Source organism: Heteronotia binoei, chromosome 21 (assembly GCF_032191835.1).
Source record: "Heteronotia binoei isolate CCM8104 ecotype False Entrance Well chromosome 21, APGP_CSIRO_Hbin_v1, whole genome shotgun sequence".
Lineage (NCBI taxonomy): Eukaryota > Metazoa > Chordata > Lepidosauria > Squamata > Gekkonidae > Heteronotia > Heteronotia binoei.
Genome location: NC_083243.1, coordinates 9,204,217 through 9,274,931, shown reverse-complemented (window position 1 = coordinate 9,274,931; position 70,715 = coordinate 9,204,217). Strand labels below are relative to the sequence as shown.

The 70,715-nt window shown below is 50.5% G+C and overlaps 1 protein-coding gene across 1 annotated transcript; it reads left to right on the top strand.

The window, feature by feature from the left end:
• Positions 1–16,842: 16,842 nt before the first annotated feature.
• FRMD6 (FERM domain containing 6) lies at positions 16,843–63,693 on the top strand. The gene is made up of 13 exons (XM_060262529.1): positions 16,843–17,039; positions 18,439–18,529; positions 20,312–20,391; positions 23,971–24,047; positions 25,521–25,707; positions 46,001–46,156; positions 50,753–50,818; positions 52,793–52,861; positions 54,047–54,221; positions 58,044–58,379; positions 59,035–59,169; positions 61,759–61,850; positions 62,362–63,693. The coding sequence occupies exons 1-13, from the start codon at positions 16,941–16,943 to the stop codon at positions 62,644–62,646; spliced, it is 1,848 nt and encodes a 615-aa protein (XP_060118512.1). The 5' UTR covers positions 16,843–16,940; the 3' UTR covers positions 62,647–63,693.
• Positions 63,694–70,715: the final 7,022 nt, after the last annotated feature.

Below are 70,715 nucleotides of genomic sequence, written 5' to 3'. Positions count from 1 at the left end.
ACTGCCACCACTCTTCGTCGTCTTCACATCTTGGGTCTGCAGGTCAATTTGGAGAAATCACACCGTACTCCGTCACGGACAGTTCATTTCATAGGGGCTTTGCTGGATACGACCCTTCATCGCGCTTTTCTGCCTCAGCAGAGAGCGATGGGCATTATCGACCTTGTCGAACTTCTGCAGAGTCGAAAGTGGGGCACGGCGCAGCAGCTGCAGCGGATGCTGGGGCTGATGGCAGCAACTACAAGCGTGCTGCTCCTTGCGAAGCTGAGGATGAGGCCTACAACGTTGGTTTCGTCATCAGTTTCGACGGTTAAGGGACTCACCTCGAAAGAGGTTTGTCATTCCACCTGTGACACTTCAAACACTGCAGTGGTGGAAATCAAAGGACAACATTTGTCAGGGAGCTCCCTTCCACCTACCTGTACTAACAGTGACGATCACAACAGATGCGTCTTTATGGGGTTGGGGGGCCCACACGGACGCTCTGTGTGTGGGGGGCCCTTGGCCTTTGAAATTGACTCACTGCCATATAAATTACCTGGAACTGCTGGCAGTTCATTTTGCTCTTCGATCCTTCCGCCCCGTGGTGGCGGGGAAGGTTGTTGCTCTGCTAACGGACAATACCACTGCCGTGTGTTACATCAGCAGACAGGGAGGGACAGTTTCTCGACGGCTCTGTGCGCTGGCACTGGAACTGTGGTCGGAGTGCCTGGAGCACGACATCTTCGTGAAGGCTGCCCATCTCCCAGGGGTGCTCATCCTGCAAGCAGACTCTCTCAGCAGGGGTGCGGCTTCCCCGCACGAGTGGGAGATACGGTGGCGCTTCCTTCAACCCGTGTTTCAGCTCTGGGGGTATCCTCAGGTGGACGTCTTTGCCACAGCCGAGAACCGGAAGTGTCCTCTGTTTTGCTCCAGAGGGGGCTCGGATCCAGAGTCGTTGGGAGACGGTCTGCTGTTCCCGTAGGAAGGTCGGTTCCTATATCTGTTCCCACCTCTGCCACTATTGACAAGGGTGGTCAACAAGATTGCAAGAGAGAGACCATGCTGCATCCTCGTGACTCCGTGGTGGCCTCGGCAGAACTGGTTCCCGATCTTGCTCCAACTGGCGAGGGGGGTCTTCTACTAGTTTCCGGCGGAACCGGATCTTCTGTCAGCTCGGGACGGTCGTGTATTCCATCACAACGTGCCCCACCTGAAGCTGACAGCGTGGTTCATCGACCCTGTGAGTTCTCCAGCAGAGTCCAACACGTTTTCCTGAATAGCAGGAAGCTGTCTACCCGCGCTTCCTATGATAGGAAGTGGCGGAAGTTTCTTCAGTTTTTAGTTGATCCTACAGTTTCACCCCAGAGGGTGGGACTGCCGGTTATTTTTGAGTTTTTGTTATCTCTGGTGGATGCTGGCCTTGATTTTGTCCTCCATTAAAGTTTATCTGGCGGCTATACCTGCATTCCGTGAACCATTGGAGGGGTATTCAGTTTTTGCACACCCTCATTCTAAGAGATTTTTGAAGGGTTTGCTTTAGGCTTCATCCTCCTTCGAGATCACCCCCACAGTTGTGGGATTTGACTCTAGTGTTGGACAGGCTGACACGGCGTCCTTTTGAGCCGATGGCCACACGCTCGTTACAGCTTCTATCTTGGAAGACTGCTTTTTTGGCAGCCATCACATCAGCACGCCGTGCAGGGGAGCTCACGGCTATGCGTTGTGACTACCCATATCTAGCTTTTCAGGAGTCTGGAGTGTCCTTAGCTCCTGATATTTCCTTTCTCCCCAAGGTGGTTTCTCAGTTTCACCTTAATCTAGAGGTTTGGTTGCCCATGTTTTATCCTACACCTTCCTCGGATGAGGGACGTAGGCTGCATGCTTTTGATGTTAAGTGTGCCTTATTGTTTTATTTGAGTCGCTCCAAGAGTTTTCGTAAGGACCAGCATCTTTTTGTTTCTTATGCTGCTTCTAAGTTAGGCTCCAGAATCTCGTCTCGACGGCTTTCAAAATGGCTCACTGAGACTATTAAACTGTGTTATTTGTTGGCAAAGAAGCCGTTACCTATTCGCGGACACTCTGCAAGAGCGATGGCGACATCGGTGGCGTTCCTGAAAGGCGTTTCCCTGACGGACGTTTGTAAGGCTGCCACCTGGTCCTCTCTGCATGCCTTTATGAAGCACTACGCGCTGGATGTGCATGCTCAGCAGAGAGACAAAGAAGATAGACAGGTTGCTTACCTGAACTGTAGATCTTCGAGTGGTCATCTGTGCATTCACACTACCCGCCCTCCTTCCCCACTGCTGATGGTCTCCCTCCAGTAGGGGCTTCCAGCGGTCAGGAAGGAACTGGCGGGATCCTCGCGCCGGCGAGCATGCGCACTGGGACGCCTGCGCATGCCCGTTGGTGCCGAGCGCGAAAAAATCCTGGGCTTTTTAGGTACCGATTCGGAGATCGGCGCAGGCGCTCTATCCCATGAGTGTGACTGCACAGATGACCACTCAAAGATCTACAGTTACAGGTAAGCAACCTGTCTTTCTTCTTCTACTACTTCTACTTGGTGCTGGGGGGGGGTGCAAAGTGGAAGGGCTTTTAGCCCCACTTCTGAACCTCCTGATGGCACTTGAGCTTTTTTTGGCCACTGTGTGGCACAGAGTGTCGGACTGGATGGGCCATTGGCCTGATCCATCATGGCTTCTCTTTTCTCCCTTTCTCACAATAAGAGAACTTGTGGGCATTCAATTAAACTGCTGAGTAGTCAGGTTAGAACTGATAAAAGGAAGTACTTCTTCACCCATACGGTGATTGACACATGGAATTCACTGCCACAGGAGGTGGTGGTAGCTACAAGCACAGACAGCTTCAAGAGGGGATTGGTAAACATCTGGAGCAGAGGTCCATCAGTGGCTATTAGCCACAGCTTATTGTTGGAACTCTCTGTCAGAGGCAATGATGCTCTGTATTCTTGGTGCTTGGGGTGGGGGGCACAGTGGGAGGGCTTCTAGTGTCCTGGCCCTGCTGGTGGACCTCCTGATGGCACTTGGGTTTTTTGGCCACTGTGTGTACAGAGTGTTGGACTAGATGGGCCATTGTCCTGATCCAACATGGCTTTTCTTATGTTCTTAATTATTGCATCAACATCTAGAAATAATGTCTGTGCTATATCAGTCTTGAGTATGCTGTTCAGGTGTTGTTCAGGAGTCTGTAAGTTGCAAGCCTTCTTTTGATTTATTGAGATTCATTTCAGAAATCTCATGGTCATTACTTTGAGCCCAAGACCCAGATGAAAACATGAAAGGGCTGGGCATTACAAGCTTTTGTACATAAAGCTGCTTCATGTGCTGGTCAGCCAATGGAGAAAATAGAGGCTCTGCTCTGTAGCTCCTGTGCGATTGAGCAAGCCTGGCAAAACAAGCTGTGATGCCAAAGGAAGCAAGAGTGAGAGAGAAGGAAGCAGATGACAGTGAGTTGCTCGCAGGCCTGATAAGAGCCCTCCGGGGGCCCGATTCGGCCCTCAGGCTGCCTGTTTGACACCCCTGCCTTAAGCCCTTCCCCTAATCTGGTTCGGCTCCAGAGAGTGTTTTCCGTTGTGCAAACCCTCCTTCTGCAGCCGCCTCTATTTTTAACTTGCCCAAATGGAAGGCTGGCTTAAGCTGATCAGACCCGACAGGAACGTGCGGCCCGGCGATTGCTGCAGCCACAGATATTTGGCAGGCAGTGCTGACGGCTCTTTTCCTTCGCCCTCTGTTCTTCTCTCCTTCATCGAAGGTGGCTGCTTCGCTTCACCTTCTGCTCTGAGCTGCAACTTCAGTCAGGCCTGGAGTCTGGATCCAACCCCTCTTCCCTGGCAGCCCTTGCCTTTTTAAGTCATATCTTTTTCTAGCAGGAGCTCATCTGCATATTAGGCCACGCCCGATGATGTAGCCAATCCTCCTGGAGCTTACAGAAGGCCCTGTACTAAGAGCCCTCTAAGCTCTTGGAGGATTGGCTACATCGGGGGTGGGAGTGGCCTAATATGCAGAGGAGCTCCTGCTAGAAAAAGAGCCCGTCAAACTCACTTCTTATGAGGGCCATATCTGATATAAATGAGACCTTGTTAGGCCGGGCCATGTATATACCTATTTAAGATTAGGTAGCAGAGATTTAAACTTTATAAAGGACACGGACAAACACAATTAAAGATTTTTTTTAACTTAAAACATGCATAAAACGTTATCACTCTTTGGTCTTAAAGGTGCTTTCTTTCTATCTCTCTCACGGGATCCAGGGAACTGGGCAAAGGAAGCTCTGACTCTTTCCTTCCTTCCCCGGGGCCTGAGGGGGGAAGGAACCTCAGCCAATAGAAAGGAAAGAGACTCGGCTCAGTAGCTCTGCTGTGCGATTGAGAGGGCCTGGAAAAACAAGTTCTGCCTTTGCCCCTTCTTCCCCAAGGGAGGAGCCTCAGCCAATGGAGAAAATAGAGGCGTTGCTCTGTAGCTCCTGTGCGATTGAGTAAGCCTTGCAAAGCTTGCTGTGATGCAGAAGGAAGCAAGAGAGAGGGCGAAGGAAGCAGATGACAGCCAGTTGCTCAGGGGCCTGATAGGAGCTCTCTGGGGGCCTGATTCAGCCCTCGGGCCGCAAGTTTGACACCCCTGCCATAGAATCTCCATCTAGTCCAGCCTCCTGTCTCTCACAGTGACCAACCAGTTCCTCTGGAGGGCCATCCACAGGGCAGAGAGGCTGAGGCCTTCATAAGAACATCAGAAGAGCCCTGCTGGATCAGACCAGTGAGGGTCCATCTAGTCCAGCATCCTGACTCATACAGAAGCTGGCTTGTTCTTGTCTTGACGTGCTCTTATGTTAAGCAAGGTTGGTCACCTCTGTGCTAGGGGAACTGGATCATCCACAGGAGCTGAGAGCAGTCTACTTGTAGAACAACAAAGAGTGTGGTATCTGACGGAATGAACTTTGATTCTGAAAAGCTTACACACCCGTAATTTTGTTGGCCTCCGGGTGCTGCAACTGTATTCCAATCTAACAAGAGCATGTGTGACCACTACCTAACCCCCCCCCCCCCCCAAACAGTAAACACTATGCACATGTAACCTTTGCTTTGGGGGACTACATAATCCCGATTTTTTTAAAAAAAAATCATCCTGATGTTGAATTATGAGACTTCTGGGTTGCATACAATACTCCCTCTAAGCCAGGGGTGTCAAACATGCAGTTTGGGGGCCGAATCAGGCCCCCGGAGGGCTCCTAGCAGGCCGCCGAGCAAGTGGCTCTTTTCTGCTTCCTTCTCCCTGTATCTTGCTTCCTTCTGCATCACAGCTTGCTTTGCCAGGCTTGCTCAATCACACAGGAGCTACAGAGCAAAACCTCTTTTTTCTCTCTCGATTGGCTGAGGCTCCTCCCTTGGGGCGGAAGGGAGGGAGGGAGAGCTTGCTTTGCCAGGCTCTCTCAATCACACAGCAGAGCTGCTGAGCCTAGCCTCTCTTCCTTCTATTGGCTGAGGCTCCTCCCCCTCGTGGTCTCCTGGGGAAGGAAGGAAAGAGCCAGCGCTTCCTTTGCCCAGTTCCCTGGATCCCATGGGAGAAATACAAAGAAAGCACCTTTAAGACCAACGAGTGCTAACGTTTTAAGCATGTTTTAAGTTTTTAAATATATATATTTGCGTTTGTCTGTGTTCTTTTATAAAATGTATATCTCTGCTACCTAATCTCAAATAGGGTACACGCATGGCCCGGCCTGACATGGCTCGGCCCGACCAGACATGACCTTGCCCAAAGGTTAAAATGCTTGGGACTCTTTAGCTTGGAGAAACCTCGACTGCGGGGTGACATGTTATTAGGGCTCCCAAGGTGGAAGCACATTCAGCCGGGACTTCGGGCTCTGCACTGGCTGCCAATATCTTACCGAGTTCGATACAAGGTGCTGGTCATTACCTTTAAAGCCCTATGTGGCCTAGGACCTGCCTACCTGAGGGACCGTCTCTTCCCACACGTTCCCCAGCGAGCACTAAGATCAGGAACCCAAAACCTCCTGGTTGTCCCCGGGCCAAAGGAAGCCCGCTTGAAAGTTACAAGAGACCGGGCCTTCTCCGTAATGAGGGCCTGTAAGACATCCCTCTTCCGGCTGGCCCACAACGAATTGGCACTGAGCACTGAACATCAAATACTGAACTTGTAACCGATGAGTGTAGCTGTAGGACCGCCGTTTGATTTTAAAGTGTATGTATATAACAAATGTTTAGAGTTTTAACTGTAAATTATGAAATGTTAATTTTAATGCTTAATCTTAGATTTTATGTTAGTTTTATATGTTGTAAGCCGCCCTGAGCCACCTAGTGGGAAGGGCGGGATATAAATCTTAGATAAATAAATAAATAAAATAAATAAAATGATAGAGATAATGCATGGGATGGAGAAAGTAGAGAAAGAGGTACTTTTCTCCCTTTCTCACAATACGAGAACTCGTGGGCATTCGATGAAATTGCTGAGCAGACAGGTTAAAACGGATAAAAGGAAGTCCTTCTTCACCCAAAGGGTGATTAACGTGTGGAATTCACTGCCACAGGAGGTGGTGGCGGCCACAAGCATAGCCACCTTCAAGAGGGGTTTAGATAAAAATATGGAGCAGAGGTCCATTAGTGGCTATTAGCCACAGTGTGTGTGTATATATAAATTTTTTTGCCACTGTGTGACACAGAGTGTTGGACTGGATGGGCCATTGGCCTGATCCATCATGGCTTCTCTTATGTTCTTAAGTGACACAGAGTGTTGGACTGGATGGGCCATTGGCCTCATCCAACATGGCTTCTCTTATGTTCTTATGTGACACAGAGTGTTGGACTGGATGGGCCATTGGCCTGATCCAACATGGCTTCTCTTATGTTCTTAAGTGACACAGAGTGTTGGACTGGATGGGCCACTGGCCTGATCCAACATGGCTTCTCTTATGTTCTTATGTGACACAGAGTGTTGGACTGGATGGGCCATTGGCCTGATCCATCATGGCTTCTCTTATGTTCTTAAGTGACACAGAGTGTTGGACTGGATGGGCCATTGGCCTCATCCAACATGGCTTCTCTTATGTTCTTATGTGACACAGAGTGTTGGACTGGATGGGCCATTGGCCTGATCCATCATGGCTTCTCTTATGTTCTTAAGTGACACAGAGTGTTGGACTGGATGGGCCATTGGCCTCATCCAACATGGCTTCTCTTATGTTCTTATGTGACACAGAGTGTTGGACTGGATGGGCCATTGGCCTCATCCAACATGGCTTCTCTTATGTTCTTAAGGTCTCTTTTATGTTAGATCCGGCCCTCATCACAAATGTGTTTGACACCCCTGCGTCTAAGCTGCGGCGTCTCGCGAGCAAAAATTCTAGTTTGTGAGCTATCGGCTTTAAAGTTGTGAGCTCCTGCATACATTAGTTTGTTCTGGGGCCATCCTTCCTGTGTGAGCCGGAGGCTACAGATCTGTGAGCTAGCTCACAGTCCCTCAGCTTAGAGGGTGGAGCGCTGGTTGCCTTCCGGCTCTGTCGCGTAGCAGGATTCTTTTGGCTTCGGGGCCGTTTGCGGAAGACGAATCCCCTTCCGTTCTCCCGGTCTCTCCTTCCAGCCGAACTGATCAAAAGCCCCTTCGCTTTGGTCTGCGGCTGTGCGCCGCGGACGCGCATCACAAAAGCATTCTTGTCAAACTGGGCAGTCGTGTGTTCTCCCCTGCGGTCTCCGAGGGCAGCTGTAACGCTTTTATCGGGAACACGCCGCCGCGGGGAAGTTGAAAGGGGGCGAGGGAGCTTTCTCCAGCAGCGATCTTTTGGGCAGGCAACTGAAAGCAGACGCAGGAATGCTCGCATCTTTGCATTCCGCACGGAGAGAGGGAGCTCAGATCTTCTCCCATCTGTTGGGGCTTCAGCTCCAGTTGCAGACTCTGGCCTGGGAGAGGCCTGGAGGTTTGGGGGCGGAGTGTGTTGAAAGGGGAACTGGGGGCGGGGTGGGGGGCGGGATTTCAGCTAAAATCTATAGCAGGGGGTGTCAAACTCATTTGTTATGAGGGCCGGAACTGACATAAAGGAGAGCTTGTCGGGGTGGGCCATGTGTGTGCCTATTTAAGATTAGGTAGCAGAGATATGGCAAGAGCCCCGTGGCGCAGAGTGCTAAAGCTGCAGTGCTGCAGTCGGAGCCCTCTGCTCACAACCTGAGTTCGATCCCAGCGGAAGCTGGTTCAGGTAGCCGGCTCCAGGTTGACTCAGCCTTGCATCCTTCCGAGGTCGGTAAAATGAGTCCCCAGCTTGCTAGGGGGAAAGTGTAGAGGACTGGGGGAGGCAATGGCAAACCACCCCGTCAAAAGCCTGCCGTGAAAACGTTGTGAAAGCAACGTCACCCCAGAATCGAAAACGACTGGTGCTTGCACAGGAGACCTTTCCTTTCCTTTCCTTTCCAGCAGAGATATAAACTTTACAAATAATACAAACACAATTAAAGATTTTTTTTTAAACTTAAAATAAAATATGCTTAAAACAGTAGCACTCATTGGTCTTAAAGGAGCTTTCTTTGTATTTCTCCGATGGGATCCAGGGAACTGAAGCTCTGGCTCTTTCCTTCCTTCCCCAGGGGACCAGGAGGAGCCTCAGCCAATAGAAGGAAGAGAGGCTTGGCTCAGCTCTGCTGTCTGGGTGAGAGAGCCTGGCAAAGCAAGCTCTCCATCCCTCCCCCTTCCTCGCCAAGGGAGGAGCCTCAGCCAATGGAGAGAATAGGGGTTTTGCTCTGTAGCTCTGGTGCGATTGAGCAAGCCTGGCAAAGCAAGCCGTGATGCGGAAGGAAGCAAGTCAGTGGGAGAAGGAAGCCGATGACAGCTAGTTGCTTGGGGGCCTGATAGGAGCCCTCCGGGGGCATGCTTTGGCCCTTGGGCCACATGCTTTGACACCCCTGGTTTAAATGATCCTCCTCCCTGCGATACGAGGGGAAGCTCGAAGAAGGGTGCAGAATCCATCCCTTCTCAGTCTGTCTTGGGAACAGCGACCTCGAGGCGATTTGAAGTTCTGCTCCAGTTCCGAAGCTCATCTGAACTTCGGAACGCGTAGGATTCCGCTGGTTTTGAAACGACTCCGATGAAGGGGGAGCACTAGAAGCCCTCCTGCTGACGCCCCCCCCCAAGCACCAAGAATACAGAGCATCACAGAGAGTTCCAATGATAAGCTGTGGCTAATAGCCGCTGATGGACCTCTGCTCCAGATGTTCAACCAATCCCCTCTTGAAGCTGGCTATGCTTGTAGCCGCCGCCACCTCCCGCGGCAATGAATTCCACGTGTTAATCAGGCCAGTTGCTTGGGGACCTGATAGGAGCCTTCTGGGGACCTGATTCAGCCCCCGGGGCTGGTTGTTTGACGCCCCTGACCCTATAGGATACCATAGAGCCCAGCCTCCAAACCAGCCCTTTCTTCTGTACTTTAGAGTTGTGACTCTGGGAGAACTCCAGGCCCCGTTGGGAAGTTGGCAACCCCGGCTGCATTTGTCCTGTGATTTGGCGCCTGCATCATGAATGTTTAGTATGCAGAGGCTATCACTTTTCTTTTTTCTTTTTGGAAAGCAATCTTCTCGTTCAGGGGTGGCTAAACTCGCTTAATGCGAGAGCCACACAGAATAAACAGAAAGTGGTCGAGAGCCGCAAGACAGGAACGTCAGACGTTTGAGAGAAGGAAGGACAGGAGGGAGGGAGGCGAAGAGATGGCGGAGGAGAGGTGAAAAGAGAGCAACTTTAATTTAAAATGGATTCTCCAAGCTGCCAGCTGGTTTGGCTTGGAGAATTCATTTAAAGAGACAGATGCCTTCTCCAAACCGGCTGATGAGGCGGTGGGGACTTCAAGAGCCGCACACTATGTGTGAAAGAGCCACATGTGGCTCCCGAGCCACAGTTTGGACACTCCTGTTCTGGTCCTTATGACTGCAAAGGTTCTTTTCTAAAAAACTGTGCCTGCTTTCCTGTGTGTGTGTGTGTGTAAGTGCCATCAAATCACTTCCAAATAATGGTGACCCTGTGAATTAACGTTCTCCAAAATGCCCTGTAATGGCCAGCTCTGCTCAGATCTTGCAAACCGAGAGCCTTTGTGGCTTCCTGGACTGAGTCCATCCATCTCCTGTCGGGTCTCCCTCTTTTCCTGCTGCCTCCCACTTTGCCTAAATTTCTCATCCTCCTCTGCAGGGCCAACCACAGGGCATAGAGGTCGAGGCCTTCATTAGACACCAGAAGAGCCCTGCTGGATCAGACCAGTGAGGGTCCATCTAGTCCAGCCTCCTGTCTCACGCAGTGGCCAGCCAGTTCCTCTGGAGGGCCCACAACAGGGCAGAGAGGCTGAGGCCTTCATTAGAACACAAGAAGAGCCCTGCTGGATCAGACCAGTGAGGGTCCATCTAGTCCAGCCTCCTGTCTCACACAGTGGCCAGCCAGTTCCTTTGGAGGGCCAATAACAGGGCATAGAGGTTGAGGCCTTCATTAGACACCAGAAGAGCCCTGCTGGATCAGACCAGTGAGGGTCCATCTAGTCCAGCCTCCTGTCTCACACAGTGGCCAGCCAGTTCCTCTGGAGGGCCAACAACAGAGCAGAGAGGCTGAGGCCTTCATTAGAACACAAGAAGAGCTCTGCTGGATCAGACCAGTGAGGGTCCATCTAGTCCAGCATCCTGCCTCACACAGTGGACAGCCAGTTCCTCTGGAGGGCCAACAACAGAGCAGAGAGGCTGAGGCCTTTATAAGAACATCAGAAGAGCCCTGCTGGATCAGACCAGTGAGGGTCCATCTAGTCCAGCATCCTGTCTCCCACAGTGGCCAGCCAGTTCCTCTGGAGGGCCAACAACAGGGCAGAGAGGCCAAGGCCTTCATAAGAACCTCAGAAGAGCCCTGCTGGGTCAGACCAGTGAGGGTCCCTCTAATCCAGCATCCTGTCTCACACAGGGGCAGCCAGTTCCTCTGCAGGGCCAAGAACAGGGCAGAGAGGCCGAGGCCTTTATAAGAACACCAGAAGAGCCCTGCTGGATCAGACCAGTGAAGGTCCATCTAGTCCAGCCTCCTGTCTCACGCAGTGGCCAACCAGTTCCTCTGGAGGGCCAACAACAGAGCAGAGAGCCTGAGGCCTTCATTAGAACACAAGAAGAGCCCTGCTGGATCAGACCAGTGAGGGTCCATCTAGTCCAGCATCCTGTCTCACACGGTGGCCAACCAATTTCTCTGGATGTTCAAGAACAAGGCCTAGAGGCCAAGACCTTCTCCTGATGTTGCCTCCTGGCTCCTGGGATTCAGAAGTTTAGTGCCTCTGAATGTGGAGGTTCCCCTCAGTCACCAGGGACAGTTACTGTGGATAAGCTCTATCCTCTGTGAATCTATTTAATCCCCTTTTCAAGCTGTTTATTCCGGTGTCCCTCACTATATCCCTCTGGCAGCGAAATCCGCATTTTAATCACTCTCTTCATACAGAAGTCTTTCTTCTTGTCTGTCCTGAGCCATCCCTCTTTGTTGCCCAAGGCACTGTGCGTAGAACACGGGGGAATGGAGAGTCACCTTAACATGGGAGCGGAGCTGTTTGCTTCTCTTTTTCCCCTGCTTTGATTTCCAGAGGTTGAGGGTGGAAGGAAGAGAGAGACCTCCAAGGTAGATCTCAGACTGCAGAGTTCTTTTACGGATTTGCCGCCTTGGCTTTGTTCAGAGATGGAGGAATTCCTGGCTGCTTCCTCCCACAATGGGGTGGGGGGTCGAATATAATCCCAGCATATTCTTTATTTCATATGCAAAGAGAGAAAGTGTTGCTTTCTGTTTCATTAGCGGTGCTGTGGACTCCTTGGCCAGTATTTTCAGCAGCAAGTCTGTCTAGTATTCTTGCGTTCTGGGGAAAGTAGCAAAATACTCCTCCTCTTCGTTCTTTTCTGTTGTGAAACATGCGAGCAGATGAATCAACATCTTGTGAGCTGCCAGCCAACGAAAGCTGAAGCTTTCAATAAATCTCTTAGTCTTGAAGGTTCCCTGAAAATTCCTGGTTGGGTCATCTCTGGACGTTACGAGTTCATCTGCAGTTGTTTCTGGAATTCTGGCCCTGCTGGTTTTGGCTCCTGTGTGACAGAGTGTTGGACTGGATGGGCCATTGGCCTATTCCAACATGGCTTCTCTTGTGTTCTTCTGTCTTGAGGGGTGAGAGTAGGAGGGTGACTAGAGTTTTTGGCCTACTTCTGTACCTCCTGACGGCCCCTGGGTTTTGGCCACTGTGTGACACAGAGTGGTGGACTGAATGGACCAGTGGCCTGATCCAACATGGCTTCTCTTATGTTCTTATGTGACACAGAGTGTTGGACTGGATGAGCCATTGGCCTGATCCAACATGGCTTCTCTTATGTTCTTATGTGACACAGAGTGGTGGACTGAATGGACCAGTGGCCTGATCCAACATGGCTTCTCTTATGTTCTTATGTCTGGGGTAGTGATGGTTTATATTTTTGGTGCTTGGGGACAATAATGGAGGCTTCTGAAGTTGTGGTCCTGCTGGTGGACCTCCAAATGGCCCCTGGGTTTTGGCCGCTGTGTGACACAGAGCGTTGGCCTGGATGGGCCATTGGCCTGATCCAACATGGCTTCTCTTATGAGGGGATTGGATGAACATATAGAGCAGAGGTCCATGAGTGGCTATTAGCCACAAGGTATTGATGGAGCTCTGTCTGGGGTAGTGATGCTTTGTATTTTTGGTGCTTACGGGGCCACACTGGGAGGGCTTCTGAAGTTCTCGCCCTGCTGGTGGGCCTTCAGTTGGCACCTGGGTTTTGGCTACTGTGTGACACAGTGTATTGGACTAGTTAAGCCACTAGCCTGATACAACACATCTTCTCTTACCTTATCTTTGAAATGGCAAACCATGCTTTAAAAAAATACCTACAAGTAGAAATCTAGCACGAGGAAGAGCGGAAGGGGGCTAGAACCTTACTCTCTGTAATGTGAGAACCACTGCAGGATACCAGTTTGAGTATTGGGAGAGCCGGATTCAAATCCCAGCTTCTGCCCTGAAGCTCACTGGGCGTTTTTATTCATTTGGAAAATTGATCTGCCACCTCTCCAGAAATCTGCCAGGTTTGATTTTGGGAGAAACCAGGTTTGAATCCTCACTCATGCCATGAAAGTTTGCTAGCTGAATCTGACCTTGCGGGCCAGCCACACACTCTCAGCTGAACTTACCTCACAAGGTAATTGTGAGAATAAAATGGAGGAGAGGAGAATTATGTAAGCCACCTTCCGTCCCAATTGGGGAGAAAGGTGGAGTAAAAATGAAGTAAATAAATTTATAAACTGCTCAGGGCGCTAACTCTTTTAGCCTTGCCAACGGCACAGGTCAGTTGTGAGGTAAAACACGGAAGGGCACTGTTATTTGTATATCTCTGAGCTCTTGACAGAAAGGCAGAATAAAAGCGTGCTAGCTTTCTGCTCATGGGGAGTTTTTATGGGGGTGAGCCCTGTAAATTGGCACCATCCACCCACAGGCTAAAGCAATTGGGTCGGTTATGCTGCGTGTAGGCCTCGCCCCGCCCGTTGGCTTGTTCTGTTTGTGGGCTCTTTGCTGTGCTTGAGGTTTCTCAACACAAAGAGCCCTCAGTTTAAGGGACGGCTTCCGCAAAGCCCCTGGAATTTATGCCGGATGGGCAGTTTTGTCTTGTTTTGGAAGAAAAGGGCATCGGCTGGCCCAAACCAGCCCGATATAAACCCGCGACGAGGCCACGGTGGAGGTCCTTGCAGTGTCTAAAGCAACGAGGCATCTTAACAGCTTGCCCATGAATAGGCTTTGTGTCACTCAGGCGTGGGTCTCCTGAGCGGATGCCCTTACTGGGCTGGCAGGGCATGGGGTGGTTCTGGAGGTAGGTGGTTTACAAAGATAAGAACGAGCCCTGCTGGATCAGACAAGTCCAGCATCCTGTCTCATACAGTGGTCACCCAGTTCCTCTGGAGAGCCAACAACAGGGCAGAGAGGCTGAGGCCTTCATAAGAACATCAAAAGATCCCTGCTGGATCAGACCAGTGAGGGTCCATCTAGTCCAGCCTCCTGTCTCACACAGTGGCCAACCAGTTCCTCTGGAGGGCCAACAGGGCAGAGAGGCTGAGGCCTTCATAGGAACATCAGAAGAGGCCTGCTGGATCAAACCAGTGAGGGTCCATCTAGTCCAGCCTCCTGTCTCACACAGTGGCCAACCAGTTCCTCTGGAGGGCCAACAAACAGGGCAGAGTGGCTGAGGCCTTCATAAGAACATCAGAAGACCCCTGCTGGATCAGACCAGTGAGGGTCCATCTAGTCCAGCATCCTGCCTCACACAGTGGCCAGCCAGTTCCTCTGGAGGGCCAACAACAGGGCAGAGAGGCCGAGGCCTTCATAAGAACATCAGAAGACCCCTGCTGGATCAGACCAGTGAGGGCCCATCTAGTCCAGCATCCTGCCTCACACAGTGGCCAACCAGTTCCTCTGGAGGGCCAACAACAGGGCAGAGAGGCCTTCATAAGAACATCAGAAGACCCCTGCTGGATCAGACCAGGGAGGGTCCATCTAGTCCAGCATCCTGCCTCACACAGTGGCCAGCCAGTTCCTCTGGAGAGCCAACAACAGGGCATGGAGGCTGAGGCCTTTCTAAGAACATCAGAAGAGCCCTTCTGGAAAAGACCAGTGAGCAGGACCGAAGCTACATGTTTTTTGAGGGGGGGGGAGGGCAAAATTAAAAATGGCGCCCCCTTATGGGTCCATTTTATCTTATGGGCCCATAGAATAGAATGGACTCCATACCCAATTTGGCGCCCTCCCCTCTGGTGGCACCCGGGGCAAGCACCCCCCCTGCTCACCCATAGATCCAGCCCTGCCAGTGAGGGTCCCTCTAGTCCAGCCTCCTGTCTCACACAGTGGCCAGCCAGTTCCTCTGGAGGGCCAACCACAGGGCATGGAGGCTGAGGCCTCCATAAGAACATCAGAAAAGCTCTGTTGGATTAGACCAGTGGTCCATCTGCTCAAGCATCCTTTCTCGCACCGTGGCCAACCAATTCCTCTGGGGGCCGGCAGGGCTCTTCTGATATTCTTATGAAGGCCTCGGCCTCTCTGCCCTGTTGTTGGCCCTCCAGAGGAACTGGTTGACCTCTGTGCAAGGCATGATGCTGCACTAAATGGACCACTGGTCGGATCCAGCGGGGCTTTTCTTACGTTCATTTTGTTGACTGCACTGTCTCTTTCTGTATAATCGGTTTTGTAATCCGTCAGTCCCCGTGAGAAAGGTGAAATATAAGTAACATAAATTTTTACCAAAGTAGGAATGCGGTAGCATATTTAAGACCATCGAAGTGTTATTCATAATGTCAGCTTTTGCATGTATGCATACTTTTGCATGCATATGAAAGCTTAAAGGTAAAGGTAGTCCCCTGTGAAAGCACCAGTCGTTTCCAACTCTGGGGTGACGTTGCTTTCACAACGTTTTCATGGCAGACTTTTTACGGGGTGGTTTGCCCTTGCCTTCCCCAGTCCTCTCCGCTTTCCCCCCAGCAAGCTGGGTACAAGCTGGGGAAAGTGTAGATGACTGGGGAAGGCAAGGGCAAACCACCCCGTAAAAAAGTACAATTCTGGTCACCACACCTCAGAAAGGATATTATAGCATTGGAAAGTACTTCTTTACCCAAAGGGTGATTAACAGGTGGAATTCACTGCCACAGGAGGTGGTGACGGCTACAAGCATAGCCAGCTGCAAGTGGGGGTTAGATAAAAATATGGTGCAGAGGTCCATCAGTGGATATTAGCCACAGTGTGTGTGTGTGTGTCTGTGTGTGTGTATTTGGCCACTGTATGACACAGAGTGTTGGACTGGATGGGCCATTGGCCTGATCCAACATGGCTTCTCTTATGTTCTTATTTGACTCAGTGTTGTACTGGATGGGCCACTGTCCTGATCCAACATGGCTTCTCTGATGTTCTTATGTGACTCAGAGTGTTGTACTGGATGGGCCATTGGCCTGATCCAACATGGCTTCTCTGATGTTCTTATGTGACACAGAGTGTTGGACTGGATGGGCCATTGGCCTGATCCAATATGGCTTCTCTGATGTTCTTATGTGACTCAGAGTGTTGTACTGGATGGGCCATTGGCCTGATCCAACATGGCTTCTCTGATGTTCTTATGTGACACAGAGTGTTGGACTGGATGGGCCATTGGCCTGATCCAACAGGGCTTCTCTTATGTTCTTATGTGTGACTCAGAGTGTTGTACTGGATGGGCCATTGGCCTGATCCAACATGGCTTCTCTGATGTTCTTATGTGACACAGAGTGTTGGACTGGATGGGCCATTGGCCTGATCCAATATGGCTTCTCTTATGTTCTTATGTGACTAAGAGTGTTGTACTGGATGAGCCACTGTCCTGATCCAACATGGCTTCTCTGATGTTCTTACGTGACTCAGAGTGTTGGACTAGATGGGCCACTGGCCTGATCCAACATGACCTCTTACGTTCTTACTCATTTTACCGACCTTGGAGGGATGGAAGGCTGAGTCAATGTGGAGCGAGCTACCTGAATCCTAACATTACATTACCTGAAAGCTTACATTCGGAATAAAACTGGGTTGGTCTTTAAAGTGCTGGGCCGTTGGCCTGATCCAATATGGCTTCTCTTATGTTCTTATGTGCTACTGTACTCCTGCTTTGTTCTCTTGCTTCAGACCAACACGGCTGCACACCTGGATCTATAATTAAAAAAAAAAAAAATACGACATTCGGCAGTGTTCTTCATCCTCACCGTCTAACGTTCCTCTCTCGCTCCTTCTCTTTCTTCAGTGATGGCGCCCATTGGGGGTGACCCCGAGGTGCCCTGCCTCCTGTGACGCAGGGAAGGTGTTGTCCCCTCAGAGCTCCGATCCTGAGGTTCCCACACGGTCTCAGAGCGGCTCGCTGAACGACTCGACGGGGGAAGGCCCGGCACACGATGAACAAACTGAACTTCCACAATAACAGAGTCATGCAAGACCGCCGCAGCGTTTGTATTTTCCTCCCCAACGACGACTCCCTCAATATCATCATCAACGTGAGTGGGCTGGACCGAATGGTGTCTTTCCCCCCCCCCCTCATTTTCCTTTTGCAAGTTGGACAGATAGGCCTCCTGAGGGTGCGGTTACGTCAAGGCATTTGACTCGGAGGCCCGTTTGGCAATAGCAATACTCCCTAATGTGGTGCCTAGGACCTTTTTGGTAGCAGGAACTCCTTTGCCTATGAGGCCACACCCCCCTTATGTAGCCAATCCTCCAAGAGCTTCCAGGGCTCTTCGTACAGAGCCTACTGCAAGCTCCAGGAGGCTTGGCTACATCAGGGTTGTGTGGCCTAATGTCAGGGCTTTTGTGGTAGCAGGAACTCCTTTGCCTATGAGGCCACACACCCCTGATGTAGCCAATCCTCCAAGAGCTTCCAGGACTCTTCCTACTGCAAGCTCCAGGAGGCTTGGCTACATCAGGGTTGTGTGGCCTGATGTCAGGGCTTTTGTGGTAAAAGGAACTCCTTTGCCTATGAGGCCACACCCCACTGATGCAGCCAATCCTCCAAGAGCTTACAGGGCTCGTCGTACAGAGCCTACTGCAAGCTCCAGGAGCCTTGGCTACATCAAGGTGTGGCCTAATGTCAGAGCTTTTGGGGTAGCAGGAACTCCTTTGCATATTAGGCCACACCCCCTGCTGTAGCAAATCCTCCAAGAGCTTCCAGGGCTCGTAGCACGGGGCCTACTGCAAGCTCCAGGAGGACTGACTACATCAGAGGTGTTTGGCCTAATGCACAGGGCTTCATTTGTAGCAGGGGAATAACAGAAGTGGTTTGCCTATCCCTGCATACTGATCCTCTACTTCCTTGGTGATCTCGCCCCCCCCGGATGTAGCCAATCCTCCAAGAGCTTCCAAAAAAGAGCCTTGTACGCTCTTGGAGGATTGGCCTCCATCAGGGGGCGTGGCCTAATATGCAAAGAGAGCTCCTGCTGGACTTCCACCCCTGCTCCCATTCCAGCTTTAACAAGGGCCGATCCTGCTTAGCTTCCAAGGCTCCCCTGGGCTATCTTGATCAGGGCATATCCATTGAATTGCAGCCAACTTAAGCTGACCCCACAGGGTTCTCAAGGCAAGAGACGTTCAGAGATGGTTGGCCATTGCCTGCCTCTGCCCAGCACCCCCTGGCTGCCTGGGTGGGCTCCCCTCCAATCACGGACCAGGGCTTCGCACCCGAGATCTGACGAGACGAGGCCAGCTTGGGGTCTGCAGGCTCAGAACAGTGGGGACCTCTTGTCTGAGGGATCCAAGGGGGCCACCTTCCTGAGAAGATAAAAAATTACCTGCCTGCCATCTTCTTCTCACTTTGACACAGAGAGAAGCATCCAGGTCAGGGCAACCCAAAACGGTTCTAGCTCTGCTCACTTCTTTTTCTCTTTTTTTCCGGCTGCTTTGCAGGTCAAAATCCTGTGCCATGAACTGCTAGTCCAGGTGTGCGACCTGCTCCGACTAAAAGACTGTCACCTCTTTGGACTCAGCGTCATACAGAGTAAGAGGCTTCCTTTTATTTATTTATTTTTTTAAGTGGAGCAGTTCCAAGCTAGTTGGCTCCCTTCCCCATCCCTCTATGCTCCTATACTTAACGTCTGCCATTCTACAAGAAACGGGGGTGGAATTCTAGCTGGAGCTCGTTTGCCTATTAGGCCACACCCACCTGATGGAGCGAATCCTCCAAGAGCTTACAAGGCTCTTTTTTGTACACTCCAGGAGGACTGGCTACATCAGGGGAGTGTGGCCTAATATGCCAAGGAGCTCTTGCTCGAATTCCACCCCTGACGAGAACTACGACTGGGAGGTCCCTCACTTCATATATACACACACACAGTGGGTATTAGCCACTGATGGACCTCTGCTCCATGTTTTTATCCAATCCCCTCTTGAAGCTGGCTATGCTTGTAGCCGCCACCACCTCCTGTGGCAGTGAATTCCACATGTTAATCACCCTTTGGGTGAAGAAGGACTTCCTTTTATCCGTTCTAAACTGACCACTCAGCAATTTCATCGAATGCCCACAAGTTCTTGTATTGTGAGAAAGGGAGAAAAGTACTTCTTTCTCTATCTTCTCCATCCCATGCATAATCTTGTCAACCTCTATAGTGTCACCCCGCAGTCGACGTTTCTCCAAGCTAAAGAGTCCCAAGCGTTTCAACCTTTCTTCCTAGGGAAAGTGTTCCAACCCTTGAATCATTCTAGTTGCCCTTTTCTGCACTTTTTCCAATGCTATAATATTCTGTTTGAGGTGCGGTGACCAGAATTGCACACAGTAAGTAAGAAGTATGTATAAACAAGCTGTAAACCAGGGGTGTCAAACAAACTCATTTGCTATGAGGGCCGGATCTTGACCTTGTCGAGCCGGGCCATGTGTCATAAAATGTAATGCCAGGTCAGGGAGATATAAACTTTATAAAAGGACACAGACGAACACACACTCTCAGCCTAATCCACCTCACTGGCTTGCTGAGCCTCAACCAACAGAAGGAAGAGAGGCTTGGCTCAGTAGCTCTGTGCAATTGAGAGAGCCTGGCAAAGCAAATTGTGATGCAGAAGGAAGTAAGAGAGGGAGAAGGAAGCAGATGACGGAGAATTGCTCGTGGGCCTGATAGGAACCTTTCGGGGGCCTGATTCGGCCCCCAGGTCGCATGTTTGACCCCCCCCTGCTGTAAACCGCATTGGACAAGAACGTAACAGCCGCATTATGTATAAAAAAGAAAATAAAAGATAGGGAACATCGCAAGTAGATTAACATCAAGATACGTAAGATGCCATAATCAAATCAGTTACAGAATTTAAAGAATATCAGCGCAAAGAGTAATGCATGCCGTTACTATTACAAAGTGTACCTTCTGCGGCAGTAGTATGCACCTTTTGCGAGATGTAAACCACGCCCCCCTGGTGTGTAGGCCACGCCCCCCCCCCGATGTAGGCTAGCACAGAGTTCTTTGTGCCCTATAGGAGAGCAAGAGGGGTTATAAACGAATTAAGCGGCTATGCCATTTCTACAGGAGGAGACCGTTCGCTTTCAGAGTGGACAAAAATGTGCCGAGTCATTGAACATAAGTATTTTTTTAAAACATATTCCGTCAAGTAGTTGACTGGGACGGAGGACTGCTGTGGCTATTCTGTCTGCAGCCGCTGGGCATGTTCACAAATGCAGCTTTGAAAGGGGATGAGCACCTTGCATGAGGCCTGGGTTATTAGTTCCAAAAGAACAGCCGGCAGCCCTTTGCCACAGCCTGCGGCCTAATCGACTCCTTCTTTGTCCGGCCTTCAGACAATGAGCATGTCTACATGGAGCTGTCGCAGAAGCTCTACAAATACTGCCCGAAAGAGTGGAAGAAGGAAGCGAGCAAGGTAAGGGGGGGGCGGGCAAGAGGGGGGAGGCGCTTGAGGTTTTCTTTTCTCCTCAGGAAAGCTCTTCCATTAGCATGTCACAGCCTGGGACACTCCTACAAGATAATGCCTCAGCTTTACCCCACCTTCCTGAGTAGATATAAATTACCCACCTACCATCTTCTTCTCACTTCAGCGCAGAGAGAACTCTAGCTTTCTGTTTTATGCCGGTCGCAGCTGCTGGCGAAACGTCAGGTTCTACGACGCCGAGGCCACGGCCGTACAGCCCGAAAAATCTACAACTAACGTTTTTAGAAAGCAGGCAGGGCTTTAGCAGCAAGGCCTCGAAGCAGAAGAGACAGAGTTGAAGTTAAATCGTCTGCGGGTGGTTACTTGGCCCTCTTTATAAGTGAACTCCTCTTCGGCCCTCACTAAGAGGAGGGGATCTAGAATGCTGAGCAGCTCCTGTGATTTAATGCCAGACGTTTCAGAAATACTAACCTCAGCGGACTTGGCTTTGAAACTTGAGCTATCCCTAAGATAAATGGCAGGCACGTGGGGGGGGGGCGTCCTGGAAAATTACCTTAAGGACCTCAGGGAGAGCCAGCCTTGGCTCCCCCGGGTGTCGGCTCTTCCTCCTACCACAGATGGGTTGCTTGCGGATACAGTGAAAGGGCAGGCGTCGTTTGTGTCCTGACAAAAAAGAAGATTGATGTGGGAGTGAACAAGAAGCTAAGATGACCCTCCAAACTCCCTTTATGACTGTGCAGAGAACGGTTTTATAGGCCTCCTTAGCCTTTCGCCTGCAGCTTCAAGGCCCCCTCCCGATGTTCCTTTTTCACAAATTGAGCTTGTTCCTTCCAGCAGCTAAAAAGCAGCTCCACTGAATAGGGCCCGGATGCCCGTCCGTCTTGTCCAGCATCCTATTTCCCGCTGCAGCCATCTCGATGCTTTAAGGGGGGGGGGACTCACAAGCTCGACGTCCAGGTGTTGCTGGGCCTTATATCCTGCCTCTGAGAACGGAATCTCTATTTAGCTCAGCCGGGGAAATAGTGAAAAGGCTTATCCTCTGAAGGGTTTGAGTCCATTGAACCCGGTTGGACGGAAACAGGATTAGGCAGGTTCTTGGAGGAGAATTCTGTCAGGGGCTACGAGCTGTGGGGACCACAATGTGAGACAGGAGGCTGAAATAGATGGACCACTGGTCTGATCCAGCAGGGCTCTTCTGATGTTCTTATGAAGGCCTTGGCCTCTCTGCCCTGTTGTTGGCCCTCCGGAGGAACTGGTTGGCCACTGTGTAGATAGGAGGTTGGACTAGGTGGACCACTGGTCTGATCTAGCAGCGCTCTTCTGATGCTCTAATGAAGACCTCAGTCTCTGTTCCCTGTTGTTGGTCCTGCAGAGGAACTGGTTGGACTCTGTGTGAGACAGGATGGTGGACTAGATGGACCCTCACTGGTCTGATCCAGCAGGGCCTTTCTGATGTTCTTATGAAGGCCTCGGCCTCTCTGCCCTGTTGTTGGCCCTTCAGAGGAACTAGTTGGTCTCTGTGTGAGACAGAATGCTGGACTAGATGGACCTTCACTGGTCTGATCCAGCAGGGCCCTTCTGATGTTCTTATGAAGGCCTCGGCCTCTCTGCCCTGTTGTTGGCCCTCCAGAGGAACTGGTTGGCCACTGTGTGAGACAGGATGCTGGACTAGATGGACCCTCCCTGGTCTGATCCAGCAGGGATCTTCTGATGTTCTTATGAAGGCCTCAGCCACTCTGCCCTGTTGTTGGCCTTCCAGAGGAACTGGTTGGCCCTGTGTGAGACAGAAGGCTGGGCTAGATGGACCCTCCCTGGGCTGATCCAGCAGGGCCCTTCTGATGTTCTGTTGAAGGCCTCAGCCTCTGTGCCCTGTTTTTGGCCTTCCAGAGGAACTGGTTGGCCTCTGTGTGAGACAGGAGGCTGGACTGGATGGACCCTCCCTGGTCTGATCCAGCAGGGCCCTTCTGATGTTCTTATGAAGGCCTCGGCCTCTCTGCCCTGTTGTTGGCCCTCCAGAGGAACTGGCTGGCCACTGTGTGAGACTCAGCTGACCACTGGCCTGAGCCAGCAGGGCTCTTCTGATGTTCTTCTTTGAGAGTTTGCAAGGAAGAGTCACAAATCCTTTGGTTTCTTGCTTCTAATGCTTAGCAAGCTCGATGAACCCCTGCCGCGCTCCGCTTGCTTCCCCCCCGCCCCCGTTCGCCGCTACTAAAACAGTCCTAGGGGCTCCTCGCAGCCTGCCCATTTAACCGAATGCACAGCCGTGGGCTGCTAGAAGCCAGTAGGGCTGTAGTCGCAGCGAGCCAGGAGGGGGGTGAGTAAACGGAGAGTGGCGGCGGGGGGCAGGGAAGGAGAGGCAAACCAGCCGGTTGCCTTGGGCACCGGAGGGGGCGGAGCCCAATTTGGTGTCCCCTGCCTTGTTTGCCTAGTGGGCGCGCCGGCCCTGACCCCAAGGGATACCCATTCCAGTCATCCCAATGAATGCTGTGCTGGGGGCTTTTTTTTTTCCGCAGGAGCTCCTTTGCATATTAGGCCACACACCCCTGATATAGTCCGTCTCTCAAGAGCTGACAGTAAGGCCCTGTATGAAGAGCCCTGCAAGCTCTTGGAGGATTGGCTTAAAGGAGTGGCCGACGGTAGCTCTCCGGATGTTTTTTTGCCTACAACTCCCATCAGCCCCAGCCATCGTGGCCAATGGCTGGGGCTGATGGGAGTTGTAGGCAAAAAAAAAAAACATCTGGAGAGCTACCCTTGGCCACCCCTGGGCTACATCAAAGGGGTGTGTGGCCTAATTTGGAAAGGGGTTCCTGCTTACCCAAAAAGAACTGTGGTTGTGTTGATCACAGTCCAATGGGGGTCCGTGGCAGCTTTTCTTGTGTCCCCGGAACGGCCCCCTTTTGTGTGGGGGATCTCTACCCAGCTAAGTTGTTTCCCACAACTCAGCTTGGTGTCGTGGTGAAGTGCGTGGACTCACCTGGGAGAACCGGGTCGGATTCCCCACTCCTCTACTCGCACCTGCTGAAATTGGCCTGGGGTCAGCCATTAGCTCTGGCAGAGGTTGTCCTTGAAAGGGTAGCTTCTGGCGGAGCTCTCTCAGCCCCATCCACCTCACAGGGTGTCTGTTGTGGGGGAGGAAGGGAAAGGAGCTTGTAGGCCGCTCTGAGGCTCTGTCCTTGGAAGGGCAGCTGCTGTGAGAGCCCTCTCCAGCCCCACCCACCTCACAGGGTGTGTGTTGTGGGGGAGGAAGGGAAAGGAGATTGTAGGCCGCTCTGAGACTCTGTCCTTGAAAGGGCAGCTTCTGGCGGAGCTCTCTCAGCCCCACCCACATGACAGGGTGTCTGTTGTGGGGGAGGAAGGTAAAGGAGATTGTGAGCCATTCTTAGACTCTGAGATTCAGAGTGGAGGGTGGGATACATATCTAATGTCTTCTTTTGTTGTGGAATTCCAAAAGAAGGAAAGCTACGTGTTAAGAGAAGGGGGGAAAGTATTTCCTGATGCCCTCTTCTGAAGGGGCGGTTTCTCCTCTTACCTTTATTGAAGCTAAACCTTTTTTTGGGCTTTGGTTTGCAGGGTATCGACCAGTTTGGCCCCCCGATGATCATCCACTTCCGTGTGCAATATTACGTGGAAAACGGCCGGCTGATCAGGTATGTATTGGGGGAGGGTGGGGCTCCATTTGAGTAAAAAGGTCAAGGTCGTCCCCTGTGCAAGCACCGGTCGTTTCCGACTCTGGGGCGACGTTGCTTTCACGTTTTCACGGCAGACTTTTTTACGGGGTGGCTTGCCCTTGCCTTCCCCAGTCCTCTGCACTTTCCCCCCAGCAAGCTGGGGACTCATTTGACCGACCTCGGAAGGATGGAAGGCTGAGTCAACCTCGAGCCGGCGACCTGAAAAACCAGCTTCCGCCGGGGATCGAACTCAGGTCGTGAGCAGAGCTTAGGACTGCAGTACTGCAGATTTAACACTCTGCACCATGGGGCTCTTTAAAGAAAAGGTCCCCTGTGCAAGCACCAGTCGTTTCCGACTCTGGGGTGACGTCGCATCACGACGTTTTCACGGCAGACTTTTTTACGGGGTGGTTTGCCATTGCCTTCCCCAGTCCTCTGCACTTTCCCCCCAGCAAGCTGGGGACTCCTTTCACCGACCTCGGAAGGATGGAAGGCGGAGTCAACCTGGAGCCAGCTACCTGAACCAGCTTCCGCCGGGATCAAACTCAACTCGTGAAATCATCACGCTGGCGACATCATAGGGGGTTCCCCCCGCCAGCCCATTGTGGGCCGGCAGGTTGGGAAACTCCGGGGTGGGAGAAGCCCCGCCCAGCTCGGGGCCCTGGCAGCACTTTCCACCACCATAGAGAACGGTCAAATCTTCACCTTTGCTAGAAAGCCAGCAGGTCAGAGGAATGCCCCCACAGGCAGGAATTTTCTCGGAGACTTCTGGTTTGGAGCCAGTTTGGTGTAGTGGTGAAGTGCGCGGACTCTTACCTGGGAGAACCGGGTTTGATTCCCCCACTCCTCCCCTTGCAGCTGCTGGAATGGCCTTGGGTTAGCCATAGCTCCGGCAGAGGTTGTCCTTGAAAGGGCAGCTGCTGGGAGAGCCCTCTCAGCCCCACCCACCTCACAGGGTGTCTGTTGTGGGGGAGGAAGGGAAAGGAGATTGTCGGCTGCTCTGAGACTCTGTCCTTGGAAGGGCAGCTGCTGTGAGAGCCCTCTCAGCCCCACCCACTTCACAGGGTGTCTGTTGTGGGGGAGGAAGATAAAGGAGATTGTAGGCCGCTCTGAGACTCTGTCCTTGGAAGTGCAGCTGCTGGGAGAGCCCTCTCAGCCCCACCCACCTCGCAGGGTGTCTGTTGTGGGGGAGGAAGGGAAAGAAGATTGTAGGCCACTCTGAGACTCTGTCCTTGAAAGGGCAGCTGCTGTGAGAGCCCTCTCAGCTCCACCCACCTCACAGTGTGCCTGTTGTGGGGGAAGAAGATAAAGGAAACTGTAGGCCGCTCTGAGTCTCCGATTCAGAGAGAAGGGTGGGGTATAAATCTGCAGTTCTTCTTCCTGCCTGCCTGCTTTGCTTTTTGCCCTGACCGTGTCTTTCCCCTCCCGTCTCTCCTCTTCTCCTCCTTTCAGCGACAGAACCGCCCGCTACTATTATTACTGGCACCTGAGGAAGCAAGTCCTGCGCTCCCAGTGTGTGCTGCGTGAGGAGGCCTACTTCCTGTTGGCTGCTTTCGCGCTGCAGGCCGACCTCGGCAACTTCAAGAGGAACAAGCACTTTGGGAAATACTTCGAGCCGGAATCGTACTTCCCCGCCTGGGTAAGAGCACCTTCCGCTGCCTCGTCGGGGGTCCTTTCTTAGGCCTCAACCCACGCTGCCATCCTGCGTCTCTGCAGCCGGAAAGCTGGAGCTGGCCTACCTAGCAGGAATGGCGTGGGCACGTCTTTATGTCCCCTGCAGCGAAAGAGGACGGAGCTTTCCAACTTGTCCGGAAGCGAGTTGGTTGCCTCCCGAGCTGTCACAACTCAGGGGGGTCTCACCAATCGCTCCCACCACTCTGGGTTAAGGGTCTCCCTTGAGAAGACCCCGAGTCCCCTCCCAAACCCTTCCAGGCCTCCCTTAGCTTAGGCCAAATAATGGGCAGATTGAACAACAGGGGGAAAAAAGGTTTATTAAAAAGTCAGTTTAAGATAACAACTGAGGTGCATAAAACAGTAAAAGGGGTGAAGGGAAAAATAACCAAATGCCCCAACGCGTCTGAACTTACTGTCCCTAAACCGTCAGTCAGACCTGAACCTACTCACCCTGGCTCACAGGGCGAGGATCTCTTCCTGGCAGCAGCTCTGCCTCCTTGGAAAAGAACACCCCCTGCCTGGGCTCGGTCCTTTTATCTCCTCCTCCCACGCCCCACCCCTCTCTGGGCCAGTGTTTTCCTCCAAAACCCTTGCCATCCAATCGAAGGGACAGAGGGGATCCTGGGAAACGTAGGCTCTTCCCAGTACTCCTAAGCAGGCTTCCCTGGGGCCCGCAGGCCTCGCTAGGCCCAGGATCATGGCATGAGCGTTGGCCACAGAACGTCTCCCATTGGCTCTTAAGGGGCGGGGGGGGGACCCTGTGGGTTTGTCAGCTTGTGCATCTATTTTGTGTCCGCATGGGTCTCGGTGACCCCGGGAGCCCTTCCAAACTGTTGGGGGAAGGCTCCCGTGCCAGAAATGAGAAAGGCACCTGTAGCTTGTCCAGCTGGCCGGGGGTGGGATGAAGTCAGACCCTGCAGGGGCCAGGCGGGAGAGCCAAGGAGTCTGAGCCGGAGCTGGGCTGCCTCCTTTGAAAGCTGGCTTTGGAGTCTCTCTGGCGCTCTCTAGTGTCAGGAGGCCGTTCTTGCGTGGCTTTGCTCCTTGCTTTCCTGGCATAGGGTTGCCAAGTCCAATTCAAGAAATATCTGGGGACTTTGGGGGTGGAGTCAGGAGACTTTGGGGGTGGAGCCAGGAGACTTTGGGGGCAGAGCCAGGAACAAGGGTGTGACAAGCATCATTGAACTCCAAGGGAGTTCTGGCCATTAAAGGGACAGCGCACCTTTTTAAATGCCTTCCTCCCATAGGAAATAATGACGGATAGGGGCACCGTCTTTTGGGGCTCATAGAATTGGACCCCCTGGTTCAATCATTTTGAAATTTGGAGGGTACTTTGGGGAGAGGCACTAGATACTATACGGAAGATTTGGTGCCTCTACCTCAAAAAACAGCTCCCCCAGAGCCCCCGAAACCTCCAGATCAATTCCCCATTATACCCTATGAGAATCGATCTCCACATAGGAAATAATGAAGTGCTCAGCAGACGTTTCCCTCCCCCCCCCCCCCCCAATTTCTGGCGACTCTGAAGGACTCGAAGTTGAAGTTGCTTTCTTTCCAACTCTCCCTCCACGGAAGTGGAGTGGTGGCCCAAGGAAGCAGTGAGCAGTGGCCCACAGAAGCCCCTCGCCTGCCACATATTTTGTCAGCCATTAAGCTGCGATTGAGAACATAACATAAGAACGTAAGAGAAGCCATATTGGATCAGGCCAGTTGCCCCTCCAGTCCAACACTCTGTGTCATTTAAATACATAAGAGAAGCCATGTTGGATCAGGCCAATGGCCCATCCAGTCCAACACTCTGTGTCACACATAAGAACATAAGAGAAGCAATGTTGGATCAGGCCAGTGGCCCATCCTGTCCAACACTCTGTGTCACATAAGAACATAAGAGAAGCCATGTTGGATCAGACCAATGGCCCGTCCAGTCCAACACTCTGAGTCACATATGAACATAAGAGAAGCCATGTTGGATCAGGCCAGTGGCCCATCCTGTCCAACACTCTGAGTCACATATGAACATAAGAGAAGCCATGTTGGATCAGGCCAATGGCCCATCCAGTCCAACACTCTGTGTCACACATAAGAACATAAGAGAAGCCATGTTGGATCAGGCCAATGGCCCATCCAGTCCAACACTCGGTTACACAGTGGCCAATATATGTGTGTGTGTGTGTGTGTGTATATATATATATATATATATATATACACACACACACACAACACACATACACATACTGTGGCTAATAGCCACTGATGGACCTCTGCTCCATATTTTTATCCAATCCCCTCTTAAAGCTGGCTGTGCTTGTAGCCGCCGCCACCTCCTGTGGCAGTGAATTCCTCATGTTAATCACCCTTTGGGTGAAGAAGGACTTCCTTTTATCCGTTTTAACCTGACTGCTCAGCAATTTCATTGAGTGCCCACGAGTTCTTGTATTGTGAGAAAGGGAGAAAAGTACTTCTTTCTCTACTTTCTCCATCCCAGGCATCATCTTGTCAACCTCTATCATGTCACCCCGCAGTCGACGTTTCTCCAAGTTAAAGAGCCCCAAGCGTTTCAACCTTTCTTCATAGGGAAAGTGTTCCAAACCTTGAATCATTCTAGTTGCCCTTTTCTGGACTTTTTCCAATGCTATATCATCCTTTTTGAGGTGCTGTGACCAGAATTGTACACAGTACTCCAAATGAGACTGCCCTCGCTCCTTTCTGCTGCCCGCTGTGGAATTTTGGGAGAGGTGGCCTCTTCCCCTTTGGGCGTGTGCGCTTGCCGGGGCTTCAGTCACCGATTACTAATCCATCTCAGCAGCTGCGGGCATCCCCCAGAATAGAACTGTTATAAACAGAGGGTGATGTCAGGGAGAGTACATCGCTGAAGCATTCATGCCTCCGGCCATGGATCTCTGGAAACATTGCCGGGGCGGAGAGGAGAGGGGGCGGTTAACCCTTTCGTTGCCCAAGGCAGGAAGACAGAAATAGTTTTTCACACCCGTGCACGCCCTCTTGGATGATCTCACACATCCCCTGAGCGGGGCTTGGACATGCTGTGCCTTCTTTGCTGGGTGTTCCTTGCAGTCACAGATAAAACAGATAAAAGGAAGTCCTTCTTCACCCAAAGGTTGATTAACATGTGGAATTCACTGCCGCAGGAGGTGGCGGCGGCTACAAGCATAGCCAGCTTCAAGAGGGGGTTAGATAAAAATATGGAGCAGAGGTCCATCAGTGTCTATTAGCCACAGTATATATATATGTGTGTGTGTGTGTGTGTGTGTGTGTGTGTGTGTGTGTGTGTGTGTTTGGGTACACACACACACACATGTATTGGCCACTGTGTGACACAGAGTGTTGGACTTGATGGGCCATTGGCCTGATCCAACATGGCTTCTCTTATGTTCTTATGTCACAGAGGAGGCGATAGGGTTCCCAAGTTCAATTCAAGAAATATCTGGGGACTTTGGGGGTGGAGCCAGGGGACTTTGGGGGAGGAGCCAGGAGCAAGGTATGACAAGCATGATTGAACTCCAAAGGGAGTTCTGGCCATCACATTTAGAGGGTCGGCACACCTTTTAAATGCCTTCCCTCCATTGGAAACAATGAAGGATAGGGGCACCTTCTTTGGGGGCTCATAGAATTGGACCCCTGGTCCAATCCTTTTGAAACTTGGAGGATGTTTTTGAATAACAAGATGCCAGACAGATGTTGGAAATGTAAAAAGCATGAAGGTTCTTTCTACCATATGTGGTGGACTTGTGAAAGAGCTAAAATGTTTTGGAAGATGGTTCAGCAAGACATTTCTAAGATCTTGGGATATGAGTTTAACAAAGTTGCAGAGACTTTTTTGTTGGGATTTCAAATGGAAAAATTTCCAAAAGAAGATAGAACTTTAATCTTGGTACTTGCTCTCAGCTGCTAGGACATTGTATGCGCAGTTATGGAAGCACAAAAAAATACCAGAGAAATGGGATTGGATTATAAAAGTTATGACATGGAGTGAAATGGACAAATTACGTAACAAGAATATTAAGAGACTATGATTTAGAAGTTTTTAAGACGGAGTGGAAAAAGTTTAGAAGATATGTAGAAAAAGAGTTGAAAATAAAAGGACATTGGACAATTTTTGATAATGATTAAGTTTTAAAAAGAAGAAGAATATAATTTTTTGTTTTAATAGTTAAGGATACCTTTAAATATTTGCTTTTTAAGTAAATAACACTGGTGGGGGTAAAGTAACAGGGGGAGGGGTGGGTAGAAAGTAATATATGGGGTAGATAAAAGACGTTTTTAAAGATGTAAGATATAGATTTATTACCATATGTTACCAATAAAATTGTTTTAACAAGAAACTTGGAGGCTGTTTTGAGGAGTGGAACTGGATACTATGCTGAAAATGTGTTGCCTTAACCTCAAAACACAGCCCCCTGAGAGCCCCAGATACCTGCAGGGGGGAGGGACAGTAGCTCAGTGGTAGAGCATCTGCTTGGTAAGCGGAAGGTCCCAGGTTCAATCCCCGGCATCTCCAACTAAAAGGATCCAGGCAAGTAGGCATGAAAAACTTAAGCTTGAGACCCTGAAGAGCCGCTGCCAGTCTGAGTAGACAAGACTGACTTTGATGGACCCAGGGTCTGATTCAGTAGAAGGCAGCTTCGTATATGTTCAATACCTCAAATTTATTTGGGGAGGGGCGGTGGCTCAGTGGTAGAGCATCTGCTTGGTAAGCAGAAGGTCCCAGGTTCATATATCCCTTGGGGAGGGATGGTGACTCAGTGGTGGAGAATCTGCTTGGTAAGCAGAAGGTTCCAGGTTCAATCCCCGGCATCTCCAACTAAAAAGGGTCCAGGCAAGTAGGCGTGAAAAACCTCAGCTGGAGACCCTGGAGAGCCGCTGCCAGTCTGAGTAGACAAGACTGACTTTGATGGACCAAGGGTCTGATTCAGTAGAAGGCAACTTCATATGTTCATATGTTCAGATCAGTTCTCCATTATATCCTATGGGAACCGGACTCCATAGGGAATAATGGAGTGCCCAGCAGACATTTCCTCTCCCCCCCCTTTCGCCTGCTGATGACCCTGAAGCAGGGAGAGGGCCTCCAAACTGGGGGATCCCCTCCCTGCACCTGGGGATTGGCAACCCTAGGAGGAGATGTGAACATGAGCGCGTGAAATTGGTCTATCAAGAACAGTTGCTTTCCAGGGTCTCAGGCTGAGAAGGTCTTTCCTGTCATCTGCCTGATTCTTTTAGCTGGAGATGCTGAGGACTAAACTTACGACCTTCTGCGCGTGAAACAGAGGTTCTTCCGCTGAGCCGCAGCACACCCAGAGACCCAGTTTGGTGTGGCAGTGAAGTGTGCAGACTCTTATCTGGGAGAACCGGGTTTGATTCCCCACTCCTCCACTTGCAGCTGCTGGAAGGGCCTTGGGTCAGCCATAGCTCTCTTATCTGGGAGAACCGGGTTTGATTCCCCACTCCTCCACTTGCAGCTGCTGGAAGGGCCTTGGGTCAGCCATAGCTCTCTTATCTGGGAGAACCGGGTTTGATTCCCCACTCCTCCACTTGCAGCTGCTGGAAGGGCCTTGGGTCAACCATAGCTCTCTTATCTGGGAGAACCGGGTTTGATTCCCCACTCCTCCACTTGCAGCTGCTGGAAGGGCCTTGGGTCAGCCATAGCTCTCGCAGGAGTTGTCCTTGAAAGGGCAGTTTCTGTCAGAGCTCTCTTAGCCCCACCCACCTTACAGGGTATCTGAGCTCTCTTAGCCCCACCCACCTCACAGGAGATTGTAGGCCACTCTGAGATTCAGAGTGAAGGACAGGGTATAAATCCCATACCATCATCATCATCACCCCCAAAGTAATATTCAGAATATTCTGTTGCCTCAGAAGGTCGGACCAGAACCAACGGGTTGAAATTAAACCAAAAGAGTTTGAGGCTCAACATTAGGAAGAACTACCTGACCGTCAGAGCAGTTCCTCAGTGGAACAGGCTAACTCAGGAGGTGGTGGGCTCTCCTTCCTTGGAAGGGTCTGGAGACCAAGTCCTATGAGGAAAGGTTGAAGGAGCTGGGGATGTTTAGCCTGGAGAGGAGGCGGCTGAGAGGTGATAGGATCACCATCTTCAAGTCCTTGAAGAACTGTCCTGTTGAGGATGGGGTGGAATTGTTTTCTGTGGCCCCAGAAGGTAGGACCAGAACCAGTGGGTTGAAATTAAGTCTAAAGAGTTTCCGACTCAACATTAGAAAGAACTTCCTGATGGTTAGAGCGGTTCTTCAGTGGAAAAGGCTTCCTTGGGAGGTGGTGGGCTCTCCTTCCTTGGAGGTTTTGAAACAGAGACTAGATGGCCACCTGACAGCAATGAAGATCCTGTGAATTTAGGCAGATGAGGAGGGCGGGAAGAGTTGGGTCAGTGTTTCGTTCTCGTAGTTCCTTCTTACATGCCCAGGGAAATAGAATCATGGAGCTGGAAGGGACCTCCAGGGTCAGTGTCGTTCAACTCCCTGCACAACGCAAGAAACTCACAAATTCTTCCTCCCGCACACACACACACACACACACACCGGTGACACCTGCTCCATGCCCAGAATATGCTGTATAAGAACAGAAGAGAAGCCATGTTGGATCAGGCCAATGGCCCCTCCAGTCCAACACTCTGTGTCACACAGTGGTCAACAAACCCAAGTGCCATCAGGAGGTCCAGCAGCGGGGCCAGGATTCCAGAAGCCCTTCCACTGTGGCCCTCCCAAGCATCAAGAATACAGAGCATCATTTGCCCCAGACAGAGAGTTCCAACAATAAGCTGTGGCTAATAGCCACTGATGGACCTCTGCTCCATATTTTTATCCAGTCCCCTCTTGAAGCCATTTGTGCTTGCAGCCACCTCCTGTGGCAGTGAATTCCACATGTTAATCACCGTTTGGGTGAAGAAGGACTTCCTTTTATCCGTTCTCTCCTGACTGCTCAGCAATTTCATTGTTTGCCACTGTTGGGTACGGAAGCAATTTTCCTCCAGGCCACTTTGGCCAGGGATTCTGGAGGCATCATTTTTGTTTGGGTTTTTTGCCATCTTCTGGGCATGGAGCAAGTGTCCCTGGGTGTCTTTCCTGTATCGTGCAGGGGATTGGACTAGATGACCCTGGAGGTCTCTTCCAAATGATTCTAAGCTTGTAAAACTGCCAGTTTAGTGTAAAAGAGCCAGTTTGGTGTAGTGGTTAAGTGTGCGGACTGTTCTCTGGGAGAACTGGGTTTGATTCCCCACTCATCCCCTTGCAGCTGCTGGAATGGCCTTAGGTCAACTATAGTTCTCACAGAGTTGTCCTCGAAAGGGACAACTCTATCCTTGAAAGGGCAGCTGCTGGGAGAGCCCTCTCAGCCCCACCCACCTCGCAGGGTGTTTGCTGTGGGGGAGGAAGGAAAAGGAGATTGTAAGCCGCTCTGAGACTCTGTCCTTGAAACGGCAGCTGCTGGGAGAGCCCTCTCAGCCCCACCCACCTCGCAGGGTGTTTGCTGTGGGGGAGGAAGATAAAGGAGATTATAGGCCGCTCTGAAACTCTATCCTTGAAAGGGCAGCTGCTGTGAGAGCCCTCTCAACCCCACTCATCTCACAGAGTGTCTGTTGTGGGGGGAGAAGATATAGGAGATTGCAGGCCACTCGGGAGTCTCTGATTCAGAGAGAAGGGCGGGGTACACATCTGCGGTCTTCTTCTTATACTGAATCGAACCCTTGGTCCATCTAGGTCAATAATGTCTACTCAGACTGGCAGCGGGGTCTCAGGCAGAGGTCCTAGACATCACTTTATGTGGGTCACATCATTCTTTCAACTGGAGATGCCGGGGATTGAACCCGGGGCCTTCTGCGTGCCAAGCAGATGCCCTGCCACTGAGCCACGGCCCCTCCTCAAGCACACATGGAGCTGTCATGCTGGGTCAAGGCAAGGATCCATCTAGCCCAGGGGCGTCGAACTCATTTGTTACAAGGGCTGGATCTAACATAAACGAGTCCTTGTTGGGCTGGGCCGTGTGTGTTCCTATTTAGGATTAGGTAGCAGAGAGATAAATTTTATAAAGAACGCAGACAAACACAAATATATCTTCTTTAAAAACTTCAAACATGCTTAAAACGTTAGCACTCGTTGCTCTTAAAGGTGCTTTCTTTGTATTTCTCCCGCGGGATCCGGGGAACTGGGCAAAGGACGCTGTGGCTCTTTCCTACCTTCCCCAGGGGACTGGGGGGGGGAGCCTCAGCCAATAGAAGGAACAGAGGCTTGGCTCAGTAGCTCTGCTGTGCAGTTGAGCAAGCTGTTACGCAAAGGAATCGAGAGAGAGGGAGAAGGCAGTAGATACAGCCGGTTGTTTGGGGGGCCTGATAGAAGCCCTCCGGGGCCTGATTCGGCCTCCAAACTGCATGTTCGACACCCCTGATCTAGTCCAACATTCTGTTTTACGCAACAGCTGACCTGGAAGACCGAAAATCCAAGGGACAGCCTTTTTACCTGTTGTTGCGCCCACCCTCTGGAGTAATCTGCCTCTGAACGTTGAGGTACCATTTATAAATGATGGCTAAGGGACCTTTCCTCCTCTGCAGATTTGCGCGGTCCCCTTTTGAAGACAAATAGCGCCCCCTCGCTGCATCCCGTGGAATTGCACGAGCCAAGTCTCTCTCCGAGCAAAGAGCTTACTCCCTTTCTCCTGCTCTGCTTTGAAAGCTCATACCCCGGAAATTTTGTTGGTCTCTTTGAGTTGCTCCCAGACTCCAATCTACCTTGTCCTGCTACGAGTGAACACGGCTGCCGTACTGGAAACATGCAAGGTTATAGGGTGGGGGAGACTTGTCTTAGCAGTAGTCTGTGCGAAAAGGATCTAGGGGTCTTAGTGGACCATACGCTGAACATGAGTCAACAGTGTGATGCGGCGGCTAAAAAGGCAAATGCAGTTTTGGGCTGTATCAACAGAAGTCTAGTGTCCAGATCACGTGATGTGATGGTATCGCTTTACTCTGCTCTGGTAAGACCTCACCTGGAGCATTGTGTTCAGTTTTCGGCACCACGTTTTAAGAAGGATAGAGATAAGTTGGAATAGGTCCAGAGGAGGGCGACGAAGATGGTGAGGGGTGTGGAGACCAAGTCCTATGAGGAAAGGTTGAAGGAGCTGGGGATGTTTAGCCTGGAGAGGAGGCGGCTGAGAGGTGATAGGATCACCATCTTCAAGTAGTTAAAGGGCTGTCATAGAGAGGATGGTGTGGAATTGTTTTCTGTGGCTCCAGAAGGTAGGACCAGAACCAATGGGTTGAAATTAAATCAGAAGAGTTTCCGGCTCAACATGAGGAAGAACTTCCTGACCGTTAGAGCAGTTCCTCAGTGGAACAGGCTTCCTCCTTGGGAGGTGGTGGGCTCTCCTTCCTTGGAGGTTTTTCAACAGAGGCTAGAGGGCCATCTGACAGCAATGAAGATCCTGTGATTTTAGGGGGAGGTGTCTGTGAGTGTAGAGCGGTTCCTCAGTGGAACAGGCTTCCTCGGGAGGTGGTGGGCCCTCCATCCTTGGAGGTTTTTAAACAGAGGCTAGATGGCCATCGGACAGCGATGAAGATCCTGTGAATTTAGGGGGAGGTATCTGTGTATTTAGAGTGGTTCCTCAGTGGAACAGGCTTCCTCCTCAGGAGGAGAGCCAGTTTGGTATAGTGGTTAAGTGTGCGGACTCTTATCTGGGAGAACCGGGTTTGATTCCCCACTCCTCCACTTGCACCTGCTGGAATGGCCTTGGGTCAGCCATAGCTCTGGCAGAGGTTGTCCTTGAAAGGGCAGCTGCTGTGAGAGCCCTCTCCAGCCCCACCCACCTCACAGGGTGTCTGTTGTGGGGGAGGAAGGTAAAGGAGATTGTGAGCCGCTCTGAGACTCTTCAGAGTGGAGGGCGGGATATAAATCCAATATCTTCTTCGTCTTCTTCTTCTCCTTCCTTAGAGGTTTTTAAACAGAGGCTAGATGGCCCTCTGACAGCGATGAAGATCCTGTGAATTTAGCGGGAGGTATTTGCCAGTTTCCTGCATTATGCAGGCGGTTGGACTAGATGACCCTGGAGGTCCCTTCCAACTCTGATTGTACGTATTTCTGTGCCGGAAAATGATTCACGTTCAAAGCGCTTCTGTCCCCTCGGAAGTTGCAACCCCTGGCTCGCGAATATACAAATGCTTTTACAGCCGTGAGTCATGCAGTTAGTCTCAAAGGAGCTTCTCGCAGGAGTCTGGTTTTGAGGCCATCCTTCAGGGCGTTGCTAGAGAGGAAGGTTCGGCCGCTTTTGGCTCATCTCGCAGCTCGGAGCAGCCTCTTTTGAGCTCCTGCTTCGAGTTCCGCTGACTCCCCTGATAGCCTTCGGCGCAAACTCGCCAAGTCAGAGTCGTCGTCTCTGCTCACATCGGGTTGAGTCATCGTTTCCATTTTAAGCCCGCCTCCCCAGGAGCGTTGTGCATCTTGTTGCAAAAAGGACGGAGCTTCAGGTAGTGCGCACCAGCACCGGGGCGACACGGATCTTCAGAAATTCATTAGCATCACAGAGCACAGAACATGGAGTGGCAAACATCTTTCTCTGCGTTAAGTGTCTTCAAGTCCCTTCTGACTGATGAATTTATGTCCTCTGCAACATCCTACATTAACAGCCTCACTTGGGTCTTGCAAAGTGAGGATTTGCGGCGTCCTTGAATTCCTTAACAGTGGAATAAAAGCATAAGAGAAGCCATGTTGGGTCAGGCCAATGGCCCATCCAGTCCAGCACTCTGTGTCACATAAGAACATAAGAGAAGCCATGTTGGGTCAGGCCAATGGCCCATCCAGTCCAACACTCTGTGTCACATAAGAACATAAGAGAAGCCATGTTGGGTCAGGCCAATGGCCCATCCAGTCCAACACTCTGTGTCACATAAGAGAAGCCATGTTGGATCAGACCAATGGCCCATCCAGTCCAACACTGTGTGCCACACAGTGGCCAAAACCCAGATGCCATCAGGAGGTCCACCAGCAGAACCAGTACTCCAGATCCCTCCCACTCTTGCCCCCCAAGCACCAAGAAGACAGAACATCCCTGCCCCGGAGATAAGAACATAAGGCAAGCCCTGTTGGATCAGACCAATGGTCCATCCAGTCCAACACTCTGTGTCACACAGTGGCCAAAAAAACCAGGCACCATCCGGAGGTCCACCAGTGGGGCCAGGACACTAGAAGCCCTTCCACTGTTGCCCCTCCCAAGCACCAAGAATACAGAGCATCACTGCCCCAGACAGAGAGTTCCATTTATACCTTGTGGCTAATAGCCACTGATGGACCTCTGCTCCAGATGTTCATCCAGTCCCCTCTTGAAGCTGGCTATGCTTGTAGCTGCCACCACCTCCTGTGGCAGTGAATTCCGCGTTAATCACCCTTTGGGTGAAGAAGGACTTTCTTTGATCCATTCTAACCCAACTGCTCTGCAATTTCATTGAATGCCCACGAGTTCTTGTATTGTGAGGAAGGGAGAAAAGTGCTTTCTTCTCTACTGTCTCCATCCCATGCATAATCTTGTACACCTCTATCATGTCACCCCACAGTCGACGTTTCTCCAAGCTAAAGAGCCCCAAGCGTTTTAACCTTTCTTCATAGGGAAAGTGTTCCAAACCTTTAATCATTCTAGTTTGGTGTAGAAACTGGAGAGCCAGTTTGGTGTAGTGGTTAAGTGTGCGGACTCTTATCTGGGAGAACCGGGTTTGATTCCCCACTCCTCCACTTGCACCTGCTAGCATGGCCTTGGGTCAGCCATAGCTCTGGCAGAGGTTGTCCTTGAAAGGGCAGCTGCTGTGAGAGCCCTCTCCAGCCCCACCCACCTCACAGGATGTGTGTTGTGGGGGAGGAAGGTAAAGGAGATTGTGAGCCGCTCTGAGACTCTTCGGAGTGGAGGGCGGGATAGAAATCCAATATCTTCTTCATCTTCTTCTAGTTGCCCTTTTCTGCACTTTTTCCAACGCTATAATATCTTTATCAAAGATTTCAGGTTTTCACGGCTGGTAACATCATTAGGGTTTGTAGAATCTTTCTGTGCATTGACTCAATGCACAGCAGCCAAGAAGGTCAGAGCGTCTGCTCCGGCTGCAACGCCACTGAGGATGTTCTCCGCAGCTGAGAACGAAACGTCTGGAAGAAAAACTTTCTCCAGTAGAACACGGCACTTGAGCCTGAAAGATTCTACAAACCCTAATTATAATATCTTTTTTTGAGGTGTGATGACCAGAACTGTACACAGTACTTCAAATGAGGCCGAACCTTCGATTTATACAGGGTATTATGATACTGGCTGATTTGTTTTCAATCCCCTTCCTAATAATTCCCAGCATGCCGTTGGTCACTGCTGCAGGAAGTGGTGGCGGCTACAAGCATAACCAACTTCAAGAGGGGACTAGAGAAACATCTGGAGCAGAGGTCCATCAGTGGCTACCAGCCACAAAGTATAGATGGCACATTCCATCTGGGGCAGTGGTGCTCTGTATTCTTTGTGCTTGGGGTGGGGGGGCAACAGTGGGAAGGCTTCTAGTGTCCTGGCCCCACTGATGGACCTCCTGAGGGCACCTTGGTTTTGGTCACTGTGTGACACAAGAGTGTTGGACTGAATTGGACATTGGCGTGATCCAAAATGCCTTCTCTTACGTTTTTATGACGGGTTGTTTATATGTCTGATAAAAGGAAGTCCTTCTTCACCCAAAGGGTGATTAACACGCGGAATTCCCTGCCACAAGAGGTGGTGACAGCTACAAGCATAGCCAGCTTCAAGACAATCAGGACAATCCCTTCTTAGAATCATAGACAGCTTTAAACAGAGGCTACGTGGCCATCTGACAGCAATGAAGATTCTGTAAATTTAGGGGGAGGTATTTGTGAATTTCCTGCATTGTGCAGGGGGTTAGTCTAGATGACCCTGGAGGTCCCTTCTGACTCTAGGATTCTGTGATTCTAAGGGGATTGGATAAGCATATGGAGCAGAGGTGCATCAGTGGCTATTAGCCACAGCGTATTGTTGGAACTCTCTGTCTGGGGCAGGGATGCTCTGTCTTCTTGGTGCTTGGGGGGGCAAAGTGGGAGGGCTTCTAGTGTTCTGGCCCAATTTATGGATCTCTGATGGCACCTGGTTCTTTGGCCACCATGTGACACAGAGTGTTGGACTGGATGGGCCATTGGCCTGATCCAACATGGCGTCCCTTATGTCTGGGTCAGTGATGCTCTGTCTTCTTGGTGCTTGGGGGGGTACAGTGGAAGGGCTTCTGGAGTTCTGGCCACACTGGCGGACCTCCTGATGGCACCTGGGTTTTTTGACCACTGTGTGACACAGTGTGTTGGACTGGATGGACCATTGGCCTGATCCAACATGGCTTCTCTTCTGTTCTTACGTGACACAGAGTGCTGGACTGGATGGACCATTGGCCTGATCCAACATGGCTTCTCTTATGTTGTTATGTGACACAGATTGTTGGACTGGGTGGGCCACTGGCCTGATCTAACATGGCTTCTCTTATGTTCTTATGTGACACAGAGTGTTGGACTGGATGGGCCATTGGCCTGATCCAACATGGCTCCTCTTATGTTCTTATGTGATGCAGAGTGTTGGGCTGGATGGGACATTGGCCTGATCCAACATGGCTTCTCTGATATTCTTATGTGACACAGAGTGCTGGAATGGATGGGCCATTGGCCTGATCCAACATGGCTTCTCTTATGTTCTTATGTGACACAGTGTTGGACTGGATGGGCCATTGGCCTGATCCAACATGGCTTCTCTAATGTTCTTATGTGACACAGAGTGTTGGACTGGATGGGCCATTGGCCTGATCCAACATGGCTTCTCTTATGTTCTTATGTGTCACAGAGTATTGGACTGGATGGGCCATTGGCCTGATCCAACATGGCTTCTCTAATGTTCTTATGTGACACAGAGTATTGGACTGGATGGGTCATTGGCCTGATCCAGCATGGTTTCTCTTATGTGACACAGAGTGTTGGACTGGATGAGCCATTGGCCTGATCCAACATGGCTTCTCTTATGTTCTTATGTGACACAGAGTATTGGACTGGATGGGCCATTGGCCTGATCCAACATGGCTTCTCTTATGTTCTTATGTGACACAGAGTATTGGACTGGATGGGCCATTGGCCTGATCCAACATGGCTTCTCTAATGTTCTTATGTGACACAGAGTGTTGGACTGCATGGGCCATTGGCCTGATCCAACATGGCTTCTCTTATGTTCTTATGTGACACAGAGTGTTGGACTGCATGGGCCATTGGCCTGATCCAACATGGCTTCTCTGATGTTCTTATGTGACACAGAGTGTTAGACTGGATGGGCCATTGGCTTGATCCAACATGGCTTGTCTAATGTTCTTATGTGACACAGAGTGTTGGACTGGATGGGCCATTGGCCTGATCCAACATGGCTCCTCTTATGTTCTTATGTGACACAGAGTGTTGGACTGGATGGGCCATTGGCCTGATCCAACATGGCTTCTCTGATGTTCTTATGTGACACAGAGCGTTGGACTGGATGGGCCACTGGCCTGATCCAACATGGCTGGCCTGATCCACTGACAATGGAGGCTCAGATACCAGCCACTGCCAAGTCCGCATTCTTTCATCTTAGGCGGGCGAAGCAGTTGGCCCCCTTCCTGGAACGCGACGACCTGGCAACAGTGATTCATGCTACGGTCACCTCGAGGTTGGACTACTGTAATGCCCTCTACATGGGGCTACCCTTGTGTCGGACCCGGAAATTGCAGTTGGTGCAGAATGCCGCTGCCCGGCTGCTATTTTTTTTTTTTTCATTTTATTTGACCCATCATTTCATACAAATCCATGAAAAACGAATAAATCAATACAGATGCATCCACCATAACATTTTAAACTAAAGATCCTAACAAAATTTCTAAGGTCGTGCCACCTCCACTTAAATTCCAAATGAGGTAAGACTGTAGTAATTAAACCAAGCATCAACTATTATCCTCTGTTCCAAAATTTAGTTACAAATACTGATAAATTACCAAAATAATAATAATATTATCAGTTCCTCATTTTAATTAGTTTCCAGCCATAGATAAACCTTTTTCCATCTTTCTTTTGCTTTTTCCTTCGTATTACCCTTAATCCTATTTGCTAATATGTCCATTTCCACCACATTTAAAATTTTTTGGGTTATTTCTTCCTTCTCCGGTAAGGATTTAGATTTCCAGTACTGCGCAAATAAAATTCTGGCAACCGTTATAATATATACTGTTACAAATTCATCCTCTCGCGGTACAGTATCTCTTACTAATGACAACAACATAAATTCTGGCTTGAGGGGAAAATTAACCTTGAGTATATCAACTAATATTTTATGAATTTCTTTCCAATAATTTTTGGATACATGACAAGACCACCACAAGTGATAATAAGTTTCTGCTGTTACCTCACATTTCCAACAAGTGGGTGGAATCGCTTTATTAATTTTATTAAGTAAAACCGGGGTGATATGCCATCTATAAAAAAGCTTTATAAAATTTTCTCTCAGATTCACTGGCTTTATTAACTTATAGTTATTCCTCCATAAAGTCTCCCATTGTTCTAACGTAATGCTATGCCCTAAATTCTTAGCCCATTTAATCATCACGTGCTTAACAGTTTCCTCCTCAAGTTTGATATGCAGAAAATAATTGTAAACTTTCTTAATCATTCTTCCAGTACTGGCTGTTATTATCATGTCGAAGTCGAAATTTGGTTTTGTAAATCCCTTCTTTTTATCCTCATTAAACTTAGCTGATATTTGGATCATCATCCACCAATCCAGTGAGATCCCTCTTGCTTCTAAATCCTCCTTCTTTCTGATTCTATCGTTATCATCTAAAATATCTGTGTATCTTATTATTTTCTCCGAAGACCACAGTTGCGGGCGCGTTACGGCCTCCACAGGGGATAACCATCTCGGTGTTTTACCATAAATTTTTCTTTTTATTTTTATCCATATTTTCAATAGAGCTTTCCGTACTAAATGTCTTTGAAAATAACTTTGGGGTTTTTGAGTATACCACATATTGGCGTGCCAACCGGCTGCTATTAGGGCTCCCAAGATGGGAGCACATTCGGTCTGGGCTTTGGGATCTGCACTGGCTGCCAATAACATTCCGAGTCCGGTACAAGGTGTTGGTCATTACCTTTAAAGCCCTATATGGCCTAGGACCTGCCTACCTTAGGGACCGTCTCTCCCCACACGTTCCCCAGAGAGTATTACGATCGGGTTCACAAAACCTGTTAGTAATCCCCGGGCCAAAGGAGGCCCGCCTGAAATCCACCAGGGATCGGGCCTTCTCGGTAACGGCGCCTTACTGGTGGAACCAGCTGCCGGAAGAGGTGCGGGACCTAGGGCAGTTCCGCAGGGCCTGTAAGACAGTCCTCTACCGGCAGGCCTATAACAACTAACTGACAATGAGAATATCTTCTGGATGCGACTAAAAATGCATTTATGGACCGCTGCTTTTTATTCTTATTTTTATGTCTTATTAATTACGGTTTTAACTTTATGTAAATGTTTTTAAGCTGAATTATGTGAATTAAAATGTTGTAAGCCGCCCTGAGCCACTTGGTGGGAAGGGCGGGATATAAGCCTAAATATAAATAAATAAATAAATAAATAAATAAATGGCTTCTCTTATGTTCTTATGTGACACATAGTGTTGGACTGGAGGGGCCATGGGCCTGATCCAACAGGGCTTCTCTTATGTTCTTATGTGACACAGAGTGTTGGACTGGAGGGACCATTGGCCTGATCCAACATGGCTTCTCTGATGTTCTTATGTGACACAGAGTGCTGGACTGGATGGGCCATTGGCCTGATCCAACATGGCTTCTCTTATGTTCTTATGTGACACAGAGTGCTGGACTGGATGGGCCACTGACCTGATCCAACATGGCTTCTCTTATGTTCTTATGTGACACAGAGTGCTGGACTGGATGGGCCACTGACCTGATCCAACATGGCTTCTCTTATGTTCTTATGTGACACAGAGTGCTGGACTGGATGGGCCACTGACCTGATCCAACATGGCTTCTCTGATGTTCTTCTGTGATACAGAGTGCTGGACTGGATGGGCCACTGACCTGATCCAACAGGGCTTCTCTTATGTTCTTATGTGACACAGAGTGTTGGACTGGAGGGACCATTGGCCTGATCCAACATGGCTTCTCTGATGTTCTTATGTGACACAGAGTGCTGGACTGGATGGGCCATTGGCCTGATCCAACATGGCTTCTCTTATGTTCTTATGTGACACAGAGTGCTGGACTGGATGGGCCACTGACCTGATCCAACATGGCTTCTCTTATGTTCTTATGTGACACAGAGTGCTGGACTGGATGGGCCACTGACCTGATCCAACATGGCTTCTCTTATGTTCTTATGTGACACAGAGTGCTGGACTGGATGGGCCACTGACCTGATCCAACATGGCTTCTCTGATGTTCTTCTGTGATACAGAGTGCTGGACTGGATGGGCCACTGACCTGATCCAACATGGCTTCTCTTATGTTCTTATGTGACACAGAGTGCTGGACTGGATGGGCCATTGGCCTGATCCAACATGGCTTCTCTGATGTTCTTACGTGACACAGAGTGCTGGACTGGATGGGCCTTTGGCCTGACCCAACATGGCTTCTCTTATGTTCTTAAGTGTGACACAGAGTGCTGGATTGGATGGGCCACTGGCCTGATCCAACATGGCTTCTCTGATGTTCTTGGGCCCCTCTCGGTCATGGAAGCTCCTTGGGAGACTTATCAGATATTCTGCCACCTCTCCTGCCTCGCAAGGCTTTTGTGAGGATTAACTGGGAGACGAGGAGGACGACGAAAGTCGCTTCAGGCCCCCATCAGGGAGAAAGGAACGGGATAGAAATTAATAAGCAAATAAACAGTAAGGTAAAGATCCAGTTCAGATAGGCCCAAAGATCCTGGAAGGTTTTTTGCTTTCCTCTGGACATAGAGTGGGGGTCACGGGTTGGGGGCGGGGAAGGAGTAGGTTTGAATTCCTTGCATCGGTCAAGGGTCAGACTAGAGGACCTCTGGGATCCCTTGCATGCTTCATATTTCTATGTTTTGATGCAAGTCCTCCGTGCAGGAGATGCATTTAGGAGACCAGGGCACCTTCCGCCCGCTTTCCTAGTGCAATGTGTGAGCGAGACCGAGAATTACAAATATTTATTTCCTTATAAAGTGGTTACGACTCGCTTCTCTTAAGAAACAAAAAGCAAACGCCCGAAGAGATGCTCGATAAAATACCCGAAGAGTTGTTCAATAAAAAAGAGAGAGAGACGTCCAATAGTATATTTGTGTGCAGAAATAAAAACTAGCGCTTTGCAGCAGGTTCCGAGCCAGAAGCTATAAAATAGACGTATAAAATCCAGCTCAGCTTCTCCTTCTAAAAGATAGAGGGGCCGTGGCTGAATTTTAAAAAAAAGCCTTCGACTAGCCAGCAAAAGAGGGTTTCAGAATAGGGCAGCAGTGGCCATACTGTGGCACTTTCGCACACATCGTGTGGCTCTTGAAGCCCCCACTGCCCCATCGGCCGGCTTGGAGAAGGCATTTAAAGTTGCTTTCTTTCCACCTCTCCCTCCCTCCTCCCATCTATTTGTTTTCCTCCCTCTCTTCCTTCCTGTCTTGTGGCTCTCGAGACGTCTCACCTTTATTCTATCTGGCTCTTACGTTAAGCAAATTTGGCCACCCCTGGGATAGCACCTTCCAGGGACCGCGAGCTCCAAAGAAAGCTTTGCTCTGTTTCCACACTGGTTTCAGTAAAGGCAGATCTAGCCAAGCCCTTAGTGGCTGGCTTCTGGGACGGAAGCCCCCAGTTATTCGGAGCTCATCCTGGGTAGAGTCTGTATCTCCGTAGCTCTTTGAACTGGGCCGAGAAGCGAATGGGAATAATAGAATCCCAGGGTTGGAAGGGTTCGTAGAGGCCATCTAGTCCAACCCCCTGCTCAATGCCTGGAGCAGGGGCATCGAACTCATTTGTTATGAGGGCTGCATCTGACATATATGAGACCTTGTCAGGCTGGGCCACGAGCATCGTAAAATGTAATATGAACATCTGAAGCTGCTTTCTACTGAATCTGACCCTCTTTGGTCCATCAAAGTCAGTCTTGTCTACTCAGACTGGCAGCAGCTCTCCAGGGTTTCAAGCGGAGGTTTTTCATACCTATTTGCCTGGACCCTTTTTAGTTGGAGATGCCGGGGATTGAACCTGGGACCTTCTGCTTACCAAGCAGATGCTCTGCCACTGAGCCACCTTCCCTCCCTTAAAACCAGGTTCAAATGAACAAATATGAACATATAAAGCTGCCTTCTACTGAATCAGACCCCCCTGGGTCCATCAAAGTCAGTATTGCCTACTCAGACTGGAAGCAGCTCTCCAGGGTCTCCAGCTGAGGTTTTTACGCCTACTTTCCTGGACCTTTTTTAGTTGGAGATACCGGGGATTGAACCTGGGACCTTCTGCTTCCCAAGCAGATGCTCTACCACTGAGCCATCGTCCCTCCCCATACATATGAACATATGAAGCTGCCTTCTACTGAATCAGACCCCCCTGGGTCCGTCAAAGTCTTGTCTACTCAGACTGGCAGTGCCTCTCCAGGGTATCCAGCTGAGGTTTTTCACGCCTACTTGCCTGGACCCTTTTTAGTTGGAGATGCCGGGGATTGAACCTGGGACCTTCTGCTTCCCAAGCAGATGCTCTACCACTTAGCCACAGCCCCATTCATGGCTCTCCAGGGTTTCAAGATGAGGTTTTTCACACCTACTTGCCTGGATCCTTTTTAGTTGGAGATGCCGGGGATTGAACCTGGGACCTCCTGCTTACCAAGCAGATGCTGTACCACTGAGCCACCGTCCCTCCCCATACATATGAACATATGAAGCTGCCTTCTACTGAATCAGACCTTCAGTCCATCAAAGTCAGCACCGTCTACTCAGACTGGCTGTGGCTCTCCAGGGTCTCAAGCTGAGGTTTTTCACGCCTTTCCTGGACCCTTTTTAGTTGGAGATGCCGGGGATTGAATTTGGGACCTTCTGCTTACCAAGCAGATGCTCTACCACTGAGCCACCATCCTTCACCTGACTGGCAGTGGCTCTCCAGGGTCTCAAGCTGAGGTTTTAAACGCCTACTTGCCTGGACCAGTTGACCATCTGAGTTATGAGCACTTCAGCCCGCGCTCTTCACATGTCATGCATCATCTTCTGTCTCCCAACAGGTAGTTGCCAAGCGAGGGAAGGAGTACATCCTGAAGCACATTCCCATCATGCACAAGGACCAGTGCGCGCTGAGCGCCTCCGAGGCCCACCTGAAGTACATCAAGGAGGCCGTGCGGCTGGACGACGTGGCTGTGCATTACTACAGGCTGTACAAGGTATGTGCCGGGGGAGGCAGGGCTCTCTGTGGTGTCCTGGTGTAGTGCGCGGACTCTTATCTGGGAGAAGTGGGTTTGATTCCCCACTCTTCCACTTGCAGCTGCTGGAATGTCCTTGGGTCAGCCATGGCTCTCACAGGAGTTGAAAGGGCAGCTGCTGTCAGAGCTCTCTCAGCCCCACCCACCTCACAGGGTGTCTTTTGTGGTGGGAGAAGATATAGGAGATTGTAGGCCTCTCTGAGCCTCTGTCCTTGAAAGGGCGGCTTCTGAGAGAGCCCTCTCCAGCCCCACTCACCTCACTGGGTGTCTGTTGTGGGGGAGGAAGGGAAAGGAGATTGTAGGCCGCTCGGAGACTCTGTCCTTGAAAGGGCAGCTGCTGTGAGAGCCCTCTCCAGCCCCACTCACCTCACTGGGTGCCTGTTGTGGGGGAGGAAGGGAAAGGAGATTGTAGGCCGCTCTGAGACTCTGTCCTTGAAAGGGCAGCTGCTGTGAGAGCCCTCTCAGTCGCACCCACCTCACAGGGTGTCTGTTGTTGGGGAGGAAGGGAAAGGAGATTGTAGGCTGCTCTGAGACTGTCCTTGAAAGGGCAGCTGCTGTGAGAGCCCTCTCCAGCCCCAGCCCTCACAGAGTTTCTGTTGTGGGGGAGGAAGGGAAAGGAGATTGTAGGCCACTCTGAGACTCTGCCCTTGGAAGGGCAGCTGTTGGGAGAGCCCTCTCAGCCCCACCCACCTCACAGGGTGTCTATTGTGGGGGAGGAAGGGAAAGGAGATTGTAGGCCGCTCTGAGACTCTGTCCTTAGAAGGGCAGCTGCTGGGAGAGCCCTCTCAGCCCCACCTGCCTTACAGGGTGTCTGTTGTGGGGGAGGAAGGGAAAGGAGATTGTAGGCTGCTCGGAGACTCTGTCATTGGAAGGGCAGCTGCTGTGAGAGCCCTCTCAGCCCCACCCACCTCACAGGGTGTCTGTTGTGGGGGAGGAAGGGGAAGGAGATTGTAAGCCTCTCTGAGACTCTTGAGTGGAGGGCAGAATATAAATCCAATGTCGTCGTCATCTTCTTTGGTGCAGTAGTTGGTGGACTGGCTAAGAGTTGGTGGACTGGCTAAGAGCAGCAGACTCCAATCTGGGGAGCCAGGTTTGACTCCCCACACACACACACACTGTGGCTAATAACCACTGATGGACCTCTGCTCCATATTTTTATCTAAACCCCTCTTGAAGGTGGCTATGTTTGTGGCCGCCGCCACCTCCTGTGGCAGTGAATTCCACATGTTAATCACCCTTTGGGTGAAGAAGTACTTCCTTCTATCCGTCCTAACCCAACTGCTCAGCAATTTCATTGAATGCCCACGAGTTCTTGTATTGAGAGAAAGGGAGAAAAGTACTTCTTTCTCTACTTTCTCCATCCCATGCATAATCTTGTAAACCTCAATCATGTCAAGAGCAGTTCTCCCCAAGCTCTCTCAACCCCACCTACCTCACAGGGTGTCTGTTGTGGGAAGAGGAACGGAAGGAGATGGTAAGCCGCTCTGAGACTCCCAAGAGAAAAGCAGGGCCAAACTCTAACCTCCTCTTCCTCTTCTTCTCCTCCCTCCCACTGAGGGAGCCTCCTTGGTGGAAAGCATGAATTTAAGCAGCTGCTCAGTTGTTATCCTCATTTGCTTGTTAGAAAAACTGCATTTCTCTCCTCTCCCCCCCCCCCCAAAGAAACAAACATAAAAATGAATTGTGAGCTCTAACACTGGGGTCAGCTTCCATTTGGAGAGCTGTTCTTCACCCTGGCGCTGATGCTGTTGGAGTCTTAAGTGCCGTCTTTATGGGCCGGTTTCTGGGAAGAGCTCTTCCGAACCGAGGCAGTGGGCTGGCTCCTCCAGGGAGCTGGCGCAGTGCGGTTCAGCCTTGAGGATGTCTGGGGCTGGGCTGCTGTGCGATTGGAGAGGGTGCAGGTAGAATCATAGAGTTCATTGAATCATAGAGTTGGAAGGGACCACCAGGGTCATCTAGTCCAACCCCCTGCACAATGTAGGAAACCCACAGATACCTCCCCCTAAATTCACAGGATCTTCATTGCTGTCAGATGGCCATCTAGCCTCTGTTTAAAAACCTCCAAGGAAGGAGAGCCCACCACCTCCCGAGGAGGAAGCCTGTTCCACTGAGGAATTGCTCTAATGGTCGGGAAGTTCTTCCTCATGTTCAGCCGGCAACTCTCTTGATTTAATTTCAACCCATTGGTTCTGATCCTACCTTCTGGAGCCATAGAAAACAATTCCACACCATCCTCTATAGGACAGCCCTTCAAGTGCTTGAAGATGGTGATCATATCACCTCTCAGCTGCCTCCTCCCAAGGCTAAACATCCCCAGTTCCTTCAACCTTTCCTCATAGGACTTGGTCTCCAGATCCCTCATCATCTTTGTCGCCCTCCTCTGCATCTGTTCCAGCTTGGCTAGGTTCTTCTTAAAATGTGGTGCCCAAAACTGAATGCAAGACTCCAGGTGAGGTCTTACCAGAGCAGAGTCAAGTGATACCATCACATCACATGATCTGGACACTATCCTTCTGTTGATACAGCCCAAAATCACATTTGCCTTTTTAGCCACCGCATCACACTGTTGACTCATGTCCAGCGTATGATCCACTAAGACCCCGAGATCCTTTTCGCACAGACTACTGCTAAGACAAGTCTCCCCCCATCCTATAACCATGCGTGGGATTTTTCCTACCGAAATGCAGAACTTTACATTTATCCCTGTTCAAATTCATTTTATTGGCTTTAGTCCAGTTTTGCAGCCTGTCAACGTCTTCAATGGGGCTTCCTCCCCGGAAAGCTTTTGCAGAATTGCAACCTTAATCTGGCTGTCTCAGGGACCCAGTAAATGGAGAAGGGCTCGGGGTCTGGCTTGACGTGTGTTGGGTGTCCCACGGTGGGAGCTCCTAGCAGTTTCCCCACCCCCAATTAAAGGGCTCACAAGTGATTGATGCAGACAGGCCTCATTTGGAGCAGGAGTTCCCAGGAGCACAGCTCTGGAACCTCTAGGCCAGGGGTGACCAACGGTAGTTCTCCAGATGTTTTTTGCCTACAACTCCCATCAGCCCCAGCCAGCATGGCCAATGGCTGGGGCTGATGGGAGTTGTGGGCAAAAAACATCTGGAGAGCTACCGTTGGCCACCCCCAATCTAGATTTTATTGTGCTCTTTCATTCTCTCTCCTTCCCCCCCCCAAAAAACAATCTCAAAACACTTGATTCTGAGCTCCATTGTTCAAACCTCCTTTGAGAATTTTGCTGAACTCTTAAGATTTGACCAGAAAAAAAACCCCAAAAGGTGAAGGACGACGTGCCGACATCACACACACAAAAAGACTATGGGCAGCTGTAGCAGAAACAGGGTGGCGAGAGCTCCCTGAACCAGGCGGGAAGGAAAAGCTGTAGTAGGCATCTCCCGTTTCCTTCCCCTGCCTGCCTAATGTGCCCAGCTGTTTCTCCCGCCTCCCCTTCAGGTCACCAGTTTGGTGTAGTGGTCAAGTGCGTGGACTCCTGTCTGAGAGAACCAGGTTTCATTCCCATCTCCTCTACTTAAGAACATAAGAAGATCAGAGAAGCCATGTTGGATCAGGCCAGTGGCCCATCCAGTCCAACACTCTGTGTCTCACAGTGGCCAATATATGTGTGTGTGTGTACACACACACACACACACATATATATATATATACTGTGGCTAATAGCCACTGATGGACCTCTGCTCCATTTTTTTATCCAATCCCCTTTTGAAGCTGGCTATGCTTGTAGCCGCCGCCACCTCCTGTGGCAGTGAATTCCACGTGTTAATCACCCTTTGGATGAAGAAGGACTTCCTTTTATCCGTTCTAACCCGACTGCTCAGCAATTTCATCGAATGCCCACGAGTTCTTGTATTGTGAGAAAGGGAGAAAAGTACTTCTTTCTCCGCTTTCTCCATCCCATGCATAATCTTGTAAGCCTCGATTATGTCACCCCGCAGTCGACGTTTCTCCAAGCTAAAGAGCCCCAAGCGTTTTAACCTTTCTTCATAGGGAGAGTGCTCCAAACCTTTAATCATTATAGTTGCCCTTTTCTGCGCTTTTTCCAATGCTATAATATCCTTTTTGAGGTGCGGCGACCAGAACTGCACACAGTACTCCAAATGAGACCGCACCATCGATTTATACAGGGGCATTATGATACTGGCTGATTTGTTTTCAGTTCCCTTCCTAATAATTCCCAGCATGGCGTTGGCCTTTTTTATTGCAAACGCACACTGTCTTGTTCAATCAGGTGCATTCGCACCTGCTGGAATGACCTTGGGTCAGCCATTGCTCTGGTAGGCGTTGTCCACACAAGGGAGGCTTCTAGGAGAGCTCTCTCAGCCCCACCCCACCTCACAGGGTGTCTGTTGTGGGGGGAGGAAGATAAAGGAGATTGTGAGCCACGTTGAGATTCAGAGTGGAGGGTGGGATATAAATCCAGTATCATCCCCATCTTCTTGTGTGGACGCTATCGGGTGTTGTCGGCTGTTCAGATTGCTTGGGGCATGAGCCCCCTTCCTAGGGGCAGCGAGTTCATGATATTACCCCTTTTTTTTACAGGACAAAAAAGAAATCGAGGCCTCTCTGACCCTCGGGCTCACGACACGGGGCATTCAGATATTTCAGGTACGTCTTAAAATTTTACACACAGGTTCTCCTTGGGGCCAGATCTCATAGAGGACAGGAGACCTGTAAATAGGAATTTCCCCCACCCCCCACCCCAAAGTAGATATTCCTTCATTTCAGTTAGCCCGCCCCTGCCCCCCAAAAAACCTGCTTTTTTTCCGCTATAAGGAACATCTGTAAGTTTGTGTTTAAAAAAAAAAAAACAGCATGCAGAAGTTTAGCTCTTCTTCGCTGGTCTTGATCAAAACCGGGTGCACGTGTACATGTGGCGTTTGGGAGATGTTCCAGGCTGCGGCAAGAAGAAGCAGGGAGTTTTCCATTCTGACGCTGGATGATCCCTGCCATCAGTGGAGATTTAGCGTGGGATCCAACCCTTCAATGGCATGGACAGCAGCCAATCAGGGCTGTGCCCAACTGTTTTCTGCTATGTATAGGCTACACCGGTGCCCCCTGGAGGTGGGAGTTGGTCCTTCAGCCTGCAGCCCAGAATTCTTTGACTAGTTCTGCGGTGGAGGAGCATTCTTTTTGGTGAATCTCCTGGCGATTTCAGACAAAAGAAACCGCCTCAGCCTACAGTCCAGGGGTGGCCAAAAAGAGCCACATAAAATAAATGTCAGATGTTTGAGAGCCGCGAGACATGAACATCAGATGTTTGAGAACCACAAGACAGACTGTCAGTAGTGTTCCCTCTAAGCTGAGATAGTGTGAGCTAGCTCACAGATTTTTACCCTCCAGCTCACACATTTTTGTCTTAGCTCAGGAAGGATGATTCCAGAGCTCACTAATGTATGCAGCAGCTCACAACTTTGAGGCCAGTAGCTCACAACTCTAATGGCAGTAGCTCACAAATTAGCTTGGAGAAATGTCGACTGCGGGGTGACATGATAGAGGTTGACAAGATAATGCATGGGATGGAGAAGGTAGAGAAAGAAGTACTTTTCTCCCTTTTTCACAATACAAGAACTCGTGGGCATTCGATGAAATTGCTGAGCAGTCGGGTTAGAACAGATAAAAGGAAGTACTTCTTCACCCAAAGGGTGATTAACATGTGGAATTCACTGCCACAAGAGGTGGTAGCAGCTACAAGCAAAGCCAGCTTTAAGGGGGGATTGGATAAGCATCTGGAGTAGAGGTCCAACAATGGCTATTAGCCACAGTGTATATATATGTGTGTGTGTGTGTGTGTGTATACACACACACATATATTGGCTTCTCTTGTGTTCTTATGTGTGACACAGAGTGTTGGACTGGATGGGCCACTGGCCTGATCCAACAGGGCTTCTCTTATGTTCTTATGTGACACAGAGTGGTGGAATGGAGGGGCCATTGGCCTGATCCAACATGGCTTCTCTTATGTTCTTACGTGACACAGAGTGTTGAACTGGATGGGCCATTGGCCTGATCCAACATGGCTTCTCTTATGTTTTTATGTGACACAGAGTGTTGGACTGGATGGGCCATTGGCCTGATCCAACACGACTTCTTTTATGTTCTTATGTGTGACCCAGAGTGTTGGACTGGATGGGCCATTGGCCTGATCCAGCATGGCTTCTCTTATGTTTTTATGTGGCACAGAATGTTGGACTGGATGGGCCATTGGCCTGATCCAACACGGCTTCTTTTATGTTCTTATGTGTGACCCACAGTGTTGGACTGGAGGGGCCACTGGCCTGATCCAACACGGCTTCTCTTTTGTTCTTAATTAGAGTTTTTGCTCACAAGATTGCAGCTTGGAGGGAACATTGGCTGGCAAGCAAACAGATGGGGGGGGAAGAGGTGGACAGAAAGCAACTTTAAATGTATTCTCGAAGCCGCTGGCTGGCTTGGCTTAGAGAAGTGATTTAAAGAGAGTAATGCCTTCTCCAAAATGGCTGACAGGGCGGCGGGGGCTTCGAGAGCCACATGATGCTCCTGAGCTGCGGTTTGGCCACCCCCGCTACCATCAATCAGCTTTTCTTTCTCTCCCTCTCTCAGAACGCCAACACTGAAAAGCAGCTGCTTTTCGACTTCCCTTGGACGAACGTCGGGAAGCTGGTCTTCGTGGTGAGTATAGAGCTTCCTGAGAAACTGCGCACCTGGTCTCTGAATTCCACGGGCTAGATTTTTCCAGTTGAGCGCCTAGCAAATGGGAAAGGGTGCTTAATGTTAATACATCCACGGATTCCTACCGGGCTAGTATGGCTAGGGTGTCAAGCTAGTGCCAAGCCTGGATGGCTGGGGTGTCAAGCTAGTGCCGAGCCAGGATGGCTGGGGTGTCAAGCTAATGCCGAGCCAGGATGGCTGGGGTGTGAAGCTAGTGCCGAGCCAGTATGGCTGGGATGTGAAGCTAGTGCCGAGCCAGGATGGCTAGGGTGTGAAGCTAGTGCCGAGCCAGGATGGCTGGGGTGTGAAGCTAGTGCCGAGCCAGGATGGCTGGGGTGTGAAGCTAGTGCCGAGCCAGGATGGCTGGGGTGTGAAGCTAGTGCCGAGCCAGGATGGCTGGGGTGTTAAGCTAGTGCCGAGCCAGGATGGCTGGGGTGTCAAGCTAGTGCTGAGCCAGGTTGGCTGGGGTGTGAAGCTAGTGCCGAACCAGTATGGCTGGGGTGTGAAGCCAGTGCCGAGCCAGGATGGCTGGGGTGTGAAGCCAGTGCCGAGCCAGGATGGCTGGGGTGTGAAGCCAGTGCCGAGCCAGGATGGCTGGGGTGTGAAGCCAGTGCCGAGCCAGGATGGCTGGGGTGTGAAGCCAGTGCCAAGCCAGGATGGCTGGGGTGTCAAGCCAGTGCCGAGCCAGGATGGCTGGGGTGTCAAGCCAGTGCCGAGCCAGAATGGCTGGGGTGTCAAGCCACTGCCGAGCCAGGATGGCTGGGGTGTCAAGCCAGTGCCGAGCCAGGATGGCTGGGGTGTCAAGTCAGTGCCGAGCCAGGATAGCTGGGGTGTCAAGCTAGTGCCGAGCCAGGATGGCTGGGGTGTCAAGCTAGTGCCGAGCCAGGATGGCTGGGGTGTCAAGCTAGTGCCGAGCCGGTATGGCTAGGGTGTCAAGCTAGTATCCGGGCAGTCCAGGTTCAAATGCCTCTACGTTGTCATGGAAGGCTTGATGGGTGACTTCAAACCAGTTGCGTGTGCTCGTCTCCACGTTCCTCGGAGATTTTTTTTTTTGAGAACATCAACCAGAGCAGGACAGGCATGCACGTTGCCGCGCCTAGTGCCGGTGAGCTCCGCAAGTGAATGGTGTCTTGCTTCCCCTCGCAGGGGAAGAGGTTCGAGATCCTTCCTGACGGCTTGCCCTCGGCCCGCAAGCTGACCTACTACACGGGCTGCCCGATGCGCTCCCGCCACCTCCTGCAGCTCCTGAGCAACAGCCACCGCCTCTACATGAACCTGCAGCCCGTCCTGCGGCAGATCCGGAAGCTGGAGGAGAACGAAGGTAGCGGCCGCATAGCCCTTCCCTCGGCTCCTGTTCCCTGGGGACTCGCTCTCAGCATCTTCCAAACACTCTTCACAAATAAGCGACTCGTTCACAAATAAAAGATCATGTTTGCTGGCGACCAGGAGGAAGGCAGTGGCGTCACCCGGAAGTGGTGGCATTGCGCGTGGCCACTCTAGGCATTTCTGGGGAAACTGTATGGTTTTCCTGGACGCTCTAGAAGATGATGATATTGGATTTATACCCCGCCCTCCACTCCGAAGAGTCTCAGAGCAGCTCACAATCTCCTTTCCCTTCCTCCCCCACAACAGACACCCTGTGAGGTGGGTCTGGCTGGAGAGGGCTGTCACAGCAGCTGCCCTTCCAAGGACAGTCTCAGAGCGGCCTACAATCTCCTTTCCCTTCCTCCCCCACAAAAGACACCCTGTGAGGTGGGTGGGGCTGGAGAGGGCTCTCCCAGCAGCTGCCCTTTCAAGGACAGAGTCTCAGAGCAGCCTACAATCTCTTTTCCCTTCCTCCCCCACAAAAGACACCCTGTGAGGTGGGTGGGGCTAGAGAGGGCTCTCCCAGCAGCTGCCCTTTCAAGGACAGAGTCTCAGAGCGGCCTACAATCTTCTTTCCTTTCCTTCCCCACAACAGACACCGTAGAGTTTTCTCTCCCAAATGGCTAGAGCATCCGGGGAAATCATAGAGTTTCCCCGGAAGTGCCTAGAGTGCCTGCCGCACAACGATATCACTTCCAGGTGCGTCATCTTGCTGGCGATGTAGGGGGAAGTTCCCCCTGCCGGCCCAGTGTGGCCGGAAACTATGGTAAAATCATAGAGTTGCTGGCAGTTCCTAGAGCTACATGGGAAGAGACAACGGGTGGCTCTAGAAACTGCTGGAAACTGTGGTAAAATCATGAGAGTTTCTTGAGATTCTTAGATCTACCCCTTCCAGTTAAGTACAGAAGGTTGCATTTTTTAATTCTTTCTGCTACTCTGAGTATTGGGGGGGCCTGAGAGCAGGGAATCCCCCAGCCCCAGAAGCCCTTAGGTTAGCCTGGCTGGCTGTGCGCGTGACAGAGAAAGGGAAAGAAAATCCTTTAAGGTGGCCCCAAAGGGGAGTGGAGGAAAGAAATATGAAACTCTACAGGAAAATGGTTTGCGTGTCTCTCTTTTGGGTGCGTAATAGTGTAAGTAATTCTAACTGGGTGGAATGGATGCCTATCCAGGGGTTGTAGCGAAACTATAGGATCTTAGTGTACAGCTGCGTAAATAAGAGACACTGTCAATTTTGAACAACCGGACAGTGTAATGTAGAGGTCCGTGGCGTCCTGACCAAGCTTGCGCGTAGAACTTCAAATAAACGAGAGCATGTCGCAAAAAAGATATTCACAGAAGACAGTTCAAAAGCAGTCTTTCCCATCGCAAAGGAGTAACAATATCCCAATATTTAGTTTATAGAACTAAAGGAAGCCCTTCCAAAGACGTCTGTTCTAGATATCGAGATGTTTCATCGGTCTTCCTTCAGGTTGGAGGCTTTTTTTATCACTGGAACCCAGTCTTTACAATGCATTCACAGAAGACCAACAAGGTTCAAAACATATCTGTTAGATTTCCAGGTTCTCCTTGTTGGTCATCTATGAAGGTATTGTAAAAATTGGGTTCCGGTGATAAATAAGCCTCCACACCGAAGAAAGACGGATGAAACTTCTTGATATCTAGAACAGACGTCTTTGGAAGGGCTTCTTTTAGTTCTATGAACTAAATACTGGAATATTGTTACTCCTTTGCGATGGGAAAGACTGCTTCTGAACTGTCTTCTGTGAATATCTTTTTTGCGACATGCTCTTGTCTATTTGAAGTTCTATGCGCAAGCTTGGTCAGAACGCCACTGGCCTCTACATTACACCGTCCGGTTGTTCAAAATTGACAGTGTCTCTTATTTACACAGCTGTACACTAAGAGCCTATAGTTTCGCTACCACCCCTGGATAGGCGTCCATTCCACCCAGTTAGAATTACTTAAACTATTTACGCACCCACCTATCTCCTGAGCAGCTTGAAAAGAGAGACACGCAAACCATTTTCCTGTAGAGTTTCATATTTCTTTCCCCCACTCCCTCCCTTTTGGGGCCACCATGAAATATTTTCTTTCCCTTTCGCTCTCTGTCACGTGCAAGCTTGGTCGGAACACCACTGACCTCTACATTACACCGTCTGGTTGTTCAAAATTGACAGTGTCTCTTATTTACACAGCTGTTTCAATTGTATGGTGCCTCTTAGCAGTTTTTTATTTGCACACATCCAGGGGTTGTGGCTTCTACTGCGTGTTTCTCAGAACTTCCAGGTGGAACCCCACACAGAGAGCATCCAGCCGTAACGGTTTCTCTGTACTCTTGTGCCTAATACCTACGTAGGGCCCTCGTGCAGGTCAAAAAAACCCAACAACAGAGCTAGCATCCAGGCTGCCTGGGATTTGCAGAAGCATAATAACTGTTACAAAAGGGGGTGAGGAGAGAAAAACCCCAAAAGGTGAAGAACAACATTCAGACATCACACACACACCAAAAAAAAAGACTGGGGAGCTGTAGCAGAAACGGGGTGGCGAGAGCTCCCTGAACCAGGTGGGAAGGAAAAGCTGTAGTAGGCATCTCCCGTTTCCTACCCCTGCCTGCCTATTTTGCCCAGCTGTTTCTCCCGCCTCCCCTTCAGGTCACCAGTTTGGTGTAGTGGTCAAGTGCGTGAACACTTGTCTGAGAGAACTGGGTTTGATTCCCCCCCACTCCTCCACATGCAGCTGCTGGAGTGACCTTGAGCCTGTCACAGTTCTCTCAGCCCCGCCCACCTCACAGGGTGTCCGTTGTGAGGAGAGGAAGGGAAAGGTTGTAAGCCACTCTGAGACTCCCAAGTAAAGGGCAATTTCTTTACTGAGACTCCCAAGTAAATCCAATTTCTCCTCCTCTTCCTCTTCCTCCTTCCTTTCTTCCTCCTCCTTCTCCTTCTTCTTCTCCACCTTCTCTTCCTCCTCCTCTTCTTCTGCTCCTTCTCCTCCTCCTTCTTCACCACCTTCTTTTCCTTCTTCTCCTTCTCCTCCCCACCTTCTTCTCCTCCTCTTCCATCTTCTTCTCCTTCTCCTCCTCCACCTTCTTCTCCTCCTCCTCCCCTCCTCCTCCTCCACCACCTTCTCCACCACCTTCTTTTCCTTCTTCTCCTCCTCCTCCCCACCTTCTTCTCCTCCTCCTCCCCTCCTCCTGCAACTTCTCCTCCTACTTCTCCTCCCCTTCTCCTCCTCCTCCTCCACCTTCCCATCCTCCTCCCCTTCTCCTCCTCCTTCTCCACCTTCTTTTCCTTCTTCTCTTCCACCTTCTTCTCCTTCTCCTCCTCCACCTTCTTCTCCTCCTCCCATCCTCCTCCCCTTCTCCTCCTCCTTCTCCACCTTCTTTTCCTTCTTCTCTTCCACCTTCTTCTCCTTCTCCTCCTCCACCTTCTTCTTCTCCTCCTCCCATCCTCCTCCCCTTCTCCTCCTCCTTCTCATCCTTCTCCACCACCTTCTTTTCCTTCTTCTCTTCCACCTTCTCCTTCTCCTCCTCCACCTTCTCCTCCTCCTTCTCCTCCTCCTCCTCCACCTTCTTCTCCTCCTCCTCCCCTCCTCCTGCAACTTCTCTTCCTACTTCTCCTCCCCTTCTCCTCCTCCTCCACCTTCTCCTCCTCCTCCCATCCTCCTCACCTTCTTTTCCTTCTTCTCTTCCACCTTCTTCTCCTTCTCCTCCTCCTCCCCTCCTTCTCCTCCTCCTCCTCCTCCACCTTCTCCTTCTTCAATGCTTGCTTTCCCCTTTCAGAGAAGAAGCAGTACCGGGAGTCCTACATCAGCGACGCCCTGGACCTCGACATGGACCAGCTGGAGAAGCGGTCCCGAGCCAGCGGGAGCAGCTCGGGCAGCGTGAAGCACAAGCGCCTCTCCCGCCACTCCACCGCCAGCCACAGCAGCTCCCACACGTCCGGCATCGAGGCCGACACGAAGCCTCGGGACCGGGGGGCGGAGGACGACTTCTTGCCTGCCGCCGTCCACCGCAAACTGAGAGCCTGCAGCTCCATGACCAGCCACGGCAGCTCCCACACCTCCGGCGTGGAGAGCGGGGAGAAGGAGCGGCTGGAGGAGGATTCCCAAGATGATGGTAAGCCCCTCCCCAGGGCAGAACAAGAGGGTGGCGTTGGCGTCAGGAGCTCGGTTCAGCGGTTGTAGTACAAGGTCCCTGAGATGGTGTCCGTGGGCACCAAGGCTCCTGGCACTACTTTTCCTGGTGCCCACCAAGTGCTTTTAGTAAGAAGGCGGGGCTGGGGAAGGGGCTTTTGTCCAGCAGAGCTTCTGATTGGCTGTGCAGATTAAAAGGCATCCTGTATGACAGAGTTTCTGCCTGAAGTGTTGAAGAGGTACTCTTAGAATTATCGATGACCAAATTATAGATAACCTCACTCGACTGATACTTAGTGGCTGGCTCCGCCTCCTACGACTGCCATTTTAAGACTGACTCCACCTTCTGTGGCAGCCATTTTGTGATTGCTTCACTTCCCTGTGTCAGAATCCCAAAAGCTCCAAAAGGTTGAGAGCCCTTGGTGTGCACAGGGTGTTGGACTGGATGGGCCATTGCTTCTCTTGTGTGTGTGTGTGTTCGTGTGCGCACGTGCACACAGGCGTACGTATATGCGCACATTTTTGTTTTGTAATGAAAGCCCTATTAAAATCCGTCACATTTTTTTAACTGAACAAAGCTGAAGTCTGAAGAAGTGTTCTTTTCGATTGTCAGTAACAGCACTTTCTACCTCTTTCAGAAATAGAAATGTTGGTAGATGACCCGCGAGACCTCGAGCCATCGAGCGAAACGTCTCTGGACGACATCAGCCCCGACGTCTGCATTTATATCACGGAGGATATGCTGATGGCGAGGAAGTTTAACGGGCACTCAGGTAAGGCCATAAGAACATGAAAAGAGCTTTCCTGGATCAGACCAGTGAGGGTCCATCTAGTCCAGCCTCTTGACTCACACAGTGGCCAGCCAGTTCCTCTGGAGGGCCAACAGCAGAGCAGAGAGGCTGAGGCCTTCATAAGAACATCAGCAGAGGCCTGCTGGATCAGACCAGTGAGGATCCACCTAGTCCAGCCTCCTGTCTCACGCAGTTGCCAACCAGTTCCTCTGGAGGGCCAACAGCAGAGCAGAGAGGCCGAGCCCTTTAGAAGAACATCAGAAGAGCCCTGCTGGATCAAACCAGTGAGGGTCCATCTAGTCCAGCCTCCTGTCTCACACAGAGGTCAACCAGTTCCTCTGGAGGGCCAACAACAGAGCAGAGAGGCCAAGGCCTTAATAAGAACATCAGAAGAGCCCTGCTGGATCAGACCAGTGAGGGTCCATCTAGTCCAGCCTCCTGTCTCACACAGAGGCCAGCCAGTTCCTCTGCAGTGCCAACAACAGGACATAGACGCCAAGGCTTTCCCCTGATGTTGCCTCCTACCTCTGGGATTCAGAGGATTAGTGCCTTTGAAGTTTGTTCCCCTCAGTCATCGTGGCTAGTAGCCATTGGTAGACTTTCCCTCCGCAAATCTATCCAATCCCCTTTGAGGCCTGTTTATTCCTGTGGCCATCCCGACATCCTCTGGCAGCAACTCCACCGTTTTAATCACTCTCTGTGTAAAAGAGTATTTCCTTTCGTCCGTCCTGATCCTACTGCCCATCAGCTTCATCAGATGCTCTCATAAGAACATAAGAGAAGCCATGTTGGATCAGGCCAGTGGCCCATCCAGTCCAACACTCTGTGTCACAGAAGAACATAAGAGAAGCCATGTTGGATCAGGCCAGTGGCCCATCCAGTCCAACACTCTGTGTCACAGAAGAACATAAGAGAAGCCATGTTGGATCAGGCCAATGGCCCATCCAGTCTAACACTCTGTGTCACATAAGAACATAAGAGAAGCCATGTTGGATCAGGCCAGTGGCCCATCCAGTCCAACACTCTGTGTCACATAAGAGAAGCCATGTTGAATCAGGCCAATGGCCCATCCAGTCCAACACTCTGTATCACACAGTGGTCAAAAATATTTATTTATATATACACACACACAGTGGCTAATAGCCACTGATGGACCTCTGCTCCATATTTTTATCTAACCCCCTCTTGAAGCTGGCTATGCTTGTAGTTGCCACCACCTCCTGTGGCAGTGAATTCCACATGTTAATCACTCTTTGGGTGAAGAAGGACTTCCTTTTATCCATTCTAACCCGACTGCTCAGCAATTTCATTGAATGCCCACGAGTTTCTTGTATTGTGAGAAAGGGAGAAAAATACTTCTTTGTCTGTTTTCTCCATCCCATGCATAATCTTGTAAAAGGGATATAATCTTGCGGGATATCAATCAAATAATAATAATAATAATAAATTTTATTTGTATCCCGCCCTCTCCGCCGAAGCAGGCTCAGGGCGGCTGACAGGACATGATCTACACCATAATTGGTATAAAACAATTTTAAAATACAGTTAATAAATACATTTAAAAACAGTTACATAAAAATTTAAAACTACAATGAATTAGGTGCTATTTCCAGAAGATGTATAAGTATAAATTATTAGGAAGGGAATGGAAAACAAATCAGCCAGTATCATAATGCCCCTGTATAAATCGTGGTGCGGTCTCTTTTGGAGTACTGTGTGCAGTTCTGGTCGCCGCACCTCAAAAAGGATATTATAGCATTGGAAAAGGTGCAGAAAAGGGGAACTGGAATGATTACAGGTTTGGAACACTTTCCCTATGAAGAAAGGTTAAAACGCTTGGGGCTCTTTAGCTTGGAGAAACGTCGACTGCGGGGTGACATAATCGAGGTTTACAAGATAATGCATGGGATGAAGAAAGTAGAGAAATTAGTCCTTTTCTCTCTTTCTCACAGTACAAGAACTCGTGGGCATTTGATGAAATTGCTGAGCAGTCGGGTTAGAACAGATAAAAGGAAGTACTTCTTCACCCAAAGGGTGATTAACATGTGGAATTCACTGCCACAGGAGGTAATGGCGGCTACAAGCATAGCCGGCTTCAAGAGCGGATTGGATAAAAATATGGAGCAGATGTCCATCAGTGTCTATTAACCACTGTGTGTGTGTGTGTGTGTGTATTGATTTATTTTGGCCACTGTGTGACAACAGAGTGTTGGAGTGGATGGGCCATTGGCCAGACCCAACATGGCTTCACTGATGTTCTTATGTGACACGGAGTGTTGGACTGGATGGGCCATTGGCCTGATCCGACATGGCTCCTCTTATATTCTTATGTGACACAGTGTCGGACTGGATGGGCCATTAGCCTGATCCAACATGGTTCCTCTTATGTTCTTATGTGACACAAAGTGTTGGACTGGAGGGGCCACTGGCCTGATCCAACAGGGCTTCTCTTATATTCTTATGTGGCACAGAGTGCTGGACTGGAGGGGCCATTGGCCTGATCCAACATGGCTTCTCTTATGTTCTTATGGACATTGTATCTCTCTTTTTCTCCCACGTTGTCTGATTCAGGATTGGTCGTCAAAGAAGTCAGTTCGTCTACCTCCAGCTCCTCAGAGACGGTCGTGAAGCTTCGTGGCCAAAGCATCGATTCTTTGCCACAGGTTTGTGAGCTGTAGGGCGCCGATGTAATAGCATCACATACCTAAACGCTGTCTGGTTCCAGCCAACTTACTGTGACCCGAGCAAGGGGCTTTCAAGGCAAGAGAGAAGCAGAGGTGGTTTGCATTTGCCTTCCTCTGCAGAGCCTTCCTTGGTGGTCTCTCATCCAAGACTTATGGCAATCCCGGCAAGGGGTTTTCAAGGCAAGGGAGAGGCAAAGGTGGTTGGCCGCTGCCTTCCTCTGCAGAGTCTTCCTTGGTGATCTCCCTTCCAAGACTTATGGTGATCCTAGCAAGGGGCTTTCCAGGGAAGTGAGAAGTGGAGGTGGTTGGCCATTGCCTTCCCCTGCAGAGCCTTGGTGGCCTCCCATCCAAGACTTATGGTGATCCCGGGGTTTTCAAGGAAAGTGATCGGCAGAGATGGTTGGCCATGGCCTCTCTCTCTGCAGAGCCTTCCCTGGTGGTTTCCCATCCAAGCGGACCCTTTGCTAATCCCTGCTTCTCTTCCCCACAGACGGTCTGCCGAAAGCCAAAGACCTCCTCCGACCGGCACAGCTTGAGCCTGGACGACATCCGGCTGTACCAAAAGGACTTCCTGCGTCTGGCCACTCTCTGCCAGGAAACGGCCCAGAGCTACACGTTCGGCTGCAGCCACGGACTGGCGGAGGAAGGCCTGTATTGCAGCGGATGCCTAGCCCGGCAGTGCGTCAACATTCAGGACACCTTCCCCGTCAAGAGAACCAGCAAATACTTCTCCCTGGACCTCGCCCACGAAGAAGTGCCGGAGTTTGTCGTCTGATGCCGCCCCCTTCCCGAGGGCTGCTTCGGAGACAGTTGCTCTCGCAAGACAGCCCGAGGCCCCGTCGTGGTTTCCTCGAGCTCTTTTTTTTCCTCCTGGTGCCATAGAGGGATTTTTCCTCTCCCCGTGTCTTTTCTCTTGGATCCTTAAAACGTCAAGGCCTTGCCCCTCGTGGCACCGTTACAGACCCCCCTTCACAGGGAAGGAGCCATTTCTTGTGCCGTGTGGCAGAATTCGGCCTGGGTTTAAATTGGTTGGATTTGGAAGGAAGAGTCTCTTCCTTTGAACGCGACTCGCACAGAACGTTCTTCGTCCTTTCGGGGGGGGTTGACCGAAAGGTGTACAACATGGGTAACATTGTCTTCCCCCTCAGTTTTCTCTTTTCACCTCACGGAAGCCCTTAGCGTTTTCCCGCACTTCATCGTCCTTTCGGGGGGGGGTTGACCGAAAGGTGTACAACGTGGGTAACATTTTTTTCCCCTCAGTTTTCTCTTTTCACCTCACGGAAGCCCTCAGCGTTTTCCCGCACTTTTGGATGTTTTCTCATCTTGCATCCTCATGTGAGGTTTTTTGTTGGTTTTTGTGTTTGGATTTTGGCCCCACTGTGGTGGGGCAGTAAAAGTAACAATGCCCCAGTTATTTTTCTTTTTGGGGGGGGGGGGGTCCCTCTTCTGTGTTGTGTCAAGCCAAAGAAACTCCGCGCATCCCAAAGGGATGACATCAGGGCAAAGAAACAGGCGAGAACCGAATGAAAGGACGCTCTGCCATGGTTGGTGAAAACTGCAATCTATCTACCTTGGTGTGTTCTGCCCAAAGAAACCGAAACCGTGCGTGGTCTGTGATCCAAATCGATCCTTCTTCGTCGGACTGTTTTGTGTGAAGTTTACAGGAAAATCGGTGTTTCGAAAAGAGAGGAATTCGGAGAGCTTTTGGAAGCTTCTTGGGAAAAGAAACCGAAGAACAAACGATCCTTTAAAAATGTAGCAATAAGATTTGCTGACCAAAGTACCTTAAGTTACAGAGAGCGAAAGCTAGAGAGATTATATATATATAAAAATACGTATATAAGTCTATGGAGAGAAGTATATGTTTTATATACGGTTGGAACGTATAGGCCCACCCCTCTTTCTGTTTAATTTTGCCTTTTCTGTTGTTAATGCCTTTTTAAAAAAAGAGCTAATTATGCCTTCTTTCATGATACATATATAGACAATCCTATAAGCACTAACCTTACGCAAGATGAAAGAAAGTCTCTATTTTTGCCATTTGGAAGGGGGGACGGGGTCGTTCTTGAGTTGTAAGTTGCCTGTCTGTCTTTCCATCATATGTTGTGCTTTCTTTCTTTCTAAAACCAGGGCTTCCTCGTATCCTGAGACGTTTCTTGCTTGCCAGAAATTCCCTTGGGAGCCGGCAGGAAATGGGAAAGCAGGGTGGTCTTCCCGAACCGCGACTGCGATCTCGTTTTTCGGTTGCCGTCCAGCTGCCAACCTTAGACAGCTTTAAGGGTGCCTTCCCATTGGGAAGGGGCCTCTTTGGAGGGCCTGTGATTTAGCCCTCTGTGATTTAGCATGCTGTCCCCTCCCATCTGGGAAATCTTCGAGTCGCAGGGAAGGAGAGTAGAAATTGGTACACGCCCTCTCCCCCTTTCCGGTACGGTCTGTTGTCGGATGGGAGCAACGGCCTCATGGCAGTCTTCCTGAGTAGTGAGGAGACCGCTGGCACGCTAAAGCCTCAAGGGACGTTCAGGATTCTGCCAGGGATGGCATGGCCGGAACCAGGGCTTCTTTGTAGCAGGAACTCCTTTGCATATTAGGTCACACACACACCCCGGTGTAGCCAATCCTCCTGGAGCTTACATTAGGCTTTTGACCGTGGCCCCCCAAAAGTTCCCCAGAGCGTCCTTAGATCTGGATTTCAAAATCTGTTAGCAACCCCCGGGCCGAAGGAGGCCAAATTAAAGACCAGAGACAGGGCCTTCTCGATCGCAGCCCTCTACTGGTGGAATCAACTGCCAGAGGAAATGAGGGCCTTGCAGGACCTTGCCCAGTCCCGCAAGGCCTATAAGACAGCTCTCTCCCGGTTGGCTTTCGGTTGACGCCGAGCCTCTTATCGTAGGGAAATTGAAGAAATACTGTCGCCCCTGAAATTATCTAACATCAAAGAGACTAGCGCCACATTATCCTGATTGTTTAATTGTCGATGATTGAACGTGTACTTTTATAATACGTACGGATTTGAATGGTTTGTTGCGGTTTTATATCGTGAGCTGCCCTAAGCCTGCTTCGGCGGGGAGAACATAAGAGAAACCATGCTGGATCAGCATGTGACACTCTGTGTCACATAAGAACATAAGAAAAGCCATGTTGGATCAGGCCAATGGCCCACCCAGTCCAACACTCTGTGTCACATAAGAGAAGCCATGTTGGATCAGGCCAATGGCCCACCCAGTCCAACACTCTGTGTCACATAAGAGAAGCCGTGCTGGATCAGGCCAGTGGCCCATCCAGTCCAACACTCTGTTGTCACACAGTGGCCAATATACACACACACACACACACACACACACACGCACACATATATATATATATATATATATATATATATATATATATATATACACACTGTGGCTAATGGCCACTGATGGACCTCTGCTTCATATTTTTATCTAACCCCCTCTTTGAAGCTGGCTATGCTTGTGGCCGCCACCTCCTGTGGCAGTGAATTCCACGTGTTAATCACCCTTTGGGTGAAGAAGGACTTCCTTTTATCCGTTCTAACTCGACTGCTCAGCAATTTCATCGAATGCCCACGAGTTCTTGTCTTGTGAGAAAGGGAGAAAAATACTTCTTTCTCTGCTTTCTCCATCCCATGCATAATCTTGTAAAAGGGATATAATCGTGCGGGATATAAATCAAATAAAGTATAAAGTATAGGCCATTGTACTAAGAGCCCCGTAAGTTCCAGGAGGATTGGCTACGTCGGGGGGGGGGGGGGCGGGGTGTGGCCTAACATGCAAAGGAGTTCCTGCTACAAAAAAAACCGTTTCCTCACATTGCCCATTTCCTTTCTGGGTCAAGCAGCATGCTGGGTCAGTGCTGTTGGCCTCAGTACAGGGGTGCAGTGAAGAGCTGTGGACGCTGATCTCCCCACCCTGCCCCCCGCAAACTGAGCTTGAAGGCATCTTTGCTTTAAGCAGATGCCCGCAGAAAAATTTTAACTAGCCTTCTCGTAATGTGTGCATGCAGCAAGCGTCCGCTTCTGACCTTCTTGTATCACAAAAGGTATTTATTTGTTAAAAAAAAAAAAAAAGGTAAAGTTCGTCCCCTGCGGAAGCACCAGTCGTCTCCAACTCTGGGGTGGCGTTGCTTTCACAACGTTTTCACGGGCCTTCCCCGGTCCTTTACACTTCCCCCTTGCAAGCTGGGGGCTCCTTTGACCCACCTCGGAAGGATGGAAGGCTGAGTCAACCTGGAGCCGGCGACCTGAAACCAGCTTCCGCCGGGATCGAACCCCAGTCGCGAGCGGAGAGTTTTGACTGCAGTACCGCAGCTTGACCACTCCGCGCCACGGGGCTCTTCTATTTATTTAGAGTTCTCTATAAATAAAAGGACCGGGCCTGATTTTTTAACAGGGCATGGTGGAAAGGCAAAAAAAGACACAGCAACCCTCCCCCAAGCTGGACTTTTTGCACTTGCATGGCATTGGGTTGAAACTCGGGCCGCTCTCCAGCATGCTTTCCACGAGTGCAAATCTTTCCCAGGGAGCAAGGGAAAGTCTTCTTGCTTCGCTTGCGTCCCCTTCCCCCCCCCCCCAGTTGGGCCTGATCCACGTACGCACCGCAGAAAGCGGTCGCCGCCTACAGCCATCTGCTTTGTGAATATAAAAGCACAACCGTTTGGCTGCCGTAGTGTTTGCTGCGAGCGACCCCTCCCCCTCCCACCTTGCCCTTCAGCCGGTCTCCCCAACGTCCGAGTTCCTACGCCGAGTGCGAGATGGCGCAGGAATCCGCTGTTGTTGACGTGTCCTTTCCCCTACAAGAGTTGCGCCATTTTCAGGGCGGCTTCTCTAGAGTTTCCCTCTTGGGGGACAGCGGCCATTTTGGTTTCGCAAAAGGTCGGGTTCGTCTCCTCAGAGGAATCGCCGCGGCGACAGGACAGCCATTTCTGTGGACTAGAAAAAGCATTTAGATTTAAAAAAAACCCACAAAACTAACCAAGATTCACAGCACAATGCCTTTTAAGAAAAAACAAACAGGAAAAAATATTTTTCTGAGGGGTTTTGTATCTACAGCCATAACGTTGCCATATTTTGATAGGCCGGCTTTTCTAACTGGAGACTTTCTTAAAATATATATATATTATTTTATAAAGCTGAAAGCGTAAGGGTATTTTTATAAAGAAGCCTGAGCTTATCCGTGCTTCGTTTTGTTTCTCTTTTGGCATCGAAATGGGTCGGTCAGTGTTACCCCGGGGTCAAGGATTACGGTCTCGAAAAGCCAAGATAGGGGAGTTACGGCACCCGGATGCTTGTTTCGGATTGAAGAGGGTGTCGTGTTTCCCCAATGAACTGCCTGACAGCCCCTTGACATTTGGTGTCCTTTGCCAAAGGGTCTGCAACCATTTTGAGCCTGTGGGCACCTTTGGAATTCTGACACTGTGTGGCACGCACAGCCTCAAAATGGCTGCCACGGGAGGCGGGGCCAGCCCCGAAATAGCTGCCGCACCTTCCCTTCAGTCAAACAGTGAAGATCTTTGCCACAAAAGCAGTGTTTTTTGAAAAATCTGCCCAGCCAGTCTTCTCTTTAGTGGCCAGTCAGAGGCAAAAGACCCACCTGGCCCCTCCCACTTCCTAAAAGGCACTGTGGTGCCCACAGACGACACGTTGGGAAGCCCGACTTTAATGAACGGAATGCCTTTTGCCTCTCACCGCTGACATTCTTTGCCATGCATAGGGCTGGGCCTGCCGCTTGGCAAACTAGGTGATCACCTAGGGCGTAGGTCTTCTGGGGGCTCAGAACTGGGCACCCCCCCCCCGTGTGACACGGTGATGTTGTCAGTATGCGGGGGGGGGGAGGGAACCAGAAGTTAGTCTTATCTAGAGTGCCAGTTTAGGGCCGGCCTTGGTCACACCAGGGGGGTTTTGTGTGTGTGTGTGTGAAAGAGGCATTTTCCATTAAAAGGGGCATTTTGCCACCCTTTCTATAACATACCTTGGTGGGTAGACCCAGGTGGGAAGCCGTGTTGGTCTGAAGCAATAGAACAAAGTAAGGAGTCCAGTAGCATCTTTAAGACCAAGGAAGTTTTATTCAGAATGGAAGCTTCCGTGTGCATGCAGACCTCATTAGAAAATGGGGTACAGTGAGCAGAGCTGCATATAGCTGGGGGGGGGCAGTGGTTAAGAATGCAAAGTAGTACAAAGTTAGAATCCAATGGCAAAATAGTGAAATTAAACAAGCTGAAAGAATATTTGGTCTGGATGGCATCTGCATGGAAAACCAATAAATGGCGAGAGTGTTGTACGGCGATCAATGCAGTCTGTTAATTGCCCTGTTGCTTGCACGTCTCAGAAAGACTAATCGAGTCTTGCAAGCAGTGCAGCAATTGACAGACTGCGTTTATTGCCTTACGACACTCTCATCCGCCCATTCTGATGCAGTACTGTTTTATTGGTTTCCTGCGCAAATGCTATCCAGACCAAATGTTCTTTCAGTTTGTTAATTTTACTGTTTTGCCATTGGATTCTAACCTGGTACCACTTTGCCTTATGACTTAACTTTGGATTCTCACTGGATTCTACACCAAGAGCCAGTGCGTGGACTCTTACCTGGGAGGACTGGGTTTGATTCCCCATTCCTTCACTTGCAGCTGCTGGAATGGCCTTGGGTCAACTATAGCTCTCGTAGGAGTTGTCCTTGGAAAGGCAGCTTCCATCAGAGCTCTCTCAGCCCCACCCACCTCACAGGTTGCCTTTTGCGGGGAAAGGAGACAAATGAGATTGTAGGCCGCTCTGAGACTCTGTCCTTGAAAGGGCAGCTTCTGGGAGAGCTCTCTCAGCCCCACCCGCCTCACAGGGTGTCTGTCGTTGGGGAGGAAGATAAAGGAGATTGTAAGCCACTCTGAGACTCTGATTCAGAGAGAAGGGTGGAATATAAATCGGCGGTCTTTTTCTTCTTAGCCGCCGCCCACCAGCTACATGTAACTGTATTCACTGTACCCCATTCCATTGGCGATGAAGCCTGCATGCATACGAAAGCTCCCATTCTAAATAAAACTTGGTTGTTCTTAAAGGCGCTACTGGAGTCCTTTGTTCTATACCATGGTGGGGACCATTCTGCTGTGCTCCACATTGGTCACCCACAGGTAATCCAGGCCAGCTGCATGTGATCTCGCAAGGATGTCCCTGAAGCATGTCCTTTGTATATAGACCTCTTTCAGGGAGGCAGTAGGATAACTAAGCTTTTTTTTTTCCTTTGGGGAGGAGGGGTTCTCCTCCTTTCCTTATTTTATTTCTTGGAACTCTCAAGCGGGTCTGGGGTGCCGGGGGGCTTTCTGTTGCGTCGCCAGCCCATCTTTCGCCGCCGAGCGTCGCCACGGCACACCCTGGCTTTTAAAATCCTTTCCATGAAAGGCTCTTCCCGTCAGGACGGTGTTCATGTTGCGCGCGAGAGATCGAGCGGGTGCCGCGAAAGCAAAGGACCGCTTTTTGTGTCGTTAGCCCAGAAAGTTTGTGGCGTGCCTTTCGTGGTATAGTTCAAAGAAACTTACAATAAAAGTCACAGTTTACATCGCCACGACTCTTGTGCCTTTGTTTTTTGTTTTTTTTTACGATAAAACTTGTGTTTTCCTCCTCTGGTAGCTTGTTAGTGGAAGTCGACAAACTCGGGAAGAGGCACGGCTGAAGCAAATGTCAGGCCAAGAGAGAACACAAGAGAAGCCATGTTGGATCAGGCCAAGGGCCCATCCAGCCCAACACTCTGTGTCACACAGTGGCCAAAACCCAAGGGCCATCAGGAGGTCCACCAGCAGGGCCAGAACCCCAGAAACTGTCCCACTGTTGCCCCCCGAGCACCAGGAAGACAGAGCATCACTGCCCCAGTTATAAGAATAAGAGTAGCCATGTTGGATCAGGCCAAGGGCCCATCCAGCCCAACACTCTGTGTCACACAATGGCCAAAACCCAGGGGCCATCAGGAGGTCCACCAGCAGGGCCAGAGTTCCAGAAGCCCTCACCCTGTTGCCCCTCCCCAGCACCAAGAAGACAGAGGATCACTGCCCCAGATATAAGAATAAGAGTAGCCATGTTAGATCAGGCCTAGGGCCCATCTAGTCCAACACTCTGTGTTACACAATGGCCAAAACCCAGGGGCCATCAGGAGGTCCACCAGCAGGCCCAGAGCTCCAGAAGCCCTCACCCTGTTGCCCCTCCCCAGCACCAAGAAGACAGAGCATCCAGGGGCGTAGCTAGGGCTTTCGGGGCCCGGGGCCCAAGATTTATGTGGGCCCCCCTACATGTGTGCACGCCGCCGGAAACAGGAAGTGACGTCACTTCCGGTGATGTCATGCCACCCGCCGGAAACAGGAAGTGACATCACTTCCTGTAACATTCCCCCCCCCCGCGCCACCTGCCGGAAGCAGGAAGTGACATCACTTCCTGTGGCATCACTTCCCCAAATGACATCATTTCCCCCAAATGCCACTGCCGGAAACAGGAAGTGACTTCACAGCACTTCCTGTGACGTCCCCAAAAATCCCCCAAATATCACCGCCGGAAACAATTTTGTTCTCAAATCCTGTATATACTTCATCAGTATATGGGATAAGGCACTTTCTCAACTGTGCTGCATAATGCAGCCTATTTATTTTGTCCTGTTTGCTCTGTTGGCTCTATCTGCGCCACCTTCATCACTTTCGGGGTGTGGATCCCCCAGTGGGGTGGTCTCCCGACTCCCTCCGCCGGCTGTTTCTGATAGCCCTGCGCCCCCTCTTTCATTTGATATGTGTCCCGTGCGGGTGCCACCCTCCCGCCGGGGGATGCCGCAAAATGAGCCCCCTTGAGGCTTATGGCGGCAG

Coding starts and splice junctions, on each gene's coding strand:
- FRMD6 (XM_060262529.1), top strand. CDS start 16,941: ATGAACAAACTGAACTTCCACAATAACAGAGTCATGCAAGACCGCCGC. Junction 18,530..20,311: donor TGGACTCAGCGTCATACAGA/GTAAGAGGCTTC, acceptor TCCGGCCTTCAG/ACAATGAGCATGTCTACATG. Junction 58,380..59,034: donor GGAGGATTCCCAAGATGATG/GTAAGCCCCTCC, acceptor TACCTCTTTCAG/AAATAGAAATGTTGGTAGAT.